The sequence below is a fragment of the Hippocampus guttulatus genome, chromosome 12 (genome assembly GCF_054856545.1).
Source record: "Hippocampus guttulatus isolate MCC_2025c chromosome 12, RoL_Hgut_1.0, whole genome shotgun sequence".
NCBI classification, from domain to species: Eukaryota; Metazoa; Chordata; class Actinopteri; order Syngnathiformes; family Syngnathidae; genus Hippocampus; species Hippocampus guttulatus.
The window spans coordinates 21,072,279-21,144,367 of record NC_141272.1 but is presented as its reverse complement, the minus strand read 5'-3'; the positions used below and the strand labels follow the sequence as shown (position 1 = coordinate 21,144,367).

General features: G+C 43.4%; 1 protein-coding gene, 1 long non-coding RNA gene and 1 pseudogene across 2 annotated transcripts; all 3 read left to right on the top strand.

Moving 5' to 3' along the window:
• Positions 1–21,865: 21,865 nt before the first annotated feature.
• On the top strand, positions 21,866–45,431 carry LOC147197793 (uncharacterized; annotated as a pseudogene).
• Positions 45,432–51,446: 6,015 nt separating this feature from the next.
• On the top strand, positions 51,447–59,803 carry LOC147197792 (uncharacterized). The gene is made up of 3 exons (XM_086125785.1): positions 51,447–52,170; positions 59,254–59,709; positions 59,799–59,803. Exons 1-3 carry the CDS (start codon positions 51,447–51,449, stop codon positions 59,801–59,803), a joined length of 1,185 nt encoding a protein of 394 aa, XP_085981911.1.
• Positions 59,804–71,064: 11,261 nt separating this feature from the next.
• LOC147197791 (uncharacterized) lies at positions 71,065–71,872 on the top strand. Its single transcript, XR_015102522.1, has 4 exons — positions 71,065–71,135; positions 71,227–71,375; positions 71,535–71,704; positions 71,781–71,872. It is a non-coding gene; the product is annotated as an uncharacterized LOC147197791 (long non-coding RNA).
• Positions 71,873–72,089: the final 217 nt, after the last annotated feature.

Sequence of the window (72,089 nt, the reverse complement as noted above, 5' to 3'; positions counted from 1 at the left end):
ATGGAACCCAATGGGAGCAGATATAGCGAGAACAGCAGAGGCCCCAGAATTGAGCCCTGTGGAACACCACATGACAGGGGAGCAGTGCGTGACTCAGAGCAGCCAAGGCTGACACAGAAGGATCTGTCAGCTAAATAGGACCTAAACCACTCAAGAGCACGGCCGCCAATGCCCACCAAGTGCTGCAAACAAGACAGCAGAATACTGTGATCCACTGTATCAAATGCTCCAATAAAACTAGACACACGTCGTCTCCAGAGTCATTTGCCAGGAGGATGTCACTAGAAACGCGTAACAGGGCTGACTCCGTGCTATGCATCGTCTTGAAACCTGACTGGAAGACCTCCAAGATGTTATGTTCATCCAAGAAAAATTTCAACTGCATGTGCACCACTTTTTCCAGAATTTTGGAAATGAAAGGCAGTTTGGAAATGGGCCTGAAACTTGACAGCACATCTGGATCAAGGCCAGGTTTCTTGATCAAGGGTTGGACCACAGCATGTTTAAACTGTTGGGGAACTACACCAGAAGAGAGGCTGCTGTTGATGATATCCAAGACTGATGCGCCAACACTCGGGAGAACCTCCTGAAAGAAGTACGGGGGAAGAGAGTCGCAAGGGGAGCCAGATGGCTTCGTCTGGCGAACTACATCCTCCAAAAGCGCCAAGGACACAGTTTCAAAAGAGTTTAGCACAGCTGAACATGGAACATGGACAGAGGGGTCAGATGCGGTATTTGAGACCGGAGTCCTAGCTGTAGAGACCTTATCAATGAAAAACTGAAGGAATCTGTTGCACATCTCGGGTGAAGAATCCGAGCAAGTAGGCAGAGGGGGTTTGAGTACAGAATCTATCGTTTTAAATAGTGCGCGTGGGTTGTGACGGTTAGCTTGAATAAGGTCCGACAGATATTCTCTTTTGGCCTCTTTCACTGTGAGCTGGTAGTTACGCCAGCAGTCTTTCCAAATTTGATAAGAGACATGCAATTTGTCATTTTTCCACTTGCGTTCGGCTTTGCGACACCCCTGCCTAGCTGCGCGGGTAATGTCGTTAAACCATGGCTCGGGTTTAGGTTTTGGGAGCACAGTTTTTGAAGGAGCCACCAAATCCAGGATGGCACGGCATGATTAGTTGAACCAAGAGGTGAGTTCCTCTGTGTTAGACGAGGGTACGCAAAGGTTATTAAAGGCATCAGAGAAACGACTAGCAGTGCGAGGGTTAAAAATTCGGCGTTTAAAACTAGGAGCGGCGGATTTCACAGCAGCATGCGATAAGACTACGTCAAATAAAACTGCCATGTGAAATCCCATTTTCAAGGACTTCCAGATTTGACACCGGTAGACCATAAGCAAGGACAAGGTCTAAAATATGACCTTGTTCATGTGTCGGGCTGGTCACATACTGCACGAAATTAAGGGGTGGAGGGTTCCATCACAAATCCAGCACCCTGAGACTGTACGCAAGCCGAAAGGAAGGAGGCCGGGGACTTGTGAGTGTGAGAGCCACTGTCCAGGATGAAACATCCAAGGTCCATGAATACATCAAGGAGAAGGCTCCAACGGATGACGTACTCAGAGAATGTCTCAGACAATGGGGAACAGAGGATGAGGCGCTGGAAGAGGGACCATCATGGGAGGACAAGCCCCTCCACGGGATGTACCACCGGACCATAACTGAAGTGGCTGATATCAAGAAGTCCTATCAGTGGCTAGAAAGGGCTGGGCTGGAGGACAGCACAGAGGCACTCATCCTGGCTGCTCAGGAGCAGGTCCTGAGCACCAGAGCCATTGAGGCCCAGATATACCACACCAGACCAGACCCAAGGTGTAGGTTGTGCAAAGAGGCACCTGAGACGATCCAACACATAACTGCAGGGTGTAAGATACTGGCTGGGAAAGCCTACATGGAACGCCATAACCCGGTGGCTGGCATAGTCTACCGAAACATCTGTGCGGAGTATGGACTGGAAACCCCAAGGTCAAAATGGGAAATACCTCCGAAGGTGGTGGAGAATGACAGAGCGAAGATCCGGTGGGACTTCCAGATCCAGACTGACAAGATGGTAATGGCGAACCAACCAAATATCGTGATCATAGATAAAGGGCAGAGGAAAGCCGTTGTAGTGGATGTAGCGGTCCCAAGTGATGGAAACATCAGAAAGAAGGAACGCGAGAAACTCGAGAAATACCAAGGGCTCAGAGAGGAGATGGAGAGAGCCTGGAAGGTAAAGGTAACAGTCGTGCCTGTGGTGCTCGGAGCACTCGGGGCAGTGACCCCCAAACTGGATGAGTGGTTGCAACAGATCCCTGGAACAACATCGGACATGTCAGTCCAGAAATGTGCAGTGCTGGGAACAGCAAGGATACTGCGCAGAACCCTCAAGCTTCCTGGCCTCTGGTAGAGGACCCGAGCTGAATGAGGGACGGACACCACCCGAGGGGTGAGACGAGGATTGTGTATATATATATATATATATATATATATATATATATATATATATATATATACAGTATATATATATATATATATATATATATATATATATATATATATATATATATGGAGAGAGAGAGAGAGAGATTAGTGGTTCTTAACCTGTGTTCGATCGAACCCTAGGGGTTTGGTGAATCGGTCTCAGGGGTTCGACGTAGCCTCTACCATGGAGGGTAAGACACGTGACTCCACATGTCAATTAGTTATAACACGCCCACTTGGCCATCACTGGCTGAAGGTAATCACATTAGATTGCTTGTCCAATCAATGCTGCGGGAAATTTAGTTCGCTTAGTAGTCAACGTGTGACTGTCGTGATAGTACGTCAAACAATTAAAAAAGAAAAAGTATACTTATCGCTTGAAATTTTATTTACTTTTTTTCTTTTTTAAATATATCTTGAATTTGTAAAAAAATATTCATTTTTCACTTATGAAGAGTTCGGTGAATGTGCATATTAACTGGTTGGGTTCGGTACCTCCAAGAAGGTTAAGAACCATTGATATTGAGAAAGAGAGAGAGAGAGAGAGAGAGAGAGAGAGAGAGAGAGACGGACAGAGAGAGGCACTCATGCTTCTTTGTACTACAGCTCTGAAGCCCAAGTCCTTTCAGATGAACTGGTGATTGTTGCAAGGAATTTTAGCCTTAAAATTGTGTGTTGTGTTGTTCTTCTCTTGCGACGGTTCTGTTCTGTTAATTTGTGAGGCTCTCTGCAAATGGCTCCATGCACTTCATTGTGAGCACAGGTATTGGACCAGAGCTTGTCGGTGCACCATGAATATGAGCTCATCAACCGCACCTGAGGATAGCAAATGGTCAAGTGGTCAACAAATGAAGATGGAAAATTGCTACCACATGTTGGGTCTGTTCAAGTACCTGCAAGCAGGAGAGGTGGTCGGTCATGATGGATGCCCCATTTTTGGATTGTTGTTGGTATGATGAAAAAATACAGACGCTGAACCATGTTGTGCAGTGTCCCATTCAATCATCACCGTAAGAGATAAACAACTACGTGCAGGTACTTTCCGACCACACAAAACTGCATGTGCACACAATTGCTTTTGAAATTAAATGAAAAATTAGATCTCTTATCACACACACGCAGAGCATGCACACTTTATATTCAGATATCCTTTATTTGTCCCACACTGGGGAAATTTACAGTCAGAGTTCAGAAAAGAAACCACAAGGGAGGGAGAGGGAAAAGGGGGAGAAAAAAAATATATCTACGGTATTATATATATATATAATATAAAGTGTGCATGCTCTGCGTGTGACAGACATATATAGTCTGTATTCTGCTCATATTTAGTCATGCTTTATAACTTTTCAATGCCCGCAGTGTAGCTTGGCGCCCTTGTAACAATCATCACTTAAAATTGAAATCCTCCCACCTGGAGACGCACAAACATTGGAATGCGCTCGTTGATACAAGCTGAGAATCGGTTTTGGAGAAACGAAAGTTATGATGTCACACTTTGTGTCTCGGTACCGCCCTTCTGATAATATAAAAATGATGTGAATCTCTTCCTGCTTCGCACTTGTGTGACACGCAGCCATGGTCTGTAAACCGCGAGTGCCCGGAATATTCTGTTATTAAAAGCTTCGAAGAAACTGTTCATCGACTCCAGCCTATATTTGGATTACTAACATTCTCCTCGTCCGAAGTTCAATGAGCATGCGGGGGAAAGGAGGCCGCTTTCCCCCACAACATATATATATGTGTATATATATATATATATATATATATATATATATATACACAGTATATATATGGGATAGGCTCCAGCACCCCCGCGACCCTAGTGAGGATAAAGCGGTTCGGAAAATGAATGAATGAATGTTTGACTCATTACTTTATTATTATTATTATTACTTACTGATTATTACTTATTATTTCTCGTATAGGTAGTTCTTGTTTCTAGTATTATTCTTGATGTGTATTGTATCTATGTATTGTATTTCCTTTTACTTTGTCTTTATATTAGTCTTTGCCTTTTGCAAGTTTGTCTCATTTTCTCCTGGGTCTTTGTTACCAGCATCTTTCATTGTACTTTGTTGGTCTTGTGTTTTGTTGATAAACATTTTTGTCAACTCTTATCTGTGCTTCCGCTTGTGGATTCTGATTCTGTTCTGGAGTATTCCGGAATTCCTGACAGTTCCCACAGATTTGGGACCATCGAATTATCTCAATCACTGGTCCTCAACTGTTGTCATCCTTTGATTTACATTTTCTATTGTCAGTAGGTCGTGACCCGTTTTTAAAAAACAAAAAGAAAATGTACTTGTTTAAGCATTTCTTTGAAAATGTTTGTCAGATTTTAAACATACACACTAGCATATTATTACAGTCATACCTCCAGTAAATACTGTATTTATATGGGAAAAAAACATGAATATAAAGCAATTATATAAAAATCAGTGAGTCGTATGTTGTTACTGTCATAAACCATAAACTCCCTATATTTGTGTCCCATGTGTCTGTGACCCACGCATGATTAATAAGTTGAGAAACTCTCCAAGTGTGGTAATAAATCCATTTCCGATCCGCTTTTATCCTCACGAGGGACAATTTAGAATGTTCCATTAACCTGCCGGGCATGTTTTTGGAATGTGGCAGGAAACCGGAATACCCGAAGAAAACCCACGTAGGCACGGGGAGAACATGCAAACTCCACACAGGGAGGCTGGAGCGGGAATCAAACCCTGCACCTCTGCTTTGTGAGGTTAACGCACTAACCACTGCGCTACCGGGCCGCCCGTGGTGATAAATACATAAATAAGTAACAAGGATTGATTAATGTATATGCAGAAATTCTGTGTCTTTCATTTTAAAGCTCAACACGATACAATGTTTTGTTGTTGTTTTTGCTTTCTTTATGTAAAGTATTTTCAATTACTATGAATGAAATTTTATTTGGGTACAATTTAAAAAAATGCCTTGAATGTCAACAATTTAAACGTAGTTGAGGCTTCTCTGGTTTTACATTATTTTTCAGGACGCATGTAGTGAGTAGAAACACTTAAAGATAAATGCTGTCCTTGTCCTGTGTTTTCATATTATCTCCCTGTTCCTCATCATCATCTTGCCTCCACTCTGCCATTTTGTAGTGCCTCTAACACTCCAGAGGGCAAACAAACTTTCAAAGAATTCCCCATAACCTGCGAAGTGTAACCCATTTTCCTCTCCATGCAATTAAGTGCACCAACATTTACAATAATATGATTACAGACACTTTGGCAAAGTCATCGAAGGAGAGCAGGGCATATTAGGAATCAGCAAGGGGTTGATCATAATGGTTGCTTTTTCTCGAGACTCCCAATTTATTTTGTACGAAAATAGTGAGAGCCACTAAATTCACCTCAGGCAGTAAAAATCAATGCACTGGAACTATGACGGAACAAACAGAGCCCCCCCCCGCCCCACACACACACTTCCTCTCCTATTTTCCTCCACTTACTTAGAGGCCTTGTTTTTCTCTGTCATCCTTTTCTCACCCGGGTTTTCCTAACCCACTGTCACCCTTCTATAGCCAGAACCCCCGAGATGGTATTTCTGGGTCAGTAAGGGAGGATGATCAGCAGTCTGTCGTTTTCTCTTTCTCCGATCTTGGCTATGAAACAGTATTTTAATACAATAATGTATTTTGGCCCCGCGACCCTATGTCACATTGCAAGGTGGTGGTGGACCCCAAAAAGCAGGCAGGAGGGAGGGGCAGGGTGAACTTGAAGAAGTGTATTGATAAAACACAGAGAAAACGAAATCCAAAAAACAACAGTCCAAAGTAACAAACAAAACAAGTAACAGTAACAAACAAGTGAAGCTAAAACAGAACCGTGACAAAAACATGACCGAAACAAACCTGACAGCAGTAAAGGAACAGCAAACAAACGAACATGACAGTAGCAAACAGCAACAATGACCCGACACTGAGTGTTCGGGCTGGGAGTCCTTTTAAAGCCCTAATTACCTATGACCAACAGGTGTGCAGCTGCCGGGGGAGCCCTACAATGCCACCTGTTGGTCCCTAAACCGAATCATGACAGTACCCCTCCCAGACGTCCCAAAGTTGTCCAAAAGGCTTGCCTCGCCGGGGAACAGGAACCAAAAGCGACGGCAACCCTTGCCTCGCCGGAGAACAGGAACAAAAGCGACGGCGACCTTCGCCTCGCTGAAATACAGGAACAAGAAGCGACGGCAACCCTTGCCTATCTTGTGTATTTTACACAAGATAGGCCTGTCCCTATGTTGTGTATTTTATATTGTTGTGCATTTTGTCTTGTTATGGATGATGTTTTGTTGGCAGGGCTACCAGGGAAGTCACAGGTTATTTCTGAGACCGAAATGCCCCGTGATTTCACCTATCCCTCCCGCCATACTGTGTTGCAGTATTAAAAGAAAGAAAAAGCCACACTCCATGCGTCTGGTCTTATTGAGGCGGCAGCGACGTGGAGCTCGAGACCGTCACAGTTGTGACCCCCATCACATATAGCATTAAGTAATGTTAATTACTACAAACATTTACTTCTACATGCATGTATACCATTAAATTTGGCCTTACAAATACTATATATACTCATACATAAGTAGATATACCTGCACATCCATCGAGGGTGGGGGGTACCCACTTCATGGATTTTCCTCTTTCACAGGGGGTTCTGGTCCCCATGAATCGTGATAAGCGAGGGATCACTGTCCAACAAAAATTCCCGGATGGGGAAGCGGGCAGCGCTGTCACCATTGCTCGTGGTTTCCTCAGCACTGAAGACAATGCATAACATAATTCACTGTCATTTAATTGGAAATAACTATTAATCAAGTTACATCTACATGATGAACTGATTGAGTTAATGTCTCAGCTGACTGCCACTATGAGAAGCATGATGGATTCCACTTCTCCATCTTGAGTGATTTAGACTGCGGTCAAGCCAGCCTCCACTCGCAAAATTGAAGTCAAGTGAGCCTCCACTGCGATTGTCAATACTGTGCATTACGGTAATCTGCCACCAGCGAGCGGCGTTGGCCACCTTCAAAATAAAAGTGTGCCAACTAATTCATGCACTTCAGTGGTTTGGATTAAAAAATGTTATAAAATCATTTCTCAAAGATTTTTTTTCAGAAATGCACAAAAAGGTCAACATGTCAGAATTCAGGTCCAAATGTCAGTTTTCAGATGCCTTTTATTTTGAAACGGATAGAGAAATCGAATGAACAAAATTGTATCATGTTTAAAGTTTCGGTTAATTTGGGCATGTCTGGATGAGTATGTAGTATGCAGAGGCGTCGGCCGTTTGGGCGGAGGGCCTTTTCTTGAGTAATCACGTCAAAGCAAGGGGGGCGAACAGATGGAAGAAGGCTCGATTCAATCACAGAGTGGGAATAAACAAATTGGGAACAAAGAGTTGTTGAATACCAAAAGATAGTTTGGGAACAGCTGTCGCGCCCAGGTGGTCATTTGTCATCAGCAAAGTCTGTGACTTGTCTATTCGGGTAGATCAGATCACTACAGAGGGGCCGGACCGGGGGGCGCGGTATGCAAATCTCTGGGGTAGTGTCTTTCTTGTATTTTGCAATAAAAGTTCGAACCGGCGGAGAGGGAGCCGAGTGTGTATCATCGGAGCAACTAAACCGTCGTTCGCTCTCAGAGATCCGCTCCCGCCGATATTGAAGACAATTTTCCTGTGTGCCGAGTCATTTCTTTAACTTTGTCCGAGAAAATATCTGACAGAAACGCAACATCAGATGCGGATGAGGCTAGTCTGGTAACACTGTGTACAGTGGGGATGGGGCGCTGCCGACTTTGACTCGGGACGTTGTGAACGGGTGGGCAGAGTGCTTCGAAGACCTCCTCAAATCCACCAACACGCCTTCCTTGGAGGAAGCAGAGCCTGGGGACTCTGAGGTGGGCTCTCCTATCTCTGTGGTTGAAGTCACCGATGTGGTTAAAAAGCTCCTCGGTGGCAAGGCCCCAGGGGTGGAAGAGATCCGCCCGGAGTTCCTCAAGGCTCTGGATGTTGTGGGGCTGTGTGTGTGTATGGGATGCGCTGATGTTTGTGTGCCCATGTCTAGGATGTGGCTCTTTGCAGTCACACAGGAAAAATAAATTGGCTCTTACTCTCTGACTGGTTGGCCGTCCCTGAGTCTGGCTAACATGCTCATGTCGAATAACGCTGTGGACTTCATGCGAATTTGGTTGACACAATCATTTTTCTCCCTGGCCGATTGTTGCAGCATGACTTTGTTCAAATTGTCTGCTGGTCAGGCAGCATCTCGGCCCGGGACAGAAAGAGACTGGAGCGACTGGTCAGGAAGGCCAGTTCTGTCCTGGCTGCTCCCTCGACACTCTGGAGGAGGTGGGCAACAGGAGGATGCTAACTAAGCTAAAAGCTATGATGGACAGTCCCCTCCAGCCCTCCCTGACAGCACTAGGTAGCTCCTTCAGCCAGAGACTGTTACACCCGCGCTGCAAGAAGGAGAGATACCACTGCTCGTTCCTACCGACTGCTGTCAGGCTGCTGAATAAAAAAATAAAATAAAATAAAAATAATTAAATGATGTGAAAAACAATTGTAAATATCACTGTGACTTATCCATATTTGTATTTATATTGCACTTAATTGAACGGTGTTTGTTTTTTTTCTTCTTTCTTCTTTCTACCCACAATCTTGCTGCTGTAGACTGTAAATTTCCCCAGTGTGGGACAAATAAAGGATATCTTATCTTAAAGTTAGAAGCTGTATTTTTAGAGAAATTATCCACATGGAGGAAATGCTTTACGCATTTCGTGTAAGCTAATAGAATCGTTGAAGGATTGAACTGCACCGTCTGTGGATTTGATGCCATGTGTGACATCAGCAAAGGATAATCGCACCCTTTGACGTAAAAATACGTCAATTAGCGCATAGCCACTCCCTCCCCATGATGTATTAATACGTCAATCACGTTTTTTCATGGGGGAGGGTGCAAGAGAGTCTGATGCAATTTCTCACCAAAGGATTAGGCTTGACAGCAATTTTAAATTGCAAAAAAATGGCCATCGGGTGGCAGTGGTGCAAAAATCCACCAGGATCACGCCGCAGAAATCGTAGAAAGGGCGTATAGTGGAGGAGGGGCGTATGTGGATCGTGGATTGGAACATTAGCAACTAGCAACTATGGAGAAAAGGAAACAACAAACTAAAAAGGATTGGTTTTTTTCGGTATAAAAGCGTCCTCGAAACAAAACAACAAAGGAGATGGTGTTTGTGTGGAAGAGAAGATGACGCTTCGGTCACATAATCGAAAGCAGCACCCGTCAAACGAACGTCAGCCTGTGCAAACATGGCATGCTACACGCGGCCCGCATAGCTCACGCCGAGATTCGAGTTCATCTGATGAAGATGAACATGCTCCACGTTAGGGACCATCGCTTGGCAGAGCATTTTGTGCCTCCCGTGGCGCATATCGCCCACAAATCGTCTCCCCGGCGACTTCCAGCGATGAAGGCAAAAAGGCCGCATTGCTTCGCATGGCCGACGCCGGGCACACGTCAGCGATTCGCTGGAATCGTCTCGTAATGACGACGGCGAAGACGATGAATTGGAGAGCGATTTGGATCCCGATCTGTCGGACGAATACGTGCCTTCGGACATAACGGAAAGCAGCTGAGAGTTCTCGCCAGAGCCGCTGGAACGAGAAGGTAACTGTTGACTAGCTTGCAAGTTCCCATTCAAAACTTCATCACTTCTTATGCCTCATCAGTCACTTTTATGCACCGCTACATTCCCTGCTATACTATGAAGTTGCCAGTAACACTAATCATTTATGTACGGTTGATGCGTCTCGTAGATGTGGATGAAAATATGCGCCGTAAATGTGCTGACTTGCGTGTCGCCATAGGTTTTAAAAAAACAAAACAATTGTACTTGTAATTGTACAGCTGCACTTTTGTTCATAGTTCAATAGTTTTGTTGTGTGCAAATAAATTATTTTGCTACAAAAACATTATTTGTAATGTTTTTTTGTAGGAGGAACACATTATTGAGGTATTTGAGCTGTCACAAAAGCAAAAAATAGTGTAAAACTTCAAATGATACTTGAAATGCATGCTTTTACAAAAAGCTCATTTTCTCTGGATTTCTGCAGAAAATCGGGATTTTCCATAAAACTTAGGATTTTTCTAATGCTGATGGCCAACGAACGGCGAAGGATAGAAACATTCTGCTGAAAAAAGAGAGTCTCACCTTTCTTTTGACAGGTTGCATGTATATATAGCCATAGAACAGAAAATTCTGTGGGCCTTGCAAATCAGTCAAAATTCAGTAAAATGTGAGGGATTGAGGGGGTTGCTCCAGTGAAAAGGGGTGGTATTCAATGAGTTAATGGCCACCCATTTCCCTGGAAGCTAGAAGGACAGTGTAAAGTAGAGGTGTCAAACATAAGGCCCGCGAGCCGGAACCGGCCCCCAAGGATGTTCGATCAGGCCCGCAGGATAATTTAAAAGTGAAAAAATGCATAAAATACACGGAATGAATATTTTGAATAAGGTGCAATTCATTGAGTATCCGCTAGGGGACACACTCTTTTGATCAGAGTAGAAGACAACATTGTTTTGATCAGAGAAGAAGACAACAGCAGTCTCAGTCTGTTGACAGACCCAACACAGCAGACGCGATCAAGGACATTTAAATACTTTATTCTTTACACATTTAATAGCACTCTCCTTAGTTTGTAAGGTGGAGGCAGGAATTACATTTAGATTTTATACGCACATGTGTAAATGGTTTAAAATTTCATTTCTTTATAAATATAATTTAATCTTAAATTACTTTACTATATTTTTCAACACCAATTGTTAAAGTTGTGTGCCTTTGTACAATCAGTGGGATCAGTTGCAATGCATATGCAGTAATCCCTCGTTTATGGCCGGTTAATGAGGACCAAAACCACCTGGTGATAAACAAAAGCCGCGAAGTTGCGACCAATTAACATGTACAGGTAAAAATAATCATAATAATAATAATTAAAGTCCACAAAAAGTCCATGAGAAGCTGCAAAACAACAGCGAGTCACATAGAGCAACATATACAGTACTGTACTCAATGTACTGTATATGGAAAAAAATATATACCGTATTTTCACGACTATAAGGCGCCATTAAAAGTCTTAAATTTTCTCCAAAATGGACAGGACGGCTTATGATGCGGAGCGTCTTGTGTATGCACTGAGTTCCAAAACCTGACTGACAGCCGACACGCTGTTTATATAGAGAAAAGGCGAAAGTGAGTGTGGACAGCCATGCGGCAAAGAAGTCGGCCAATCAGTGAAGGGTGGGCGTGTGTATATATATATACATATATGGAGAGAGAGAGAAAAGGCGGACGTTAGTGAGGACAGGCATGCGGCGAAGAAGTCCGCCAATGAGTGAAGGGTGGGCGTGTAAGTGGACGCTAAAGGGACGCTCCAAGCAGGTACCAACAGCTGTATAAAATGTGGCTATGTGCATTATTGCAAAACAACTTCGGTTTCGGTTTCTAAGAACCCCAGAAAATAAATTCTACAAAGACACACGCCTACGAAGCTCAGTTCAAACTTCAAGCCATCGGTTATGCTTTTGGCATGAGTGCCCATCTCACAGCAGCGGTGAAAAACCAAGTCAAGCAAATGAACTCTGAGCTTGCCGTTATTCCCGGAGGCTTGACTAAAGAACTCCAACCGCTGGACATCGGCATCAACCGGGAGTTCAAAGTAAAGTTGCAAACGGCATGGGAACAATGAATGATCGATGGCAAACACAACTTTACAAAGAGTGAGAGGCAGCGCCGGGCGAGTTACGCCACAATTTGCGAGTGGATTGTGGCTGCTTGGAAAAACGTGTCTGCTTGCACTGTTGTTCGAGTTTTTGGAAAAGCCGGCATCATTTCTGTGGAGCCACATGGCAATGAGAGTGACTCTGACAACAAGAGGGAACCCGGCGTTTTTGATGGATTACCGGTACTTGCACAATTGTTCAATTCTGATACAGAAGATGAGGACTTTGATGGATTTCTGGGTGATGATTGATCGAAAAACGTGAGTACATTGTACGATGGCTAAATAAAATACAACCGAACTCAGTTTTGCTTCCGTTGCCTTTTTAAAAACGTGTTTTTAGCGTGTATCCGTATGTCTTGGCATGCTACCGTATGCTTCAAGCTAACGTGTTTTTAGCGTCCGCGCATGCATGCCGTATGTTTAAGCTGGCGTATGTTTTACCACTGTAAAACTGCGCCCAATAATACAGTGCGTTTTGTCTATGTGTCAAATACAGAAATAGCACCCGTTAATGAGACTGCGCCCAACAATACGGTGCGCCGAATGGTCGTCATCGGCAGTGCCTTTTTATTGGTGGTCATTGATTTATTTGATATGACTCAACGAAGCTATATTTTTATACATCTGCCTATCCATTCATCCATACTTCCATCTAGTATTGGAAGTGGGTGTTATGTGTGGCATACTTCTCAATGGGAATACCTTTAAACTTCAACACTTGAAATGTGTTCACGATGGACAGAAGGTAATGTAAGTTAAATAATAAAAAAGCACATACAAGTGTCTCATAGATGGTTTTTACTGTACATTGCATTTCAAAGTCTGTCATTGGACCCAAAACTGTGACATTTAAGTGACTCTTTATTGCAGTGAGTTTTACTGAAATTGCGAAAGTTCTAAATTTAATTCATTTACATTTACGTCCTGTAGGTCATGGCATCCAAACGAAGAGGAACAGTAATGACCGTGGAAGACAAAGTGAAATGTATCTGATTAAACGAAGCAGGCCACAAAGTACGAACCATTCAGGAGACGCTTGGCGTCAGAAAGACTCAAACCTACGAGACTTTGAAAAACAAGGAAGCGATTCTTGCTCAGTCAGATTCTGGCAATTTCCATGCTCAGAGAGAATTGTTTGTGGCTCAATGGACAGTCGAGTAAATGAACGTGTCCTGGAATGGTTTGACTGTTATCGTGTTAAAAAGCTTCCGCAAACTGGACGGCGAATAAGAGAGGAGGCGAGTTCCATAGCGCTAACTATGCGCATCGAAGACTTCGAAACGTCCCGTGGCTGGCTTCAAAGGTATGTTGCACGACATCAGCTGAGCAATGCTGTCATGTGTGGTGATCGAGGGGAGGGAAAATTAGAGACAGTGAGTGAGTGGAAAGAAAAGCCACCAGGTCTCTTATGTGCCTCATTTTGTAGCAAATAGTCCTCACTGTTATATTTTATATAGTTTTTATTTTATATTTTTTATATACCTATACTGTATGCTGCAGTTTTTGTGTTACAGTTTTTGGGCAATATATTGTTGCACTCTGTTGCTTGTGTTATCACACATGTATGTTGTTAACATACTTGGACATTCATACAGGACATTTACCAGAGTTGTTTCATTGTTCTCATTAAAAAAGTGTGTACATACTTGATTGCTTTTGTTCTGTTAATGTTTGGTATGGACTGTCAACATATGCAGTTTTTTATATGTACCGTATCTTGTGCTGACCACCTGTCAAATTTTAGAAATCAATGTGGCCCCTGAGCCAAACGTTTTGCTCACCGCTGCAATACGTACTGTGGCCTCTTTTTACGAGGACAAATCCAAAGCTAGAAATAAACCTGGTTCAGACAAGATTAAATATACAGATCCGTTATCGTGCATGAATAAGCTGCTGCGCTGCACAGGTTAAGAACAAATCAAACGAAGGTGCTCAACCCATCTGAGCTGTCTTTGCCGTTCCCCGAGGCTCTTTTGTCCACAAGGTGAAAGCCATTGATGCTTGTGTGATTTCCATTGAAAGACTCATCAAAAGTATCATTCTCTACTGAAACTGCATCGCCTGTCCGCGCAATAAACACATAGCATTGTTTCTGTTTACTACGTGCTAGAGATGAAGAAAAAGCTGAGTGTGTGACAAAAAAAAAAAGTTGAGTTGAGAGTAATACTGTATTGATCGGCTTCCACATGGATTGAAACCAGATACAGTATTGATTTTCTGGCTCTTTTTTCAAATGGGAAAGGTGCATTGTCCAACTGTGGGTGATTTCTATGGGGATTTGGGGATAAATTACTTGAAAAGAGCATCCAGTGCATCACTGTCTCCTGTGGAGACAAACATTTTGGAATTAAGTTGAGGGGAAAATACCCTTGTAGGTGCTCTATAAGAGTTTTACCAATCAGTACACCAATCCATCAGTGATATTATGAAATGGAGAACTTTAGAAAGATTTGTGAGAGAAATTTAAAATCATTCAACCATCTTTATGAACACCCTTGTAATAGTACAAGTCCTTAAAAAATGTTTGGTTCTTTTGCAGACATGATTAACATTTTTCATCTGATGTGATTCCATATTTGCATTTCAGGATTGACCATAAATCCCCCCCACCCTCCAAAAAAACCTCACACACAAACACGCATGTATGCGCGCACACATGCAGATGCGCACACACACACACACACACACAGAATCCCATGAGTCTGTTTCATGTTTTTTCTTCATTTGTATTGTCACTGTGTTCAAGAAATATGATGAATAAATATGAGTCATTTAGATGGGCAAATTTAGTTTTTGCCTGTCATTCTTATTTTTTTTCTCAAGCACAACTCAGGGACATGGATCCATCTATCCAGCCATCCATTTTCTGAACCGCTTTATCCTCACAAGGATCGTGAGCGTACTACAGTATAGCCTATCCCAGCTGTCTTTGGGCAGTAAGCTGGGAACACCCTGAACCGGTTGCCAGCCAATCGCAGGGCACACAGAGACAAACAACCATCCACGCTCACATTCACACCTATGGACAATTTAGAGTGTTCAATCAGCCTGCCATGCATGTTTTTGGAATGTGCGAGTACCCGGAGAAAACCCATGCAGGCATGTGGAGAACATGCAAATTCCACACAGGAAGCCATAATTAAACCCAAGACCTCTGCACTGTGTGGCCGGAGTGTTAACCAACCGACTCAACTCAACTCAACTGTATTTATAGAGCACTTTCAAACAGCCATCGCTCCATACAAAGTGCTGTACATGGAACAACTAACATATACAACAGTAAAGCAACAAATCAGTAACAAAGACGGTAGAAAGCACCGAACAGCAAAACCAAGAACAAATCTGAGTCATGCTGTGTCAAATGCCAAAGACCACCATGCCTCAGGGACATATAAGGAGATAAATATTAGGAAAGAAAATCAATATTAAAAAAAATTAATATTTGTATGTGTTGGATACTTTTATTCAAAAGTTAATAAATAGATTACCTCTTATGTTATTTTGAGCTTTCTGATTAACTGAAAAAATCCAGATGGATGTTGGTCTTTTACAGAGGTGTGAATCTATTTTTAACCCCCTTCCTGATTTATTTATTATTTTGCATGTTTGTCATACTTAAATGTTTCCCATGATTAAACACATTTAAATATTAGTCAAAGACAACACACGAAACACAAAAGTCAGTTTTTAAATGAAGGCCTTGAATATTAAGCAAAAAAAAAAAAAATTTAAATGCACGCGGAAATGTGTGAAAAAGTGATTGCTCCCTAAACTTAACACTCTAACTACTTGGTCCACCCTTCGTCAACAACAACTGAAATGAAGCATTTTGTATATCTGGCAATGAGTCCTTCACTTCTCCGTAGGGATATTTTAACCCGCTGTTCAGTGGCGGGCCGTGCATTTCAACCGAAGGCCTTCAGTGACGTCACATACATTACATACTTTGGAGAAGGGGCTAGGTGAAGATGACCCAATTGGTTGTCACTGTATGGATTCTACTCCGATCGATATGGACATGATTTGCAGCCACTAAGCTGGACAAGAGCTGGGTCAACCACTCAGAGGCGCTGCTATGAAGATTTCTCTATCGACAAACTTCAGAGGACCCACCTCTCCGAAGGTGTCTCACCGCAGTGTTTTTTAAATGGACTTTTATACCATTCTAACATTGTCTTGTACAATATTGTGTCAAATGTTGCCCACTCGGCATCCATTGCAGCGTGGTAATCCTTGAAGGGGGATTTTCCCATCTGCGGCCCCTTCTCAAGGTTTCTCATTTTTCCCCAGATGTTTTTTTTTTTTTTTTTTTTTTTAAGTTTTTCCTTACCCTCACAGGGGTTAAGGTCAGGAAATGTCGTCAATATTTGTCAACTTTGGGCATGTGTGTCACGTAGCGAGGTGGTGGTGGACCCCAAAAAGCAGGCAAGAGGGAGGAGCAGGGTATATTTGAAGAAGTGTATTGATGAAACACAGAAAACGAAATCCTAAACAAACAAAGTCCAAAGTATCAAACAAAAACCATGACTGAAGCTCAAAACTATCAATAACAGAAACATGACCAAAACATGACCTAAACATGACTAACAAACAAACATGACAGCAGCAAAGAGCAACAATGACCCGGCACTGAGTGGTCGTGCCAAGTCCTTTTAAAGCAATAATTAGATAATGACCAACAGGTGTGCAGATGCAGGGAGAGCCCTGCAGTGCCACCTGTTGGTCACAAACAGAATCATGACAGTACCCCTCCCTCAAGGGACGGATCCCAGACGTCCCAAAGTCAACCAAAGGCTAGCCTCGCCGGGGAACAGGAACGAAAAGCGACGGCAACCCTAGCCTCGCCGGGAAACAGGAACGAAAAGCGACGGCAACCCTTGCCTCGCCGGGAAACAGGAACGGAGGGCAGCGGCAACCCTTTGGCTGGGCTTGGCCTGACGTGGACGGAGCTCGGCGTGACGGGGAACATGAGACGGCCGGACGTGGACGGGAAACATGGGACGGATTTTAAATAGCGATTTTAAATAGTTGACGTCAGCGTCGCGAGGAGCACCAGCCGACCCAGCCAGGCCGGCAAACACGCCGTGGTCCGCGGATCGGCCGCCACTTCTGCCGCCGTCCTTTCGCAGCCGGCGGGAGGACGACCAAAAGGAGGTGATGCCCCCGGAGCCACCGAGGCGGAAGCCCCGAGGAGATCCGCGGCGGATGCACCCGGGGAAGGACGAGGAGAGATGCCCGGGAAGCGGTGCAGCGTAGGCGGGGAGCCCGACCACCGGAAGCGGAGCCCAAGAAGCCCCGCCACCGAGCACCGCAGCAGCCCCCCCCCCCCCCCCCCATGGGCAGACAGAGGAGCGACAGGATGGACCACAGCAGCACAGCCCAGACACAGGCCCCGCCGACCCCCACCACGGAGCGCAGAGGGGCGGAGAAGGCACGGGGACCTGCCCGACAGCCCAACAGGCATTACACATGACAATTTGACATTTTGGTACAGATTCCAGCATGGATCATGCAAATTGACACGCATGATTTGCTTTCATGGCCCACATAAAATGACGTGGCGGCCGGATCTGACTCTTGGGTTTTGAGTTTTGACACCTGTGCTCTAGATCAGTGTTTTTTAAACCCTGTGCCGCGGCACAATAGTGTGCCGCGGGATATTGTCAGGTGTGCTGTGGGAAATTATACAATATATACAGTATGCCTGTGCGGTCGATTGCCTGGAAGAGTAATCAAATAGTATTCTTCCATACCGGTAGGGAGCAGCAGCAGCTAGGAAATTGCCTTATGCTTCGAGATTAGCGAAGTTTCCGACGCGAGGCAATACAACGAAAGGTATCTTTTTTTTAGATTTACGTTTACCGGAGAAGCAAAGGTACCAATGTTCCCTCTAAGCTGCACAACTGTGCTGGTACTGGTCGCACACTCTGAGCGCCCAAGAAAACCTATCCAGCGCAGTGAACGCACTGCAAACGAATTAGATATATAACTTTTTTTCTGGATCAATTTGCTGTGTAATTCAGTGAGTGAAAGGTGTCCAGCCAATCACACAATACGTTGCAATGACGCTATGTAGCCAGTCACGGCATTGACAGTACTTGCGCATGTTCTCTGCTCCATAACAATAACAATGCGGCGGCGACAAGTGACGCTAATGCTCATCCTTAGTCATGGCGAAACGACCGGGCAGTGAACGTCATACGTCGACTCCCCAAACCAAAGTAAGAATGAACTGCGGTTCTTTTAAGTTGGAATGGCTGTCGGAGTATGGGCAAATAGAAGAACAAGCAGTGAAACTAGGTGAGATTACTATTTTTAACGGGCTCTGGGGGGGGCGCGTTGGAACGCGTGAGGTTGGGGAGACTACGATGCAGTTTTTCTTCGTTCTTGACCACATTGGTCTGCGCGTCATGGCCCTCTCACTGAAATATTTTCTTTTTCGAGTGAGAAAGGTCTGCTCTGCATAAATGCAGCAAAGCTTAACCTGTAAGTAAATTTTCTGAATGAAAAATACGGACTAAATGGAAGATGGACTACCTCAAGCGACACATTCAGCAGAAAAGTGGTTTGAATTATGTTGGAATTTTACAAAGACTCAAGATGGGAAAAGGGATTGGTACAATAGTGCGGGAGAGGCAAATGACCGTGAGAAAAAGAACCGGCTGTCACATAAAAAATAAAATCGAATTGTTCTAATTGACTATATTTTACTTGCCATTAAAATGAATGCACCAAATATTGGATTGAGGTTGATTTAATTCCTTTTCAATGTGTTATAATAGTGTGGTAATTTTCAATGTTAAAAAAAACACTTATAGTAACAATATAACACTTACCGTATTTTCACGACTATAAGGCGCCATTAAAAGTCTAAAATTGTCTCCAAAATGGACAGGACGCCTTATGATGCGGAGCGTCTTGTCTATGCGCTGAGTTCCAAAACCTGACTGACAGCCGACACGCTGTTTATATAGAGAAAAGGCGGAAGTGACTGTGGACAGGCATGCGGCAAAGAAGTCGGCCAATCAGTGAAGGGTGGGCGTGTATATATACATATATGGAGAGAAAGAGAGAGAAAAGGCAGACGTGAGTGACAGGCATGCGGGGAAGCAGTCCGCCAATCAGTGAAGGGTGGGCGTGTAAGTGGACGCTAAAGTGACGCTACAAGCAGGTACCAACACCTGTATAGAGTGTGGCTATGTGCATTGTTGCAAAACAACTTCAGTTTTGGTTTCTAAGAACCCCCGAAAATAAATTCTACAAAGAGACACGCCTACGAAGCTCAGTTCAAACTTCAAGCCATCGGTTATGCTTTTGGCATGCGTGCCCATCTCACAGCAGCGGTGAAAAACCAAGTCAAGCAAATGAACTCTGAGCTTGCCGTTATTCCCGGAGGCTTGACTAAAGAACTCCAACCGCTGGACATCGGCATCAACCGGGCGTTCAAAGTAAAGTTGCGAGCGGCATGGGAACAATGAATGATCGATGGCAAACACAACTTTACAAAGAGTGAGAGGCAGCGCCGGGCGAGTTACGCCACAATTTGCGAATGGATTGTGGCTGCTTGGACGAACGTGTTTGCTTGCACTGTTGTTCGAGTTTTTGGCAAAGCCGGCATCATTTCTGTGGAGCCACATGGCAATGAGAGTGACTGACAACGAGAGGAAACACTGCGTTTTTGATGGATTACCGGTACTTGCACAATTGTTCAATTCTGATGCAGAGGATGAGGACTTTGATGGATTTCTGGGTGATGATTGATCGAAAAACGTGAGTACATTGTACGATGGCTAAATAAAATACAACGGAACTCCGTTTTGCTTCGTTGCCTTTTTAAAAACGTGTTTTTAGCTTGTATCTGTATGTCTTGGCATGCTACCGTATGCTACAAGCTAACGTGTTTTTAGCGTGCGCGCATGCATGCCGTATGTTTAAGCTGGTGTATGTTTTACCACTTTAAAATTGCGCCCAATAATACAGTGCGTTTTGTCTGTGTAAAATACAGAAATAGCACCCATTAATGAGACTGCGCCCAACCATACGGTGCGTCGAATGGTCGTGAAAATACGGTAATTGTTAAGATAAGCTTTTTTCACATTTTCAGGTAGTGTTGTGCTGCGGGATTTTTTCAATGAAAGAAATGTGCCTTGGCTCGAAAAAGATTGAAAAAACTGCTCTAGATCAACGGCGACCCTGATGAGGACCAATAACTAGATCCTGATGAGGACATGGGGCTTCAACAATGGATTTATGGATAATTTTAGTCAGTGTTCAATAGATTGAAAATATGATTACATTTGTGTGGAAGTACTGCCACAGAGCTCTCTTGAACATCTGAGTTTTTTACATTCATCCTATTAATATTATTAATGAAGAGATTATGATGGTCACGTCTATGTACAATGGCATTGTTCTGTTGTGTATTCAGAGCCTCGCCTGCCTGCTTCTCATTCAGCTTGCGTGGGGCTGCTCTCCCACTCAATTTGCAATCAAGACAAAATTTAGAGCACTGAAGCCTGAAGGCAGGTGGGTGTCAACACAAAGAATATATTGCCCAGTAACTCTGTATTTGTGTGTGTGTGTGTGCGTGTGTGCGTGTTTGCCGGCATGTCAGTATGGAGTGAGGTTGTAATGGGGTTTGGGGAACAAGTTGCGCATGTGGGGGAGCAAGGTGCATCTGAGTAATAGAGGATGGAATGTGTGCAATGATTTAAAACAGTGGTCCCCAACATTTCATTCACCATGCTTTAGTAACAGACATTACAGTAATTCCAGGGTATGGAATATTTTTGTGTATGCGTGCATGTGTGCTTGCGAGTCATTTTGGAAAACATTTCCTCCACACAATCCTGGAAGAGTTCAACATTAGAGCCTGGTGTCCTGTCGACACAGCTAATACTTTTATTTTCCAAATTGCGCATTTCTAATGATATACATTCAAGCATATTACGAACAGCAATAGACAAATTCAACCACCCTTAAATTCAAGTTCTTGTCTACAAAGAATGCCGCCCCACGCCCACACCTTTATTTTGTCGATCAAAGTGTACAAATTCCTGTCCATCCAACACACAGTATGACATTTTTTTCCTTAGTTATTCACTGTTTCAGATATTTCAGAGATGTCAAATAACAGTGTAATCTCGCACAGGTAATCCTTCGTGTGTGCACAGTATGCCTATCGACTGCTGCCGTTAATGTGTGTTTTTGAAAATTGCCATCCTTTTTCATTACAATAATTGCCATATCAGAAACTTGGCTTGATGATGAAAAAACAAGTGAAATGAAAATTGATGGATATGAAATGTATGCAACTCATAGGGAAGACAAAAAAGGAGGGGGAGTTGCAATATATGTAGATAAAACACTGAAATGCAGCAAAATTGAGAGCTTGACAAACACAACTGAGAATCTAATGGAATGTCTAACTCTTGAAATACACATTAAAAATGCATCAAATGTTATTATAAGCTGTGTTTATAGGACACCAGGATCTTGTCTAGACACATTTAATAAAAAACTGACAGATATGCTGAGTTGTTCTAATGACAAGAAAACACGAATAATATGTGGCGACTTTAACATCAACTTATTAAACCCAAATGGACACAAAAAAACAACAGATTTCATAAATACAATGTATAGCAACGGTCTTTTCCCAGTCATTCTGAGACCCAGCAGAATAACAGTTGATATGGCCACATTGATAGATAATATATTTATAAATAAGATTGATCATAAAAAGGAAAGTGGACTTCTCATAACTGATATAAGTGACCATCTACCGGTCTTTGCAGTCCTACACAATTACTTTGATAGAAAAACTAAACCAATACCCCACACATCAGAAATAAGACTCAGAACCCAACATTCCATCGCAGCTTTCAAGCTCAACCTAGTCAAGCAAAATTGGTCTGAGGTCTACACAAATGATGATCCAAATACTGCGTTTGACGCATTTCAGTCAACCATAACCTCCTTATACGACAAACATTTCCCAGTAATTAAAGTCACCAGAAAGTTCAATGAACAAAGTAAGCCATGGATAACAAAAGGCATAGAAAATGCATGTAAAAAGAAAAACAATCTATACAAATCGTTTCTAAAATCCAGAACTAAAGAAGCTGAAACAAAATATAAGACTTATAAAAACAAATTAGTAAACATTATAAGAACTAGCAAGAGAGACCATTTTCATGCATTATTAGAGCAAAATAAAAGCAACACTCAAGAAATTTGGAAAATCTTAAATCATGTAATTAGAAATAGCTCTAATAAAGTAGATTATCCAGAGTATTTTATGAAAGACAAAAATACCATTATTGAGGAAACTGCAGAAATAGCAAATGATTTTAATGAATATTTTGTTAATATCAGCAGTAACTTAGCAAAACTAATTCCTGATCCAATAAATTATTTTGAAATAGATAAATACATAGAAAAAAATCCCTCCACAATGTTTCTTACTGCTGTGAATCAAAATGAAATATTAAATATTGTAAAAACATATCAAAGTAAACTGACTGTTTTAATATTGATATGTCAATAGTAAAGCAGATTATAGAATTTGTAGTGCGACCCTTTACATATATATGCAACCCATCAAAAATTAAAACAGCTAGTCATTCCAATTTTTAAAAGTGGAGAAAGACAATTTTTTACAAATTATAGACCAATATCACTGTTACCACAATTTTCAAAAATATTAGAAAAATTATTTTCTCGCAGACTTGACAACTTCATATATAAACACATGCTATTAAGTGAAAATCAATATGGCTTCAGAGAAAAACGGACCACCTTAATGGCAGCAATGGAGTTTGTGGAAGCAATAGCCACGAATATAGATAATAAAGAATTCACGGTTGGGATTCTTCTAGATCTAAAAAAAGCTTTTGATACGATAGACCATACTATATTATTGAATAAATTAAAGAGATATGGTATCAGAGGCACAGCATATAAATGGATTGAAAGTTATTTAGAAAACAGATATCAGTATGTGCAGTTCAAAAACAAAAAATCCAATTTACTGTAGATTATCCATGGAGTGCCTCAGGGGTCAGTGATTGGACCAAAACTATTCATTTTATATATAAATGATATCTGTAGTGTGTCAAAACTATTCAAATGTGTCCTATTCACCGATGACACAGCCTTTTACTGCTCTGGAAAAAATATGAAACAACTCCTGAAAACTGTGGAAAATGAATTGACAAAATTAAAAAACTGGTTCGACAGAAATAAACTATCTTTAAATTTAACAAAAACTAAGTTAGTTGTTTTTGGCACGAGACCAATCAAAGACCAAGTTAAAATAAAGATAAATTCAATTGAAATAGAACGAGTCTATGAAAATAAGTTTCTTGGACTAGTAATAGAAACAAAACTATCCTGGAAGCCACACATAGATAACATTAAAAGAAAAATATCCAAAACTATCGGGATACTCCACAAAACGAAGGATGTGTTGAATAAGAGCTCCTTGTATACATTATATTACTCATTATTACTCCCATATATGACCTACTGTGTAGAAATATGGGGAAAAGCCTGTAAAACAAACACACTCCCTGTTTTAAAACTACAAAAAAAAGCAATCAGAATAATCAATAGGTCTAAATATATAGAACCCACAAATCCAATATTCATCAAATTAAACACAATGAAATTCTACGACCTGGTTGACTTCAAAATTACCCAATTAATGTATAAAGCACATAACAATCTCCTTTGACAAAATATCCAGCAGCTTTTTGAAATTAGAGAGAGCTGTTATCATCTAAGGGGTACTAATCAATACAAAAAATCCAGAACAAGAACAAACATCAAGCAAAGGTGTGTATCAGTAATAGGTGTCAATCTGTGGAATAAGCTTGAAACGGACCTGAAAATGAGCAAATCAAAAACAAATTCAAAAGATTAGTACAAAAAACTACATGAATCAGAATTAAGAAGATAAATTTGATATACTTATAAAATATAGTAATACAACTATTTGTTCTTGTTTTGGATATTGATCAACTTATCAATTGTATTCAAGAAATGCTAATTATAATGAATATCAGAAAATTGAAATACAAAAGGAGAAAGAATAACTATATATATACAAACCAAAAGGTGTATAAATAGAATAGTATAGTATACATAAGGGTAAAAGTATTTGATGATATGTAGATTTTTCTTTTCTTCTTTGTTTTGAAAAATTATCAATTCAAATTGCTACATAATAAGGGGTAGGACTAGATAAGTTATTTACTTCTTCCTACTCCTTTGAGCATACAACTGTGATGATGTGTGTTTTCTTCCTTTATCTACTTTCCAATTTTCCTTTCATCATTTTTGTTTGACTTTTGTCAACCTGTTATTGTGTGTACTATATATGCTCAATAAACAAATTAACAAACAAACAAACAAAATGTGGATGTACAATTCGTCTGTGTTGTAGCATCAGTTTTTGTTGATGCAGTTGAAGTTATTTTCCCGGTCTATATCATCCTGTTGACTGTGATCTGTGTATTGAAATATTGTACGTCTCCAGGAAATACTTTTACTGTGTTGCTTTCGTGTCTTGTCTGTGAGTGCATCCAAATTCGGCTCCTTAAGTCACATTATGTTCAAGCCAGTCATAGACTGAGGAGATACTATCTGCAATAATGATTTTTACCAATGAGAGAAGCCTTTTAATAGGCCAAGTCGATTATGACCTCCCGCTGATCATTCGGCAAGCCCCCTCGGCGCCCATTTTTAAAACTCGTCTTAAAACGCATTATTATTCTCTGTCTATTGACTCAGCATGAGACTTGATTTGTTGTTGTTGTTGTTGTTTGACTGTTTGTGTGCTTTCTACTGTCTTCATTATTCATTTATTTGTTTTATTGTTTGTTGTTGTATGAATTGTTGCTCCATGAACAGCATTTTGTATTAGAGGTGTCAAATTATCGCGTTAATTCTGAATAATTAATTCCAGTTAGAGGGGGCAGACTCGCTGAACTAGAATTTGCAAACGATTTGGCTCTGTTAAGTCACACCCAGCCTGCACTCAAAGAGTTGACCAACAATCTGCATGAGCACGGAGTTAAAGTCGGTTTACGAATAAGCCAGGAAAAGACCAAGGCCATGGCCATCGGACAGCACCAACACCTTCAACAACTCACTCTACACCAACACGACAGAGTACATTGACAGCTTCACATATCTTGGAAGTAACATCTCAAATACAGGTGATGTGGAGAAAGACGTCAACCGTAGACTTGGTAAAGCTGCAGGAGTGTTCTGGTCATCGAAGGCCATCACTACGGCTACCAAGCTAAGCCTCGATATGTCAGTGGTCATTCCAACAGCGATTTATGCCTGTGAGACATAGATGAAGACAGCCAACATTACCAACAAGTCAGATGTCTTCCATCGGCGTTGCCTGAGATATATCCTGAGGATCTCATGGAAGAGACCACATCACCAACGAGGAGGTGATGTGGAGGGCAGGTGGAGCTGCACTGTCAGACATCGTCTCTGAATGCAGAAGGAGAATGATTGGCCACGTACTCCGACTGCCAAGAGAGAGACTGGCAAGTGCGGCCATGGACAGGATGCCAGAGGGTGGAAAAAGGAAGAGAGAGAGGCCAAAGAAGACGTGGAGACAGACCGCTAAAGAAGACCTATGCCAGATGGGTGTCAGCTGGCATGGAGCAAGAAGGGTCACCAGAGACCGGAGCAAATGTAGGAGACTCGTCACCCAATGTTCCAAATAGGAATGGGTGGAACTAACTAACAAACTGACAACCTCACAAACCGGCCGCAGTACGTGAGGGTACAGAGCTGTGAGTCGGACAGGCTTCTCTGCAGCACTGGAGCGCCGCATGGGACTGTTCTGGCTCCATTCCTGTTCATCCTCTACACCTTGGATTTCAGACACACCACTCCAAACTGCCACCTTCAGAGGTTCTCCGATGACTCTGCGATTGTAGGCCTCATTACAGAGGGAGACGATCGGGAGTACAAGGGACTGACGAAGGAATTTGTGGACTGGCGCCAGCAGAAGCATATCCAGATCAACCCTAGGAAAACTAAGGAGCTGGTTGTGGATTTCTGCAGGAAACAGTCCTCCCTGCACTGATGAACATCCAGGGTACGGACATCGAGAGGGTGACTTCCTACAAGTACCTGGGTGTTCTTCTCAACAATAAACTAGACTGGTCTCCCAACACGGACGCTCTGATCAGGAAGGGCTCTTCCTACTCAGAAAACTGAGGTCTTTTGGAGTTCAGGGGTCACTCCTGAAGACCTTCTATGACTCTGTGGTATCCTCAGCCATTTATTATGGCATAGTCTGCTGGTCAGGCAGCATCTCAGCCCGGGACAGAAAGAGATTGGAGCAACTGGTCAGGAGGGCCTTCTGTCCTGGGCTGCTCCCTAGACACTCTGGAGGAGGTGGGCAACAGGAAGATGCTAGCTAAGCTAAAAGCTATGATGGACATTCCCTCCCACCCCCTCCAGCCCGCCCTGACTGCACTAGGTAGCTCCTTCAGCCAGAGACTGTTACACCCGCGCTGCAAGAAGGAGAAATACCGCCGCTCGTTCCGACCGACTGCTGTCAGGCTGCTAAATAAAAAAATAAAATGATGTGAAAAACAATTGTAAATAGCACAGCTACCTTATCTATATCTATATTTAGATTGCACTTAATTGAACGGTGCAAATTGAAACTGTAACATTTATTTTGTGACTGCAAACACTTTGTTTTTCTTCTTTCTTCTTTCTACCCACAATCTTGCTGCTGTGGACTGTAAATTTCCCCAGTGTGGGACAAATAAAGGATATCTTATCTTAACTTAGCGCATTATGTATTTTAATCGTGTTAATCTAAATTTTAATCTCTAACTTTATTGTTACTGTTGGTGGTTTGGCTTCTTATAATCTCCCTTTTTATGTGTTGGCTTCCTGTGTTTGAGTAGTTGAGGGTGGGAAAAAAAGGTCAGTCACAGCCTAAAGCGGACAATGATTGGCTGTCATTATGTTTGGGTTTATTTAGCAGAAGATGATTGGCTTCTATTGGAGTTGGGCGGGCTAAGTAAGCAGTGGTGAGGAGTGGAGAGGTGAAAATGGAGCAGGATGTGAGAGTTCTCGGCACAATGAATGGACAATTTACATTCCAAAAACGCCCCAACGGCACTATTGATAAAGGTAGTGTTGTGCCAAATTTGTAAGGAGTTTGCTTCCCACCGAAGCAGCTCAAGTTTCGCAGACCACATCAATGCAAAGCACCCAGTCGGGAGTGCAGCCACAGCGAACAGCACCAAAGTGTGAGCAAAAGAGCGAGCCATAGCAAAGCTCTTCGCCACACTAAACTTGAGGAGAACACCCCGCATACGAGGCATGAAGTCAGCATAGATACTGTGTCCTCTGTATTCTCTAGAAGTGATTTATGTTTATTTCAACACTTTATTTTGTAATGATGAACAGTGTTATTTCTGAAGTGCTAATTTACAGCACTGGGATTTAAGGGTCTGTTATATTTATTTATTTATTACCTGAAGTAAGTTCAGTGTTCAGTACTTGTATTGCTCAAAAAAGTATTCTTACTCTTTTTGATATGTTAACCTAAGCACATGTTATGGACCTGATGTTCTATTTTATCTTTATTTTGTAATTATTTGGAGATTTACCAAAAAACAAAACAGTGATATTCCCCCTGGTGGTCGAAACTAAAGGTTGCAGTTAAGACCTAGGACGAGTCTCAAATACAGCAGAAAGTAAATGGCTAGGAATGCATTGGTTCAAGTCTGTTTAAAAACAATAAACCACTTTATCATACCACTTGTTTTGTGATATCAATCCTTTGATCTGCCTCAATAATGTTATGAATTTAAAATTAAAATAGGGGCTTTCTCAGCCATTTTTAGATGAGAATAAAATCAAGATTAATTAGATCAATTAATTGCAGATCATAATTAATCTCACAAATGTTTAATCTCTTGACAGTACTACTTTGTATACAACAGTAGTTGTTTTCAGCACTTGGTAAATACAGTTGAGATGACACCATACTAAAGATATTTTTTCACTGATTTTGGAATTGCAGATTCTCTCACAAATTATGGAAAATAGATGGATGCATGACAATTATTTTATTTCTGTTTGCAAAGAACAAAATCGTTCCTTTTGCTTTGAACACATTGCTTGGCTTCTGTACTGTCTCGGCCAGATTTGGACAGTCAGCTAAACTCATTTCCTACACCACGACTCTGAAGACGTTACTCTTCGTCCACAGGTTTAATAATGTAGAAAAAGCTGAAACTGTAACATACAAGGTAATATTACTTTGAATTCACAACCAGCAGAATAAAATAACATTACCTGAACCACGAAACTAGCAAGACGTCATTGTGCTAACGTAATTAGCGAGTGCTAGCATAAATCGTAACATGTTTTATACACATCGCCGAACAGCATTTTTAACATAAAGTGCCACAGAACTGTTCACCGATAAAACGAACTTGTACATACTCACGATGCTACCAAAGGCGTGAGATGTCTGTGGATTGTGCTGGATTAAACTCGAGGACCATTGGATTGGATTTTGGATTGGATAAGCTTTATTGTCACTGTATGTGGAACATATAGCACAGATGCAATTTCTTCCCTCTCAACATAAAACAAGAGGAGTCGCTGCGGGTGTCCGCGCCGCCACCAAAAGAAAAGCCAACAAAAAAAAGACAAATAATACAAAACAACACATGAGACACAGACAATCGTGCACTCTTAACCACTTTCCTGCATACACTTTGTTGTCTGAAGCAGTTATAGATGAAAGAGGACCAAATCAAAGAGTCCTTTTCACCAGTGGATTAAAGACATCATGCTGCAATGTGCACACGTCTGCTACAAGCTAAGTTGACAGCAAAAAGAAGCTGTAGCATCCATTAACGAAAAAGAGAGATTGGCTCTCTTCTCCTGTCCCATGTAAATCCGCTTCAATTCCAAGCCGCGACTCCCAGTTCCACATACGCATCGGTGCTCTGCGCTGAGGCTCCTTTCTTCTCATCGTCGGCTCCTCAATCCATGCATCCATCCAGCCGCAGACTGTCTATCAGCACCGACCTTTTCGCTGAACAAAGCAGGGCTGTGAAAATGCTGCCTAGTTCAGGCGCAAGACACAAGCACCCCCGGGGATGTCCAGCAATGATAGTCAAATGGTGCCGACATTCCTCCCAATCAAGAAATCAGTGCTGGTATGCGTGTGCTGCTGAGAAGGTTTCTCTCATTGACGATCTATCACTCTACTTCCTGCTTCCGCGTACGCGTGTTCCGCATTCATGACGTCACGTCCGGTTTTGAACTACGCTGTTTGCAATAAAATCAATAAAGTTACGTTGCATAAAAAAAATATTCTCAACTATGCATGGAAATATGAACGTTACTTTAGTGCAGTGGTTCTCAAATAGTGGGGCGTGCCCCCCTGGGGGGGGGGGGGGAGGCTCCGTCAGGTGGCGCGCTTGGCCTCGGGGAACATGCTTTGTTATTTTGATTTTTTTTTACTGTCCGAGAATAAAGTGCAATTGCACCTCGACTACATTAGGGGGCAGTGCTCACCTTGGCAGAGTGGGCAGGGAGCATTCGCTCCGTGTTTTGTTCGCACTGAGCATGCTCGCTTTGCACACGGCACGGAGTATGAGTAGGAAGTGTTGACATGAAGTTGACAGAGAGAGAGAGAGACGGAGAAAAGAGGTCTACCGAAAGCGAAGATGAGTAAAATATGACGAAGTTTATGGAGCGCTTGACTTCACTGTGATTACGGTGGGAAGAAAGACAGTGGACAGCATGAAGCTAAATGAATTTAGGTGTCACTTAAAGACTTTGCACCCCAATTCCGTTGATAAGAGGGTTTTTTTCAGCAAAAACGTGCCGAATATTGCCAACAATCATCCCTTCAACAAATTTGTTCTTCGTCGTGTCATCCATTTTCTTTGCTTTGAAATGATCCATAGCTGTCTGTCTTAGACGAGGGGGCAGAGTAAAAATTTAATCACGTTAAAATTTATTTAAATTAATGCCGATAAAAACGTGTAAACTGACAGCTCTAATTATAACTATATTTGAGAGAAAAAAGCTTGTTCTTTTGCCTCATTCAAATCGTAATAGCTGAACATTTAAATATGTCAACTAACGTGCAATCACATTCGTAAATGAATGGCTTCTGGTTTTTGAAATGTAAATTACATCATAACTTCTCCTCAGCTGCCGGTTAACCTGGCCGATCTTCGACCCACTTTTCTCCAGATTGTCGCTACGTTTCTCCATTTTCTGTTATTTCTTCTATTATTTTCTTCTCTTTTCTTTCTTACCGCTATTTTTATTTTTCTTCTTCGTGCTACCACTATTTTTATTTTTATTCTTCGTGGCAGGCGTTCACTTTGGCCTGGGGAGTCAAGTTCAGCATTCACTTCAATGATATCTGGCACCATCTAGCGTCGTGAATGGATATAATGTCTAGACCCCGAATATAAGACAACCCCCACTTTTTCAGTCTTATTTCAATGCAAAATAAACACCGTCTTATATTCGGGCCAATACGGTAATTGAAATCAAACGTTTGCAATCATTGCTGATGAGTCTTTCACATCGCTGTGGAAGACTTTTGGTCCACTTTTCTTCGCAGGATTGCTTCAGCGACATCATATTGGTGGGTTTTCTAGCATCAACTGTCCATTTTCCGTCACACCAAAGCATCTCAATTGGATTCAAATACGGACTTTGACTTGGCCACTCCAAAGCCTTAATTCAAACTCTTCCATAAACATTAACTTGTCCAACATCCTTCAGCCCAGATCATCATCAAAACCCCCTTCTTTCACCACCTCACCCCCATCCTCCGACAGCTCCATTGGCTCCCTGTCAAACTCAGAATCAACTTCAAAATCCTTCTCTATACATTTAAGGCCATCCATAACCTCCCCCTGCCCCAATTTGTCTGATGTTCTTCAAATTTCCGTTCCCTCAGGTCCTCATCCTCCCTCCACCTCTGTGCACCCTCTGCCTGTCTCAGCACGATGGGGTGCAAAGGTTTCAGCCGCTCTGCCCCAAACTGTGGAACTCACTTCCACCCAACATACGTAATATTGATTCCCTTCCCACATTCAAATCCAGTCTCAAGTCCCACCTATTTCAAAGTGCATACTCCAATTAATTACACACCTTTTTATTATTGATAATTTTATCTGTGGTTTTATTGTTTTGTTCTTGATTTTTCAAGTGTCCTTGAGTGTTTTGACAGGCACTTATAAAAAAATGTATTATTATTAATAGAATTGCTGTGACAGAGACACACTTTTATGAAACTATAGAAGATACAGTTTTGACATTAGAATTATGTAATATTTGTTGACTCGACATAAACAAATATGGTGGGGGTACTGCGTTTTATATTCCAAATCATGTCCCAGTTTACCTAGGAAAAGCTCTTAGCATGTCTGGTACAGAAGCGCTTTGGCTTCAGGAGCATGTTCCACATTGTAAACCTATTCTATACTGTTGTTGTTGCAGGCCACCAAGTGCCAATTATGAGCACTTGAATAAGTTATGTAGAAAGACCCAGGAGGTAACTGATAGGGAGCATGACATGTTTCACCTTGCAGACATGAAACTTTATGGGTTTTCAGATAATTGTAACACACACACACACACAAAAATAAAATGTGTGTGTAATCTGCCCCATATAGTAAATTCACCTACAAGGATAAAAATGAACAGAGATGGGTTAACTACAGCTACATGTATTGATCATATTTATCCAAATTGTGTTAAAAAGTCCTCAAATATTTCATAACCGGTTGGCTTTAGTGAGCACAATATACTGTGGTCGAGCAGTTAAAACTAAAATCCCACAAGCAAGATTTCGCTGTCAATCAAAAAGAGATTCAGCCTCAGACAGATCATCCAATCATCATGCAGAAAAGCTAAGTGTCCGGGCCAACCGATACACGCCCACTGTCCAAAGACTCCCAGAGACGCTGAGCGTCCAATGGGCGGGACAAAACCAGCATTTACCCAATGACTCGTCTCGTTTCAATGCATTGGGACAACCTACTCTGAACTCTCCGGTCGCCCGGTCGACGCTCGGCGTCCACACAGTTTATAGCACAGTGAAGCTGGGGGAATGAATGGATATGTCTTATGCTTTTGGTAAGACCTGTATGACTGTATTTGCGGATGAGACAACTGTACATGTGTCTGCTTCAAGAATGGATAAGATCAATAACATTCTACAACAGGAGCTTATGTCAACTTATGAGTGAGTGGTGGAGAACATATTGAGACGATCCATCCTTCCATCCTCTGATCCTCACAAGGGTCGCAGGCTAGAGTCCATCCCAGCTCTCTTCGTGCAGTTGGCGGGATACATTCTGTATTGGTTGCCAGCCAATTGCAGGGCACATATAGACGAAAAACCATCCACGCTCACACTCACACCTAGGGACAACTTAGAGTGTTCAAACAGCCTGCCATGCATGTTTTGGAATGTGGGAGAAAACCGGAGTACCCGGAGAAAACCCATGCAGGCCCGGGGAGAACATGGAAACTACACACAGGAAGGCTGCAGCCGGGATCGAACCCACGGAATTCTGCACTGTGAGATCACCGTGCTAACTGCTCGACCATCGGGACGCCATGTTAAAACTAAATGTGTCAAAAACAAATTATATGATGTTGGGTACTGCATAGTTTTTGAAAGAAGCCCCAATTTTAAACATGTTTCTGCAGAACAAGTGACTGAATTTAAAATGTTTGGGCTCACTTTACATCAAACTATGTCATGGACAATTCATATGAATAATATTTTAACTAGAATCAGTTGGAAACATCTCACTGATTTGGTGCAATGACAATAGGGGTGTTCACGCGGCAACTTTTGCTACGGTGCTGCCCCAGTAGAGCGTTCACACTTACAAAGTTACAGCGGAGTAGCCCCTGAAAACAACTTAAACCAGAGCAAATTTAACTCTGTTCAAGGAGGTGGTTTAAAATTTTGCTCTGGAGCAAATTCTCGTTTGCGGGGCAGCACCGATGTAAAATGGTACGTGTGAACGCGACAGGGGTAGAGTCGCTACGCATGAGAAGAGTTGATTACATATGGGTAGAATGCGTTGCTTTCGTGCTCTGTTGTACTTCCGTCACCTTTCTTTTGTAGAAGACTGGACTGTCTCGGAGTTGTTTGTGTAGTTTGTTCCTCTGTTGTGTGTTCACAACCCCCCCACCCTACCCATAGAATTTATTTTGTGATTTCCTCTCTTGATTTTCTGTTTGGAGCATTATGTTTGCTTTTCTGAGTGTCATTGAAGTCATCGTTGATTTACGTTTTCGGGGGTGGTCATTGAACGCCTCTCGAGCAGAAGGCACGGAGACCGAGGAGAAGGACGTGCCTGTACTTGCTTGAGTTAAACAAATTAATAAAGTGTATGTTTTAAAAAGAACCAACACGATAGCTCTTTATTTTCTATCGTATTGCACGGCCGCAGAAACTGCCGTGTGAACGGAAGTGGGGCTGCACCGGGGTAAACACGCTTCGCAGTAGCTTTTTATGTGTGAACACTCCACAAAATTTGCTCCGGTGTAAGATATATCGCAACAAAATATGTCGGTGCAGCACCGATCCAAATGTGTGCCGTGTGAACACCCCTAATTTTATGTAATTGGAAACCAGAAAAATCAGATGACAGTCTGTAGTTTTATGTCACCAGGATTATTGTCCCACTGTGAGGGTGAGTGCTGCTAAAAAAAAATCAAATTCAGATTGTACAGAATTGAGTGGCAATCTGTTACCGGTCCAAATTGGTACTGGAGTGATTCCACTTGTTTAAACCTAATTGATCAACAGCACCCCTCTTTTTCATGCGGTTGATACAAATATCTGGTGTGCCGCCAGTTTAATTCCATCACTGCCGAGATGACTCGGGTAGCGCTGTGCACTTGCTAGGAGATTATTAGCTACAAATGCTAAGCAAACAATTTATTTCGCAGTGGACCTGAACAGTGCAAGTCATGTTTGTACAGAGGGAAGTAAAGAAGTCAATTAATCAAATTTAATCACGTCTCCTGTCACGAATTTCAACTGAACGCAGAGACCAGGAGATTTGATCCCCACCAAAAACAAAAAGGGATACAAGGCGTTACATTCAGTAATTTATAATAATAATAATAATAATAATACATTTTATTTGAAAGTGCTTTTCATCACACTCAAAGACACTTTACAAGAGCTTAAAACACAGGATAAAAATGTGCACTTAAAACAAGCATACATAATTTACAAACGCACATTAAATGAACAAAAAGCAAAATGGGTAAAATAGATTAAAATTTGACTTTGCTTTGTAAATATAAATTAAATTTATTAATTGTGATTGGATTCCAGGAAAAATTGACTGCACTGGTAGACTAATAGGGATCATAAAACAAACAAACAAATAAATTACAGTTGTTTGGGCGGAATCACACTCTTTACATTTAGTTGTAAGAAAGGTCATAGAAGCACCCAAAGGCCAAAATTGTGGTGTGTATGTTATTTGTGAAGCCATTTTCACACTGCACTCGCATGAAAGAGTTGCGTGACGAAAGACAATGGCAGTCTGGTGCCAGCCTGCTCGTATTTGGTACTGACGTAGCAGTTTAACAGGAAGTACACAGCCGCTGGTTTAGATTAGAAGTCGAACGCACCGTGACAATTTGTATCGTTCATTGTTGCAAATTAAAGCCTGGGCTTTGCTCATTTTAAGGGGGTGGAGGAGACGAAAAGCAGAAAAGGCAGACGAAAAGCAGAAAAGGGAACGTGTGCATTCTTTACTAATTGCTCAGCGTAAAATTGGAGAGTTTAATCTCATTGGTGAGCTACCGTTCCAGTCAGACCGCTTTGAGGTATGCTTCACGCTGAGCGGGAAGCAATGTCTTCTGAAATACGTCACTCTCCAGCATCTCATCTCACTTATGTCCCAAAGCTCAAGACACGAAGATGCCATTACTTGAAAATAAGTCTGCCAAAATAGAACTTGAATCCCTCTGTCAGAGCCTCTCCTATGGATGGCGCTTGTCTGACATCCTGAGGAAGCCACTCTTGTATAGAAACGTTTTTCATTTCAGTCATTTCCCTGCAGGCTAAATTACTGAATCTCGTAGGGGTAATGTAAGCCTAGCATTCTGTGTGTATTTTAGGTGGTGTCTGTCATTTTGCATTTCAAAACGTCTGACCCATTCTTGGTTGGAGTGACATACTTTGATTCTACACCACCATTCAGTCTACTCAGCCTTTCTGCATTAATGGTAACAGATGAAGCCTGCTTGGATGAGAGGTGAAACATCTTCAAAGACAAACTGAACAGTCTAGTTTCTATAAATTAAATGTCCTTTAAAAAATCTCATTCAAAGACGATTAAACACAGCATAAAAAGCTTGAGTGTGTCTCAAAAATAACCAAATTCAGTGTATCCTGTAGTCTTTTAACAGAGGCCACGTCTTTCCCGACCCCTTTGTTATTTTCTTCTCCGGTATATTGGCCAATTAAATGTACTTTAGCAAAAGACAATTTTATAGGTATTACCCAGAGCTGCAGTAAACAATGTTTTTGTTTCCTTTTAACCACTTTGGAAAACAAATTGGCACATTAATTGGCAAATAGCTGGAAGAGGCTCTGGAGCCCAAGCCTTCAGGTTATGCTGGGGCATTGGCATGTGTGCCTATTCAGAGGTAATCCTTCTGCTTTATGATTCACCATGACAGTATGGAGCTGAAGCGCCTCAGACAGGGAAGACCGATGCCAGATGTCGGTCATTAGCTCCTTTTCTCGCCTCTATCTCTCTCACTCCATGCAAATACATACACAGACCTCATAACATTGACTCCCTCTGTTCTCTTTGGCGCACTCAATCTGTTCGTTTTATGGCGCAACATGGTCTCTCTCTGGTTTTATTTTGGAAATATTGAAGTCAAATAACAGTCTTGACTAAAGGTACCCCCACCCCCACAAAGGTACACACACAAAAAAAGTGTGTGCTTGTGTGAATGTATAGATTCCTCTTTTGCATTCATGAACATCTCTTTGAACCCACAGATTCTCGCACCACTCTTTTTCACCCTTAGAGTGCAGTACAGGGGTACCTTTTTTTTCTGAACCGCTTGATCCTCACTAGGGTCGCGGATGGTGCTGGAGCCTATCCCAGCTGTCTCCGGGCAGTAGGCGGGGGACACCCTGAACCGGTTGCCAGCCAATCGCAGGGCACACAGAAACGAAAAACCATTCGCGCTCACACTCACACCTAGGGACAATTTGGAGCGCTCAATCAGCCTGCCATGCATGTTTTTGGAATGTGGGAGGAAACCGGAGGACCCGGAAAAAACCCACGCAAGCACGGGGAGAGCATGCAAACTCCACACAGGAAGGCCGGAGCTGGAATTGAACCCGGCACCTCTGCACTGTGAAGTCAACGTGCTAACCACTCGACTACCGGGCCGCCCACAGGGGTACCTCTACTTATGAAATTAATTGATTCTGGAAGAAATGTGTTGGAAGTACTTTGGAAGTAGAGACACATTTTTCATGTAAATGCCCGAATCTGTTCCAAACCCCCCAAAATTCAGACATAAATGCATCAAAATATGTAACAAATACATTTTACCATTAGATTATTTCACAATAAATGAGAGTTGTGTATAATGTAAAAAACTAATAATAAAGAATAAAAATTATGGTCATTTAACTTTTAACTGAATCCTCATCGTTGTTTGCCCTCTTCATGTTCTCTCAGAAGTGGTTTTTGCCTGGCATTTTGTAAAGAACTGATCCAAGGACGTTTGTTTGCTTTTGTCGACCCTTCGAACATGTTCAAGGCAAACATCAGCATAGTGAACGATCGGCCACCTGGTGAAGACTTTTTCTTGGCCATTCACATTTATGTAATGCTATCAGAACACCTCATGGGCTGAGGACGAATGACTAGGACGCTGCATAGACATATATCTATTTATCTATCTACACCAGGCATGTCAAATTCATTTCACATTGTGGGCCACATACGGCCTTGGTAGATGTCAAGTGGGTCGGACCATTAAAATTATACCATACTCTGCTATAAATAACCAAAATAATATGTCTTTCCTTTGTTTTGGTCTAAAGAAGCACAAGAAGATTAGGTGGGTGTTGAAATTTAATGAATATATCTTTTACAAAAAAATGTCATGAAGCTCCTTAGATTTCCTTAGACAAATGTGCAATTTACTTTTATCATTCACATATATGCATTGCAACTGATCCCACTGATTGTACAAAGGCACAAAACTTGAGTGTAATTGGTATTGAAAAATATAGTCATGCACTTTAAGATTAAACAAGATTTATAAAGAATTTTTTCAACCATTTACACGTGCATATAAAATCTAAATTTAATCCCTGCCTACACCTTACAAACTAAGGAGAGTGCTATTAAATGTGTAAAGAAGAAAGTATTCACATGTCCTTGATAGTGTCTGCTGTGTTGGGTCTGTCTCAGTGACAGACTGAGGCTGCTGTTGTCTTCTTCTCTGATCAAAACAGTGTTGTTTTCTACTCTGATCAAAACAGTGTGTCCCCTAGTGGGTACTCATGAATTGCAATATTAGAATTGAAAATATTAATTCCCATGTCTTTTATGCATTTTTCACTTTTAAATTATCCTGTGGGCCTGATGGAACTTCCTTGGGGGGCGGGGGGCGGTTCTGGCCCGCGGGCCGTATGTTTGACACCGACACACTGATCGACACACACACACGCACATACATGGACACGTCCGGTAGAGGTCCCTCTTAGCCAATGGGATGGCAGGATGATGCTCACTTGTAGCCAATGGCAGAGCAGCTATAAGTATGTTGCATTCAGAAATTCGGAGCTGCGAGTAGCTGCCCATACTGTATTTATACCTTTCGTATCTTGAGATTTCTTTCGTAACAAGAGGCAATATTTTCCTGTTGAGGCATTTCGTAACTTGAAAATTTCGTATGAAGAGACGTTCGTAAGTACAGTTACCATTGTACATCTGAAAACTTCTTTCACTGTCTCCCACTCCAGAGAAATTGTACCATAATTTGTTCAATGCATCACTGTCAGCAGTGATTACTTCCTGAGCTACATGTTATCCTAATGTGAAACTAAATTAAAACAAACTGATGCTAACGCACAATCGGTAAAGCCTCTATCCACTGGGCTGCAAACAATTGTGTGTCTTTTCGAAGGTCGCGAATGTTGCATTCTCCTCAGGGTTTATTCAAGGTCGCAAATGTTCGCCAAACAGTCGGCAAGGCAATTTTAAACATGTCAAAATTTCCTTGCAACAAGAAAAATCACCAAAAACTGTTGGTGAACGTCTGGCGACCGTTAGGCAGACATTTGCGACCTTGAACAAATCTTGATGAGAACGCTATATTTGCTACCTTAGAAAACACAATTGTGCGCAGCCCAGTGGAATAGGGGCTTAAAAGCTGAAAACAAAACTCACCCACACATTGTTAATATTCAGACTTCTCAGGTCAGGCAAATTCCCCTTATCGCAAAATATATAATTGCGATGTTGCTTAAAAAGCTATTTGGTGTTGATACCCTCTTGCTCGAAACATGATGGAGTAAAAATAAAAAGCAGCAAATTTCACCAGGTGTCTGTGCTTGTGGACGAGCTAATGTTTGTGAATTCCTGTGTTTTATTGGCACATCTTAATGCAAGTATTATTTCACATGTTATTTTCAGATCAAAATATACTGCAAGAGCTCCTTAAGATCTATCTGGTGTTTTTTTAACTTTGTCTGGGGAACTAATGCCTTGAAAACCCATTACCTTTTAAGGTTTATTCGTCCCTGAGGATTATTTCATTAAATAGCATTTTAATACGTTTTTACTCATTTGGAAATATTCATTTATCATATGTGTGCTCATCATGAAAAATTGGGCATAAAATTAAATGATATGCAATTATGATTGACGGCATGAAAAATAGCTGGACTGAGATCTTGCTTTGAATGTTAGCAGGACAGTCATTGATGCCTGGAAATCGGCCATGCCTGTGTCAGACCGTGTCAGTCAGTGCACAGATTCTCACTCTCTCTTCGTTGTTACCCACAGGCCCATCAAAGGCTGATTTTCAACGCTGACAGGCCGGGCGAGGAGTTGCACAGCCAGGAACAGGTGGGAGGCAGGGGAAACTGTGGAGGCTGGTGAGCAAGCATCTGAGCCCAGAGAGTGTTGGGCTCAGGCCAGCGGCCGAACAGAAAATAGTCCTGCCCTCACATACAATTCTCAAGGTCCGCATGGCTTCATTGCCACACACAGTTAGACAGCATAACTTGTAATGTGTCACTCTGGCATTTGTGAAACATTAAAAAATGGTAGCATGATTCCCTGCAAACAAATGTAGACACAGTACTTTAAGTGTCTCCCAGGTTTCTTTTTTGCTTGTTTTTTTTCCTGGCTAAATTACAAATAGTGAAATCAATACCCATCCTTTAAAATGGATTAAACTGCTGCTAAACCAGTTAGACCATTGAAGTCATCAAGTCTTTTTTTTTTCCTCCTGGTATCCCGGCTCCTCAGCCCTTTTAGATTTTAAACTTCCCCTGCCACCTTCCATTTAATGCTGGCGTAAATGACTTTCTCCACAAAATCTATAGCGCATCTTTAAAAAGCAATAACTCTCACCGGAGTACCATGACATTGACCCTCCCCACCCTTCGCAGCAAGGCAGTGTTCAGGTTCAGTGACCAGGCCCCGTATTTGCTGAAGAGACACATGCATATATATCCACACACACCGGCTAGACCCCAGGTGCACCAAGAGGAGCAGTTAAATTTCATCATTACCCTTTCTTCTTTGTGTTGTGCCTTTTTATAGGGCATTTTTATGGCCTACTCTGAAGGTGCCATTTTGGTCCCAGTGGTATACAGAAAAAAAAGAAAAATGGATGTCGACTGAGTGAAAGAATAAAGAGTGTTAGGAAGAAGGCCTGTGCCAAAAGCAGGGAGACAGGAGAGGTAAGAAAGTGCACGTGAATCTCCACAAGCGTGTACACTGTCAAGTGCAGATGCAAAGCAAGTGAGGCACTTGGGAGTGAGAAAAAAGAGAAATTCTTCGAGAGAGAGGGCCATAAGTTGTCATTGTGACTGCTGCCTGGTATAAAAACAGTGGCGGGGGTAGCGGATAAGGCAGATGATGAATGGGTTGGATACACTCATCTATCCCACTGAAGGATTTGTGGGCAGGGAGTCGTGTACAGACACATTTAAAAATAATGGGCTGTGTGTGTGTGTGTGGTGGGACAGTAAAGTTATTTTTTTTCATTTTTAGGAAGGTGTGATGGACTAGTGACTGGAAGAAAAGGACAAGGCAGAAAAAATGGCTTCATTATCAATGTGTGTGTGTGTGTGGTTGATATGCAATGCTAACTCTTGTTCGTACTTCTGTGACAAACTCCTCGGTTGCATATCTGTGTTGACATGGCCATAACGGATGGATAACATCGCATGCTATACATGGGCTCCATTTAGGCATCCACTCACTCCAACTATCTTCCTGTTTCCAACACTGTCCACCTGTTTTATCAAATCAAACACCGGCCAAAAGATTTGTGTCCAGACTCTGAAAGGTTTACATCATAAGTAGGTCAATGGGTAAAAACTTATTCGACTGAGATATATGTCAATATTTCTAGACAAGAAAGTGTCGACACTGCTGAAGTTAACTTTAGACAGAGTTCTTTTTTCTATAGGTTTACAATACAATACAATACAATACATGCTGATTTATATAGCGCTTTCACAACAGCGACAGCTGTAACAAAGCGCTTCACAAAACAGTTAACATAAAGTAAAATAATAAACACAACACATAACATAAAACACGGACAGTCGTGCAGTCCTAACCACTTTTCTGTCACACGCTTTGTTGTTTGAAGCAGTTTGAGATGAAAGAGGAGAGAATAAAGTGTCCTTTAACCAGTGGATCAGAGACGTCATGCTCAAAATGTGCACACGTCGGCTACAAGCTAAGTTTCAAAGTCAACAAGAAGCTGTAGCATCCATTGACGAAAAGAGAGATTGGTTCACTTCTCCTGTCCCATGGAAATCCATTTCAATTCCAAGCGGCGACTCACGGTTCCAAATACGCATCGGCGCTCTGCGCCAACAAAGTTAAAAGGATCAAAAATATGATTGCTATGAAGGCACTTACATGTTTCTGAATAATGTTTCTATAACTGTACGGTATACTGGCTGGTAGAGGAAACACTGCAGGATATCAGGAAAAAGAGAGAAAAAAGATGCATCTACAGCAAAACATTTTACTGTCTTCGTCACCACATGTGTTCCAACCATTAAGAAAGACATTTGTACTCTCACAATAATCAACAATATACCAACAGTATAAGGCTATGTTTAAATGACGACTATCTGAACAGAAGACGCAAAAGTGGGACCGCGCCCCCTCTTTTTATTTTCAGTTTCATATACATACACATATAGTGGATGATCAGAGTCTGTAAAACTATTGCCCAGTCAGCAAAATTGGTCTGGCCCAGCTCTGGGGAAGACACGGCACGTACACTCGGCCCACATACCTCAATGACTGACGGTCCTGCAGTGGCCCACATCTGGCATCCATGATGTGAGCCGTATGAGGCCCAGATCTGAGCCACATTGTATCTGGCCCTACTCCGGCCCTACGCTGGGCCAGAACTGATATCAGCTTTAATTCGTCCTTAACAAGCCACATCTTTCATGAGCCATATTTGACCCACTGTTATAAAAAATATGTTTATTTTCACAATTTGTAAACCTCACATATAACTGCACATACACTGGAAAAATGCACTTTTCTTTATTTAACAGTGAACACAAAATCCAAATTGGGATGCAGCTTGCTCTTGAACGGCATTTTTCTATCCATCAAATTGTTGTGCTCTCCATGCCCTCTTTTCTTCTCATGCTCTCCTTCCTGTCACCATCCGATCAAGAGCCAGATGTAGCCATCTCTTGATTGTGACATCGATTTCCTGGTCTGAGGCCCAAGATGTTAGGCTGTTAGGTCTCACAGCGGCTGTAAGAACTGTAAGAAAACAAGGACATTGTGTTAGGAAAACAAACATTTGTACATGTCATGACCAATTGGTCAGTAAAAATAACCCTTGAAATTTCTTAAACTAGGTGCGACACTGTGGGGCGGAATATTTGCCACCAAAAACTAAACGTGAATAACTTTTAAATAGTTTATACCGAATTTGAATTACATGAATTGAAGTTAAGTGGCTCGGATAATGGATGGATTTGTATATTTTACTCTGAATCATGTTGAATAACTGAATCTGAATTGTACAATTTGAATTTGAAAGGATAGATTTTTTTTCTTTGAAATTGTATTTGATGAAAATTAAATTCTGGTTATTTTCGTATTCAGTCTTAAAAATACAAAACTTTTCATTTCAACGTCAAATTTTGTTTTTGAATTGAGGGAATAAGTTTTAAATTAACTTTATGGTCAAGTATGAAGTCCGATTTGTATCGCAACAAACTGAATCAAAATTAATTTCATTTTATTTCAGTGCAGAAAGGGTTCTTTTTTGGCAGCACCTCTGACTGTTCAATCACCTATATTTTCACTAAACTCATGCACACGGAAACTGACGCAGCAGGTTCACGTCCAGCTTGCCTGTGACGTCGCTGAGCAGTTTGTTTTCAAAATGTGCGCGCTTCAGTCTCGATTTAGACAATTTAAGAAAAAATACATATAAATAACCCTTAAATTGTAGCACAATATATTTTTAATATTTCCCTACGCCACCATAAAGAAGTCATATCTGTGCTTGGACCACATAATCCCCCCCCATATCGGGCGAATGCTAATCGTCATTATTAGCGCCCTTCAAAATTCAGGCTCAACTCTAGACAGAATTGTCTTCGTATTCTAACTGTCAGTATACTGTCACAAAGAATAAATGTTAACCTAAGCATGAAATAAATTTACTCACCACGTCTTTTCTGGATGTCTCACCGGAGCGTGCATGGGCAACTGTGGTCAAAGAGCGTCGTCGTTAACTGCGAGCGCTGTCCTCCTCCTCTTCCTGGGCAATCGGCTGGTGCCTCGCGATGTTCACACCCAATAAGGGCCCCGGCAGGGCCCTCGCCTGATTATCGTTTCAGGAGAGTTGTGGGGCGGCTACACCCACTCCCCTCCATTCCGGCGGGTTCGAGCACTGGGTGCCTCACCTTCAGGTGAGAGCCCACCTTCTTCCCTGTCGGCTGGTGGGCATTTAGCCGCGTCAGGGGCCCAAGAGCCCCGGCGTTCCCCCCTCGCGCCACTCGGAAGCATCCCACCACGTGAGGCTGCGAGGGCTGTTGTTCTTGCTTCTTCTTCTTCTTAATTGGCGGGTGGCAGCTAATGTTTGCGGTGCATCACCACCTACTGTATCGGAGTGTAGCAATACTTGACTGTTGTATATTAAAGTACGTACGAGGAAAAAAAAACAAAAAACACGAAAATTCAAAACTTGTAACTTCTTTCGCTGATGCCAGTCGACTTCAACATAATCTTACTTGACCACTTTTAATTTGTGTGTGCGCACTAGCGAGCGTGCACAAGAATTAGTACGTGCATGTGCAAATGATAATCTTGAAGCACACGTTTGTGTGTGATGAATGGAATTCCGCATCGGTGTGAAATTGTAATACAAGGCTGTGTGTAGAAAAAAACCCTCTGAAACTGCATTTAAGGGTGGCTCAATACTGGCTGCCCATATATGGGCCAGAGTTGTAAATTCATTTCTGGCCCAAATACTTCACTCCACAACTGGCCCACTTCTGGTTTGCCAGAGTCAAGCCAGTGCCTCTTTTGCCACTCCTGGGCCGTGTTCGGCCCACATGCATTGACCACCGGACTCGCCCAACTCAGGGTGGCTTTCGCCCCGGAAGGGGATGTGTAGACCAGATCTTTAGCCTGCGTGGCACCCTGGAGCAACGATGGGCCTACCAACAACTGACAGTCGTGTGCTTCATCGACTTTGCCGCGGCATTTGATTCAATTGACCGGGGTGTTTTTTGGATGGTCATGATGGTTGACGGGATCCCTGTGAAACTGCTTCGGCTCATCCAGGGATACTACCGGTCAGCCCGAGTCTGAGTGCGGGCCTACGGCAGCGAATCAGAAACCTTCGATGTGCGGTCGGGTGTCCGACAAGGCTGCGCGCTCTCACCAACCTTGTTCAACTATGCCATCGATCACATTCTCAACACTGCTCTCCATGGCTTTGAGGGTGTGAGGGTCGGCTGAGATGTCGGACCTGGCGTACGCAGATGATATCGCTCTACTGGGGAACACGTTCGAGGAAGTTGAAAACGCGCTGATGAAATCCATCGAATGGCCCTGACCGTTGGAATGCGCATCAATGCTTCTAAGACCAAGATCATGTCCTCCCTCACCAACCCAGCTGACCAACGGTCGCTGACACTGGAGGGCATGACCCTGGAAAACGTTGATTCCTTCACGTATCTCGGCTGCTCTGTGGTTCCGTCGGGGCAAGGAGAAGCAGAAGTTGTTCATTGCATCGGGGCCGCCAGATCCGCCTTCGTGCGCCTACAACGCCATCTGTGGGGTCGGCGCGAAATCTAGGCGGTGACAAAGGGGCGTGTCTACCAGGCGATCGTGCGTACCATCATGCATTATGGCTAGAAGTCTTCGATAACGATTCCCTCCGCCGTATTCTCCGCCGCCGCCGATCGGACCGGGTCCCCACTGCTGACCTTTGTCGCTGCCTGCACCTTCGTCCCTTACCAGCGTTTATCCTGCAACACCGACTCCGTTGGTTCGGGCATGCGGCACGCCACCAGTACGGCGAGTTGATCAGGGATGTTCTCCTTCCTGCTCCTTTGCCAGCCTGGCGCAAGCGGCGTGGTGGACAAGTCAAGACCTGGGCCACCATGATGAACGAAGACCTCGCGTACCTTTCCGGCCCCCAGGTGGTGGGTCTAAGACGGTGGAACCAGGACTGGCTCAAGCTGTCGGTTGACCTGGCACAGGATCGCCGCGCTTGGGCCGCCATGATCAGGGATGTCGTGCGCGCCAAGGAAGAAGCCGGTTCAACCCGCCCAGGGTGAAGGCCGTTGCAAACAACAACAACAAAATCATTATGCCAGTGCCGACACAAGGCCAGCTGTGCCAGATTAATGCTGAATGCGGGCTAGATGCCTTTGCTGACTGGGTGGAATGACTCTTGTTGGAGTATTCAAACAGACAGAGCAGCTTGAAGGGCCGACGGCTGGATATAGTCAGACATGTTCCCTGTACTGGCACATGTACAGTATTTGAGGTACACGCTAATGTGAGAGGTTATCACTCAAGATTTACAAAGCAACAGCAAATGGTGCTACCAGTAGTAGTTGCAGACGTGGAGCCGCACAGAGCGGCCTTACTGTGGGATTGCGACACTGTCCCCTCAAAATATTTGCGACCTGATGTGGTTTTGTCTCATGTCAGGAATTTATGTGGGGAATTGGGGCCGAACTGTGGAGCCACCCTCTGTATGTATGTGAGTATGAGGAGAGATGTCTGATGTCAAACTGGGATGGATATTCTCATTGAGAGTGTGTGTTCTGACGTTGGATGATAGATTAATTCTTGGTAAATATTATTAAACCGGTAATTGCTTGAAAAAAAAAATCTCAAATCTAAAGTTGCCATTTTTATTTACTTATTTACGATTTTATAGAAAACATAAATGAAAAAACACACCAGTAAAAACTTGAGTTTTTGAACCTGCTGAATTTGGCAGCCCTGCAAGTCAAATTTTCAAACGCCCAGTGGTCCACCTGGAAAAAAACAAACTAAAATATCGTCAGAATTCCTTTTACGAAATAGAAAATAATCTAGACTTGGCACAAGGAAAAAGCAAACATTTTGCAAAAAAGATGGGGGGCAGGGTTGATGCACCATAGTGATGGTGAAACCACCCCTACATTGACCTAGTGTCCTGGTTCTCCCTCGGCATACCATCTTTGTACTGCAGATAAGGTTTCATTGTACCTCATCTATCTTCAACTATGATAGCAACTTTCTATTGCTTATGTTTGAATACTGAGACCGCAGGGTTTTTTTCTTGCTCAATGTGGATGTAGGGTTCTGAAAAATCAATACCTCCCATATTCTCTTTAAGCATCCTGTATCACTGGAGTTACTACCGTAGTAAAAATCCATCAGTACCATTTTTCTCCACCTGTCCATGAATGCTTTGCTCCCGTTTCAATATCTCATTCCTCACCAGTATCCTGGTTCCCCAACACGCCTTGAACCTGCGACGTCCGACCTGATATGATATCGTTATTTGTACAGCAGCTGGATGACTCAGTGGGTAAGAACATTGTATTGGATATCGAGGAACTGGAAGTCAAATCCCAGTCAGGGCGATGATAACGTCAGTGGCGTTCGGTGATGTTCATGACTATGGAGGCACTGTTCTTTTTTTCCTTTAAGAAAAAGAGATTATCTATAAAACATGTTATGGAACCTTTTGCCGTGTTTTACTCTGTTGTCTGCAGCCTGATCCGCATTGTAAATACCTTGAGTAAAGGTCAAATAAATGGAACATAAACATTACTTCATTGACAGCGCTTGTGAGAGCAGCAGGAGATGATGTTTCACGTCCATGCAAACAATGTCTGCAAAGTCCTTCCAGTTATCAAAGTTATCCATTGTCATCCTTGTCAACCTTTTAGTTCCACACAGGCCTTACTTATTGAGTTAGTGTTTTGCTAGCCTCTTAGCAAAATCCATGTGCACGAACCAACCACTCTTTGTTGCAAATTCTACTTAATTTGTTATCCGTCGAGTTGTCCATTCACACTGATTGCATCACCATGAACGCTCTTAAAGAGTCCTCACTGAGCACCTTTCTACCATTGGCAAAAGTTCACTTTTCAGAAAACTGTACCACATTTGTCACAAGCATCTGCAGCCCTGTTATGGCCTTCTCAAACTACACAATTTTTTTGTCGTTCACGATGGTCGCGATGTCAGACTGCCAGATAAATATCGTTCTGTGTCTTGGACCCGGCAAGACATCACAATACAAGTCCGACCCTGACCAGACCCTGGCCAATCTTTGTGTACTTCTGTCAAGATTCAGTCCATCGGCGCAGGTCTGTCGGGGTGGAGGGTGGTGGCATTATCTGCCTCTATTTGTTCTCCACCCAGAAAGAAGAAAAAAAGGGAGACTACAGACCTCCTTCCTGGATTGAGGTCACGAATTTGTTTAATGACACCACATTTGCGAATCAGCTACTGGCTTTGCACTTCGCAAATATTAAGTATGAGTTGAAATGCTATGTATACTTTCCAATATTTCCCCTTTTGTTCATGTCACGTTTCATTTGTTTGTTCGTTTATTTGTTTGTTTGTGTGTGCCACATCCAGTCTCTCATCATAATTAACAGGCCACTGTCTTCCTATCGGGGAATATGGAAATGCTAAAGAACCAAGACACAACGACGTTGGACCTGTCACACAATGTGGCAACATTTTTTTTTTGTGGTCGTGAAGTATCTCAGACGCCAGACAACCAATCGTTGAGTACTCCACACTAAATGGGCTACGATGCATCAAGACAATTCAAAATTGGCAATGCGACACTCCTTTAGGGCATTTCTGGCAGTTGAAAATCATGCTACATTTGTGTAATGATGGCATAAATCTTTGTTCTTTCTCAAATCGCAAATCTACGATTTCTGCCCATACCCACTTTTTCTTTTGACCTCAGAAGTCCATTTTCCGATCTGCTTAAACCTCACAAGGGTCGCGGGGGTGTGGGGGGGGGGGGGGGGGTCGTCTCCATCTACCAGGCCACAGCCACGCTTAGTGTCTTCCAGACTCCGTGACCTCTGCTCCAGTATACGCTTCAGCATCAGTGACCTGAGAGATCCTTGGCTATAAGAGCAACCATGGGAGCCATGAGATACGTTACCCACCATGGAAAAGACGGTTGGAGGCAAAGATCAAGGTGGCTCGGAAAGATGTGCGTCAATTGACGAAGGCCCAGAGAGGTGTGATGAAAAGGCCGATACCTGAGAGGTACATCCAGATGACCATACCTGAAGCACTCGAAACTGCCAAACAAAGGCTCCAAGCCTTGTCCAGTCGCTGAAAGAGGCACACTAAAGAGAATGAGGCTCGACGAATAAACAGGCTGTTCGCAACACAACCGAAAGTGTACAGTCAGTGGCAGGGTTCTAACAGCAGAGCAGACCCACCAAGGCTGGAAACTGAAAGGTACTGGAAAGGCATATGGGAGAAGGAGGTCACACATAACACCAGTGCACAATGGCTAGTGACTCTGAGAGAGGACCACAGCAACCTCCCTGAACAGAACCCAGTTACCATAACAGTGGCAGTGTCGTGTTTTGCATGATGGGAGTGCAGAGGACCCCAAAGAGCAGTGAGGCAGGGAGGAGTGACCAAGATGTACTGTATATAACAAAATTGCAAACAGGAATACACCGGAAAAACTAACTCAAAAAACTAACTCAAGTAAAGTCCAGAAAAACCACAAGAAAATCGAGGATCAAAAACCTTAGACAGAAAACAAAACATGACACGTGCACAGAGACACACAACAGCAACAATGACCCAACACCGAGTGGTCATGCCGGGAGTCCTTTTGAGCAAAAAAAAAAAAAAAAACCTCATGACACAATGACCAGCAGGTGTGCAGCTGTAGGCGGAGCATGAGCGCCTAGCAGCACAAATGAACCAGTTGCTGAGGGATGGGACTCACCCAGGATGGCTAACCGAAGGGCTAACGATCCTGATCATGAAGGATCCCTCAAAGGGTGCAGTCCCATCCGGCCAATAACCTGTCTCTCCACAACAAGGAAGCTCATGTCAGGCATCATTGCGGCTAAGATAAGTGGACACATGGATCAATACATGAGCGAAGCACAGAAGGGCATTAGTAGAGATACCAGAGGAGCCAAACATCAGCTCCTGGTTGACAGAACAGTCGGACAAGACTGCAGGTCCCGACGTACCAACCTGTGCACAGCCTGGATTGATTACAAGAAAGCCTATGATTCGATGCCACATACATGGATCACTGAATGCTTGGAGTTGAACAGGACCCTAAGAGCCTTCGTTGCGAACTCGATGAGGATGTGGAAAACCGCACTTGAAGCCAAAGGCAAGCCACTTACCCAAGTGTCCATCAAATGTGGCATATACCAAGGCGATGCACTCTCCCCACTGCTGTTCTGCATAGGACTGAACCCCCTAAGCCAAGTAATCACCAAGACAGGCTATGGATACCGCCTCAGAAATGGAGCTACGATCAGTCACCTCCTCTACATGGATGACATAAAGCTGTATGCTAAGAGCGAAAGGGACATGGACTCCCTGATTGACACAACCAGGATCTACAGCAGCGACATTGGGATGTCATTCGAGCTTGAGAAATGTAGTCGGATGGTGACTCAGAGAGGCAAGGTAGTCCACACTGAAGGGGTCTCACTCCATGAAGCAGGGGTTAGCAACCCAAAATGTTAAAGGAGCTATATTGGACAAAACAAAACAAAAAAAAATATGTCTGGAGACGCAAAAAAACAAGCCTTCTTCAGGGTCAGGCAAAATGATCTCACACATTTGTAGGTTAAATAAAAAGCAAATAAATTAAAGAAACAAAAAAGTGCTTTTATTTTTGAAAAGTACATAAAATGCCATTCTGTTTCAATATATTTTAAAAATTCAATTGAGTTCTGGCGGTGCGAGGTCGGCCAGTTGATTTTCATTTCAATGCAGATCCAGTAACTTTGAAGTTGCTAACCCATAACAAGACTGTGTTTCGAGCTGGAACAGGATCATGCCTACCAAGATTTGAGTGCAAACGGAACGCCAGTTACAGATTAGTTTGTTTTGACAAACATTTCCACAATGAAAGTGTGATTCTCACCAAATTAATTGATGGCAGCAACTAAAAAAGAAATGAAAAACATTTGCATTATCAAGAAACAAAGCAAAATGGGATTATATGAAAAAAATTCCATACTTTTCGAAAATAAAAACACTTTTTGTTTCTTTACTTTATTTGCCTTTTATTTAACCTACAAATGTGTCAGATCATTTTGCCTGACCCTGTATAAGCCTTGTAATGAAGGCAACAAATGCTGTATGTATCTACAGTATATTTGTGTACTATCAAAATGACTATTGATCGACCTGATTAAATGTTTTTCCCTGCACTGCATCCTGTAGACCAGGGGTGCCCAACCTTTTTTGAGCGAAGATCTACTTTTCGATCAACCAACCTCCCGCGATCGACCCATTACCGCACACGCGCGCATAGGCACACACTTACTCACTCACTTACTCACGCATGCCGACCTACCTTTGTCGAGACCAGACACAGAGGTATTCGACACACTTTTGCAGCGTGTTAACCACATAGCTCACGTGTACCGTTTTAAAATGCTTCTATCGGCCCTCCAGATTCCCATTCTTTGCCAGTATCCTCGGTGAATTGTACATAAAATGCCAGTTTTTTTGTTTTGTTTTGGGGGTTTTTGCAACAGCCACCTGCCTGGCATCCCACACTTCTAATAGAAACATGGCTATGACGCAAAATCTTGACAGAAATGTTGACATATAAATTTTATTCTACATATTGTTACAGCATTAAAAAAAGTTAAGAATGTTTGTGTCATGTTTCTACTCCTACATGAACCACATTAAAACAAAAAATATATTTCCCTCCCCGATCTTTTTTCATTTTCAAACATTTTTGAAAAAGCGTTGGGGAGCCACTAGGGCGGCGCTAAAGAGCCGCATGCGGCTCTGGAGCCGCGCGTTGCCGACCCCCGCCCTGAAGGAACAATAGCAGACATTGAGGACAGCTTCAAGTACCTCGGTATACCACAAGCCAATGGCAACCTCGAACTGGCAACAAGGAAAGTGGCTATGTCCAAATACCTCCAGCGGGTGAGGCAAGCCCTAAGAAGCCAGCTTAATGGCAAGAACAAGACCCGGACATTAAACAGCTATGCCCTGCCAGTGATCAGATACCTTGCAGGAATAATAAGGTGGCCAAAGGAAGAGATTCGGACCACGAATGTTAAGACTGAAAGCTCCTCACCATGCATGTAGGCTTCTATCCCAAATCCAGCACCCAGAGACTGTACGCAAGGCATAAGGAAGAAGGCCGGGGACTGAGTGTTAGAGCCAATGTCCAGGATGAAACATCCAAGCTCCATGAATACATCACGGAGAAGGCTCCAACGGATGATGTACTCAGAGAATGTCTCAGACAATGGGGAACAGAGGATGAGGTGCTGGAAGAGGGACCATCATGGGAGGACAAGCCCCTCCACGGGATGTACCACCGGACCATAACTGAAGTGGCTGATCTCAAGAAGTCCTATCAGTGGCTCAAGAGGGCTGGCCTGAAGGTCAGTATAGAGGCACTCATCCTGGGTGCTAAGGGGCAGGCCCTGAGCACCAGAGCCATTGAGGCCCAGATATACCACACCAGACAAGACCCAAGGGGTAGGTTGTGCAAAGAGGCACCTGAGACGATCCAACACATAACTGCAGGGTGTAAGATGCTGGCAGGGAAAGCTAACATGGAACACCATAACCAGGTGGCTGGCATCGTCTACCGAAACATCTGTGCGGAGTATGGACTGGATACCCCAAGGTCAAAATGGGAAACACCTCCAAAGGTGGTGGAGAATGACCGAGCAAAGATCCTGTGGGACTTCCAGATACAGACTGACAAGATGGTAATGGCGAACCAACCAGATATCGTGATCATCGATAAAGGGCTGAGGAAAGCCATTGTAGTAGATGTAGCGATCCCAAGTGATGGAGACATCAGAAAGAAGGAACACGAGAAACTAGAGAAATACCAAGGGCTCAGAGAGGAGCTGGAGAGAGCCTGGAAGGTAACGGTGACAGTCGTGTCTGTGGTGGTCGGAGCACTCGGGACAGTGACCCCCAAACTGGATGAATGGTTGCAACACATCCCGGGAACGACATCGGACATCTCAGTCCAGAAAAGTGCAGTGCTGGGAAAAGCAAGGATACTGCTCAGAACCTGGTAGAGGACCCGAGCTGAATGTGGGATGGACACCACCCGAGGGGTCGGACAAGGAATTTGTATATCACCTAGATCCTTATTTCTTTTCTTTGATGCTGACTATAATGTCATATTTTGTTACAGTATGAAGTGTAAAGATCAGTCAGTAAAATGTGTGACCATAGCAGAAAATTGTGCATCATACCTTTGACAAGTCAGAAATCACCAAGCTCGGTTGTTTTCAGAGAAGTTTAGGTGCATTTTTTCTCACAGCAGCAGCAAGTGTACCATCTTTTATTATGTGCCAAGTTCAGTTGGCACAAGACCTAAGAGCGCACCCCATGCCTTGGGTCTTTGCAAACTTTTTAATGTGCATACAGTCTGCTCCTTATGGTGGAGTACCAATGCCAAGTTTTGACCATCTGCTAAAGTCAAACCTATATGCCTCCATAGAGGAGCAAGATCCTCAATGCAGAGTGGCCACCACCTTTCACCTTACTGTTGTTTGAAGAAAACTGAACATGTCCTGCATTGCTTGATTTCCTTTTCTGACACTTTTCCCTCTTTTCTTTGCATTTGTGCCTCTCCATTCTTGCACTTGTTTTGACAGAGTACATTTACTCTCACACACGCAAACACAGACACAAACACACACACACACACACACACACACACACACACACACACACACACACACACACACACACACACACACACACACACACACAGGCACATACACGGACACACACATAAGATGCGTTTAAAAGCCACTGAGGCAAGGCCAGAAGTAATGTTTGGTGTCCAAAGTAAAGTAAAGTTAGAGCAATGGCCTGCTCTTGGCTTGTGTTTACATAGTTTTTTCTCATCCCAAATCACAGGACGCCAGCTGCTTGGGCTCGTTCTATTAATTGTCTCTATCTGTGGGTTTAAATATTTTGTAATAATTGATGCAATTTTCAAATTTGTGAGAACAAGCAGCTGCTTGACGCTTTTGTCTATTCTCGTCAGGGAAACAAAGCTGGGCGGAATTAGGGGTGGGGATGACTACTTTCACGGTCTTTTGAAGGAGATAAATGGTTTACAGATGGCCCAATCAATATATTCAAATTAACACACAGACCCAAGCAATGAGCATTGAGCTTTCACAGTGGGGCCTGCTGGGCCAAAAAGCACCTAAAATTATGTGTCGACCACACGGCACAAAAATCAAAAGTCACAACAGCTAAGAATGAAAAGATCTGAATTATTACATGAGGCTTCAGGATCCACGAATGGGGCATTGTTGATAAGAACATATTCATTTCTGCTGCTTGAGTGCAAATATTCACCAGTCTCAACAGGAATTTGGTTTGGTTTGTTTATTGAACCTAAAACATATACAGTAATAATTTGACAGAAAATAAGGTAGATAAAATAGTAAAAAGAAAGAAATCAGTCTTCATTCAACACAGTTATAATGTTCAAGAGGGTAGGAAGAAGTAAAAAACTTATCTAGTCCTACCCCGTTATGTGTTTATATCTAATAAATCATTTTTATATCAATCAGAAAAGAAAAAAAGTAAGAAGAAAGAAGTCTCCATTAAGGCTCATACTTTACCCTTAACCGTGATATTTTTACAACTTTTGGTTTGTATCGGGATTATATACATCCACACCCTGGCACTCTTGTGTCAATTTTCTCTTGTATTCATAATGGATATTTCAATACCTTTCTCTATTTATCAACTTAGTTCTGATTTATCAGGATATTTAATGTTTAGAATTTATCATTTTAACTCTGATTGATGTAGGTTGTTTGTACTATTTTTTTGAATTTGTTTTTGAACTCAGCAAGCGATTTACTCATTTTCAGGTCCGTTTCGAAATTATTCCACAGATTAACACCTTTGATAGATACATTTCTTTGCTTGATGTTTGTTCTTGTTTTGAGTTTTTTGAATAAGTTGGTACCTCTTAAATCATAGCTGCTTTCTCGAATTTCGAAAAACTTCAGAATGTTTTGGCAGAGCAGGTTATTGTGTGCTTTGTACATTAATTGGGCAATTTTAAAGTCAACCAGGTCATAAAATTTCATCGTATTTAATTTGATAAATAGTGGATTTGTGGGTTCCGTATATTTTGATCTATTAATAATTCAAATTGCTTTTTTTTGTAGTTTTAGAATAGGGAGTGTGTTTGTTTTGCAGGCATTTCCCCATATTTCCACACAGTAGGTCATATATGGTCATAATAATGAAGTGTATAATGTGTACAGATGTCTCGGATTATTATAAAGAGGGAATACAATGATTTGCAAATCCTTTTCAACATTTATTCATTTGAATAAATACATTTTTGTTTGACTTTTGTCAACCTGTTACTGTGTGTACTATATATGCTCAATAAACAAATAAATAAACAAATAAACAAACAATACACAGCAAAGATATTTTCTATTTGAACTGTTGAGATGTTGTTGCTGATGTTGTTTTTGTTGCAAATTATTCAGTCATTTTGAATTTGAATTTGTTCTGTCTGTGCATCTGTGTATTATATTGCTACAGAGAAACCTTTCTACAACAAAATCATGTTTGCAGCAAGAAATATTTCACAACGGGACTTTTCACGAATTTTTTTTTTATTTCAGATGTAAACACACATACACAAAAAATGAGTACTTTTTCTTTTTATTCCATTAGTGCATAAGTATGCGCATACACTTATGTAACATTTCATATAGCCAGCGTACAAAGAAAAAAAAAGGTAAGGAAATTGCAAAATTTACAATCAGCATTCACTTTCACTTACATCAATTTCTTGCAAAATCTATTTTACTTTGCTTTCTCCATCTTTTATTTTTATTACTTTTATCCCGCCTTCGAGCGTTAAAGCTTTTCTTTTCTGAACACCTTGGTCTGCAAAGGTCCGTTTTGTAGCAATTTAACAATGCTGTCATCGTTCATCACTATTGTGCCACTAGCATATCTGCGAGACCGCCATATTGGCTATTACTACCGCGGAGGTAGAAACCGAAGTACAGATCTTAGAAATTTGGAGCAAAAAGTAGTAATAACAACTACTTTCAAGAAGGTAACCTAGCGCATGCACTCGGGGTAGGGCCGTTATGAGGCACGAAATTAATAACAACAACTAGCGTCAAGGTTGAAGCTGATCATTTCCATGTTCTTTTTTCAGCAATGAGGTCTGTGTCATCAGTTCTGGGAACATTGACGCACTCGTCCAGGGTAACCGTGATAAGACCACCATCACCACTACCACTACCAGTCTTCAGACTTTCGGAGGAGCTGAAAGCAAGATTCTTACTGGGGGGACACAGACACTCAGTGCAGAAATCCTATGGACACTGAAGTGTGTTGATTCTCATTATTCGTTTCATTCATGCAAATAAACTGACAAGCTGTTCAAGAGCATGTTTCCAGGGCATCATGTTTCAGAGACATTCGCATGTGGAGAAACTAAAGCCAGATATCTTGCAGAATTTGGACGAGCTCCTCACTTTTCTTCTCTTCTGAAGAGTCGTACCAAGAAGGACAATGCCTATGTTTTATTGTTTGATGAGAGCATGAACTCAAATACGAAAAACAAACAATTAGACATGCATATTCGAATCTGGCACCATGACAAGGTCTGCACTTGATACCTAACCTCGCAGGTCCTTGGGGATGCAGCTGCTACTGATCTTTTAGAACACTTAGCATATTTTCACGACTATAAGGCGCCATTAAAAGTCTTAAATTTTCTCCATAATAGACAGGACGCCTTATAATGCGGAGCGTTTCGTGTATGCGCCGAGTTCCAAAGCCTGACTGAGAGCACTTCTGGCCGACACGCTGTTTATACAGAGAAAAGGCGACAGGCATGCGGAAGTCTGCAAATGAGTGAAGGGTGGCGTATACGAGGACGCTAAAGGCACGTCCCTAGCAGGTACCAGTCGCCAATGAGTGAAGGGTGGGCGTGTAAGAGGACGCTAAAGGCACGCCCCTAGCAGGTACCAGTCGCCAATAAGTGAAGGGTGAGCATGTAAAAGGACGCTAAAGGCACGCCCCTAACATGCCGTATGTTTAAGATGGCATCTGTTTTACCATGCCTGGCTGTGCCCAATAATACAGTGCGTTTTGTGTATGTGTCAAAAACAGAAATAGCACCCATTGCTGAGACTGCGCCCAACAATACGGTGCGCCGAATGGTCGTGAAAATACGGTAAATGCACCAACATCAGATCTTTGTAGAAATGGCCTATTGCAGGTTACAATGGATGGTCCCTCAGTGAACTGGTCTTTCTATGAAAAGCTGTCAAAGCAAATTGAGGATGAGACTGGGATGGGCCTTTTGAATATTGGTAGTTGTGGCCTTCATGTGGTTCATGGATGGTTTCAAACAGGGGCTGTTGCTACAGGTTGGGGGGTGAATGATATCCTTACCAGTGCATACTATCTTTTCAAGTCAAGTCAACTATATTTATAAAGATACTTCAGCCAGGCGACAAGATTTCACCAAAATAACTGGGCGTACTGATTTCCACAAACATAGATGGATTGAAAACGAACCTGTGTGTAGTAGGGTTCTGCTGTTCTGGCCCCACTTGAAGTCATATGTTCAAGCTTGCGAAAGTAAAAAGGTAGCAAAACCCACTAGCAACTCCTATAAAACACTCCTTGAGGCAGTCAATGACAAGTTGACGATTGCCAAATTGTCCTTCTTGAGATCAATTGCCAGTATAGTAGAGCCATTCTTAGCCCATGTGTCCTTTTCTGGTTAGTGACTTAGAGAAGATTGTGAGAAATCTTTTGCAGAAGTGTGTCAAGTCAGATTGCTCAAGGCTTCTACTGTGTATGAGTTAACAAAAATGATCTTGAGAAAGAGAAGCTTGAGAATAGCAAAATTGAGATTGCATTCAAGGCTGAAAATGAATTAAAGGCCCAGAAAAAAGCCAAAGCAAACAGTGACCTCCAAGTGCTTGAGTTTAGATAAGAATGCAGGACCTTTGTGGTTAAATTTGTCAACAAGATTCTTGAAACGTCTCCCATCAAGTACTCACTGGCTCAGAATATGGTTTGTCTAGACCAGGGGTCGGCAGCCCAAAATGTTGAAAGAGCCATATAGGACAAAAAAACAAACAAATATGGGTTTAAATAAAAGCCTTCTATAAAACTTGCAATGAAGGAAACACATGCTGTATGTATGTAGGAGACTGGACTGTCTCAGAATTGTTTGTTATTCATTCCTTTGTTGTGTGTTCACAACGCCTCCATAGAATTTATTTTGTAATTTCCTCGCTTTATTTTTTTTTGTTTTGGTTAATTTTTTCCGCTTTTCTTAGTGTCAGTGAAGTGACCATTAATTTCCATTTTTCTGAGGCTGTCTTTGAACACCTCTTGAGTCGAACGAGAAGAGAGAAGGCATGGAGTCGGACGCAGCGTGTCTGTTTGTCGAGACTGTTAAAAGCATAAATAAAGTGTCAAACCAACACCACAGCTCTCCTTTTTTGGAGCTGCAACATGTATCTGTGTCTATTTGAGCTATATTAGCCTACTATCAAAATATTTTTCCATTATCAAACATTTTTTATAAAGCTCCAGGGAGCCACTAGATGTCGCTAAAGAGACGCATGCGGCTCTGGAGCCGCGTGTTGCCGACGCCGGGTCTAGACCCTTGATTGATGGTGAAACCAAATGATCAAGAGCAGTCAAAGAGCAAATTCAAGAGGTTGTTGGAAAACCTGAATAAACTAAAACGAGTTGATGAAGATGATGTCGATCGGTTAGTGACAAGCTTTGTTGAATTCATGCAAAGCATAGCTGGTGGTGAAATGAAGTCTTGTTTTGAGGACTTCAAAGTTGAAGATGACAGGTTAGATGAGTTGTTCTATGAACGCATGGCTAAAAATAAGACAAGGTGTCGAGCTGTGGGGGCTTGTGCACAGATTGTTACTTATTTCTCATAGCCAGGCATCTGTTGAGAGAGCCTTCTCTCTTAACAGACAAATAGAAAAAGACAACATGGTTGTTGACAACAACAAGACAACATGGGTGTGCATGAGTGTTGCTCTCAGGCCGATCACTGATCATCTCAGACTACTACTTTTGAATGTTGAAATCACAAAGGAACTTCTCTCGTCTGCCTCTGGTGCACGACATCGGTATTATCAGTACCTTGAAGAGGAGAGAGTTAGGAAAGGGAATGAAGCTAGGCAAAGAAAAAGAAAAGCATTTGAGGAAGAATTAGATGTCTTGAAAAAGAACAGAAAGGTCTTAGAAACTGACAGAAAGTTTGATCTCTTCATCAGAAAAGTATGCTGATGAAGCTGAGTCAAAAGCAGTTAAAACTTGTCGTAGCCTCCTGGTCAAATCAAATCAAAACAGAAGAAATTTATCTCCAAGGACTTGCAAAAATTCACTGTCTGCTATGCCCTAATTGTCATATCAGTTTCATATTTGTTATTGTCAACATGTCTGATCATTGAAGGTGGTATTAGGGAGAATAATAGGGTTCTGTTTATTTGAAAATAAACTGTTTAAAGTTATTTGTAATAAAGTTTATACAATAAAGTTTTATATTTTCTAAATTAAACATTTTCTTGTGTACTTTATTTGATGAATTCAAGTTTTTTTTTTCATTTTCCTACCTGTAATACAGGTAGGAAAATTAAACTTTTCGTGACTTACGGGTTGAGTGAACGCTGGCGCGTCTGGCTGCCGCTGCTCTCCCACAACTTTTGTGTTTTTACGGTGTTTTTACGCTCGACTGTTTTACTGTCCTCGCACGGAATTACTGTCTTCATACGACAATCATTCCACTCCAGCCCCCAATCCACTCTTACTTCACACCCTCAAACATTTTCGACTGTTTTCGTCCCGGCGTCTCAGCGTCCTACCTGCTCGGCTCTTGGACCAGGCCCCGTGCCATCTCTGCTCCGTTGTGCCCCGTGATGGGGGTCGGCAGGGCCTGTGGCTGGGTTCTACTGTTGTGGACCATCCTGTCGCTCCTCCATCGACCTGTCGAGGGTCTGCACCAGTACTCAGTGGCTGAGCTCCTCAGGCTCCGCTTCCAATGGCTGGGCCCTCCTCCTGCTCTACACCTGCTCCTGGACATCGCTCGCTTTCCTTCCCGGAAATACATCCACCGTCTGGGCTTCTGCCTCAACCGATCCAACAGCATCACCTCCTTCTGGTCATCCTCCCGTCGCCCATCCAGAAACGCCGGCCGGTCCGTCGACCATCGTGTGTTAGCCGGCTTGGCTAGGTCGGCTAACGGTCCTCGCAGCAGCGAGACTGCTGCCGTCAACTTCGGGCTACTCAACATCCGTTCGCTTACTGGGAAGGGTAATCTTATCCAAGATATCCTCACTGACCGTAAGCTTGACATTCTCTGTTTGAATGAAACCTGGCAAACTCCTGGGGACTTTTCACAGCTTAACGATTCTACTCCCCCGGGATTTGTTTACATTTCCAAGCCCCACGACTCCGGTCGCGGAGGAGGTCTCGCGATACTACACCACGAGAAGTGGAAAGTACTTCCAGTCTCTGTCCCTCCACTCTCCTCCTTTGAATGCCTTGCCTGTCAAATATCCGGATCCACTCCCACGATTATTGCCACAGTCTACCGCTACCCCAAACCCCACCGTGACTTCTTAAATGAATTGTCTGCTGTCCTCACCCATCTCTCCTCTCTGTCACCAAATATAATCATCCTGGGAGATTTTAATATACATATGGACAACCCTGTTCTTTCTCTTCCCATTGACTTCACTTCTTCACTTGACAGTTTTGGTTTTGATCAGTTTGTAGACTTTCCCACACACATCAAAGGTCACACCTTGGATCTGATTTACTGCTCTGGTCTTTCCCCCTCCAACTGTACTGCTGACGAACTTCCAATAACGGACCACTTTCTTATTTCATTTAACATTACTCTCCAGCTCTCAATCGCCAAATCACCGCGGACCATCGCTTACCGTAATATTAAAGACATTAACATTGACTCTCTCACTTCATGGATCATCCTGACTCCGGACATTGACTCCACTCCTGATGATTTGGTTTCCCGATATAACTCTGGTCTCATCAACATCCTCAATATGCTCGCTCCTGTCAAGTCCCGCTCTGTCCTTTTTACTCGGTCTGCCACCTGGTTCACCCCACATCTCAGTTCCTTGAAATCCAAAACCTGGCATCTTGAGAGTCTTTACAGGAAAACTGGTCTCACTGCTTACAAGGACATCTATACAGCCCAACTATCCGTCTACAAGGATTCCATCTCGCAAGCCAAATCACAATACTACTCTGGACTCATCTGCTCCAATGCTGGAAATACAAAGACTCTCTTTTCCCTCTGGAACAAAATCACTCAACCCCGACTCCCTACCACCTCACTTTTAGTCTTTTGACACCTGCAACACTCTTCTCCTATTTTTCAATGAAAATAAATCAACAAAATCTACCAGCACCTGGGCTCCTCTGCACCTCTCCCCTCCTCTGACCATCTTACCCCTTGCAAACTGTTATCTTCTTTTAAACTCCCCCATCTCTCATTAATCTCAGACCTCATCATTAAATCCAAGACTTCCTCCTGTCAGCTCGATCCCCTCCCTACAGTCCTGGTCAAATCCTGCTTACCCTCTCTACTTCCCTTCATCTCAGCCATTATCCATTCCTCTCTGTCTACTGGAATTGTTCCTATGCCCTTCAAAACTGCAGCTGTCACCCCAATCCTGAAAAAACCTGGTTCAGATCCCAATGATTTCAATAACCTACGCCCCATTTCCCATCTTGCTTTCATTTCTAAAATTCTTGAGAAAATTGTTGCCTCTCAGCTGTACTCCCACCTCACCGACAATAGTCTCTGAACAATTCCAGTCCGGCTTCCGTCCCCGTCACAGTACTGAAACAGCCCTCATAAAAATCACAAACGATCTTCTCATGGCAGCAGACTTTGGCCTAATCTCCATCCTCATCCTCCTTGACCTGAGTGCAGCTTTCGACACAATCTCTCACCCCATCCTCCTCAACAGACTCTCTACTATAGGCATCACCCACACCCCCCTACGTTGGTTTAACTCATATCTCACTGGCCGCTCTCAGTTCATCCCACTTAATTCTTTTACTTCACAATCCCTCCCCGTCTCTTCTGGTGTGACCCAGGGTTCTGTCCTGGGTCCCCTCTTTTTCATCATCTACCTTCTTCCCCTTGGCAATATTTTTCGCAAATTTGACATACACTTTCACTGCTTCGCGGATGACACCCAGCTCTACCTCTCCAGCAAACCCGACGCCTCCCTCCCACTCTCCTCCCTCTCTCACTGTCTCTCAGAAATCAAATCTTGGTTCATCCATAATTTCCTCAAGATAAACAGCAATAAAACAGAACTCCTCCTCGTCTGTACCAAATCTACTCTACACAAAGCCGACAGTTTTCCCCTCAAAATTGATAATTCCACTGTATCCTCCTTACCCCAGGTGAAGAGCCTGGGTGTCATCCTTGACAGCTCACTATCCTTTCACTCCCACCCAATAACATTACCCGGTCCGCTCATTTCCACCTTCGTAATATCAACCGTCTCCGTCCCTCACTCATTCCTCACACCACTGCTATCCTTGTTCACAGTCTCGTCACCTCCCGTATCGACTACTGCAATTCACTTCTCTTCGGTGTCCATCAAAAATTCCTCCATGAACTTCAACTTGTTCAAAATTCAGCAGCCCGGATCATCACGAGAACCCCCTCCTTCCATCATATCACCCCCATCCTCCGACAGCTCCACTGGCTTCCTGTCAAATTTAGAATTCAATTCAAATTACTTCTCTATACATTCAAAGCCATCCATAACCTTGCCCCCCCCCATCTGTCAGATCTTCTTCAAATTTCCATTCCCTCTCGCTCACTCAGGTCCTCATCCTCCCTCCACCTTTCTCTACCCTCTGCCCGTCTCAGTACAATGGGGTGCAGAGCCTTCAGCCGCTCTGCCCCCAAACTCTGGAACTCACTTCCACCCAATATTTGTAATATTGACTCTCTTTCCATATTCAAAACCCAGCTCAAAACCCACCGATTCAGACTTGCTTATCCACCTTAAATCTTTCTCTTCTTTCTTTATAATTTTATCTATGGTTTTATCATTTGCTCTTGGTTGTAAAGTGTCCTTGAGTGTTGTGAAAGGCGCTTGCAAATGAAATGTATTATTATTATTATCAAATATGGCTAAATTAGTCCTCAAAAGTCCTTAAAAGGTCAATAAATAAAAAGCAAGTGGAATTGTGGGAACCTTGATAGAGCCAATCAAAGAAACTTGGACTGAAGAACAAGGAAACACCTGTAAACAAAGTAATTACTCTACCACATGTTTGTCCATCCATATTCCATCCACCGTGTATCCGCCAACACTCGCAGCACAGAAGTGTTGTGGATGCTATCCCAACTCGCCGATCCTTACATTTTGCCCTGATGTCTCTTCGTTATCGTTGCTTGCTGCCTCGCCCGTGATTGTTTCAATCTGTCTTACTTCCTCGTGTATAAATAGTTGCTGTCTACCTTTGTCCTTTGTCAGATCGTCTTGTCTTATGACATGACCTGAACCAACTATTGTAGCGTTATTGCTAGATGCACGAGTCCGTACTTTTATTTCCATTGCTTCTTGACTTGTTCGGTAAAAACTTTTGTTGCTACTTATTCTTCAGAGTTTTTATAATCTTTTCTTTGACATGGAGTCGTTACTTTTCCAGTTTTGTACTTTTCATCTATGATATTATTCTTTCATTATTCCTACTGTACATTGATGTGTTTTGACTGTCTTTGACTGTGCTTTTACTTGTTCATGTTCATGTCAACTTTATTGTCAAATGTGCTACATGTGCAACATACAGCACAGATTAAATTACTTTCCTCAGGAGAGAGAGGAGTCACTGCAGGTGACCGCAGCACCATCAAAAGAACAGTTAACATAAAATAAATAATGCAACACAACACATAAGACACAGACAGTCGTGCAATCTTAACCACTTTTCTGCATACACTTTGTTGTTTGAAGCAGTTATAGATGATTTACTTGTCCTTTGAGCTTTTGGTTGATGGTCTCAATATGTATAAGTCAACCCTCGTTTATCACGGGAGAATCCGCGATAGGCGAGATCCATGAAGTAGTCAGTGAACTGCTACTAACGTTTTTATTCCTAGTTCAGAAAGATTTGACATGTGGACAGTGTTCAACAGCCTTGGTTGTACGCACATCCATCATTGATGAACACCATTTCTTGGTAAAATAACCATGACAAAAATATACAATTACACAATGTAGAATATACTTACATGCATCTGAACAACATAAACACCTCATGGCCGCATACTCTTTTGCCTTCTAAACGGAACTTTAGCAGTGCCGTATTTTTCACGCTATAAGGCACACCCAAAAGCATTCAATTTTCCCAGAAGCCAACTGTTCTGTCCCCAATTTACAGTCAATTTAAGTTTGAATGTTGGATTTAAGTTACTCTAAGAGCAGCAAAATTCACAACCGGATGTGACGTCATCAAAGCGGAAGACGCGGAAGCAGGAAGCAAAGAGATTGTCACCAAGAGAGAAACGTGATGGTAGTCGAGTCTCATACAGCACAATCCACATACCAGTACATCTTACGCCTTTGGTAGCATCGTGGTTTCATCTTCTGCGTTATTAAAGCTGTGGACTAAGAGTAACGTCTTCAGAGATGTGGTGTAGAAGATGAGTTTAGCTGACTGTCCAAATCAGGCCGAGACAGTACACCAACAGTGGGCCCTATAATCCGATGCACCTTATGGATGGTTTTACACAGTTTCTTGACATTCCCCATTGAGTTGTTTCCCTGTTAGTGTTCCTATGCCATCTAGAGGTGATTATTAGCAGGAACCACTTGTAACCTAAAAGGGTTCTGCCCAACACTAATTGACGTGCATTCGCGAACACACACTCAAACACAGTTACTTTGTGAGCCACTCTGTGCAGCCATTATGAAATTAAGATAATACCAAAAGCATAGTTAACTTTTGACTAAATGAAGGAAGGAGACAAGCAAGACTTATGAGGACATTTAGCCCCTTGTGGATGTGAGCCCACAAGATTTGTGTGCCTTTTTGTTGAATCACTTGTCTTCATAACTTTTGTCTTTCATTTGTTTTGAAATGCCATTTGTATTTATGTGTTTCCTGTCCGTGTTTGTGACCAGTTGTGCATGGTTTTGCTCTTTATCAATGATTCTTAACCTTCTGAGAGGTACCGAACCCAACCAGTTCATATGCACATTCACCGAACACTTCATTAGTGGAAAAAAAAAAAAGCTTTTTATTTATTTATTAATGTTTTTTACAAATTCAAGACATAAAAAATGCATTTATTGAAAACAAAAAAAGTAAACACAATTAGTATAAGTATAAAGTACCGTATTTTCACGACTACAAGGCACCATTAGAAGTCTTAAATTTTCTCCAAAATGGACCGGACGCCTTATAATGTGGAGCGTCTAGTGTATGAGCCGAGTTCCAAAGCATGACTGAGAGCGCTTCTGGCCGACACGCTGTTTATATAGAGAAAAGGCGGAGTGAGTGACGACAGGCATGCGGAAGTCCGCCAATGAGTGAAGGGTGGGCGTGTAAGAGGACGCTAAAGGCACGTCCCTAGAAGGTACCAGTCGCCAATGAGTGAAGGGTGGGCGTGTAAGAGGACGCTAAAGGCACACCCCTATCAGGTACCAGTCGCCAATGAGTGAAGGGTGGGCGTGTAAGAGGTGAAGAGAAAAACGTGAGTACATTGTAAAATGGCTAAATAAAGTACAACCAAACTCAGTTTTGCTTCCGTTGCCTTTTTAAAAACATGTTTTTCGCGTGCATGCATGCATGCCGTATGTTTAAGCTGGCGTATGTTTTACCATGCCTGGCTGCGCCCAATAATACAGTGCGTTTTGTGTATGTGTCAAACACAGAAATAGCACCCGTTACTGAGACTGCGGCCAACAATACGGTGCGCCGAATGGTCGTGAAAATACGGTATGTTTTTTAATTGTGCACAAAATGAAACAGCCGGTGATGGCCAAACGGGCATGTGATAACTAATTGACGTGTTGAGCCGGGTGTGTCTTTACCTCCATGGCAGAGGCTCTGTTAAACCCCTGAGACTGATTCACCACAAGGGTTCAGTTGAACCCAGGTTAAGAACCACTGCTCTATAAAAATAAAGATGTATTTAATGTATTCCCTTCAGCATAGCTCTGTCTAATGGATGCATACCACAACCGCAGCTATTATTGTGGCTTCTATTCTGTACGCCTTATAATACAGTGCATCCTATATATGAAAACAGTTTTGAAATAGGCCATTCATTGAAGGTACGATTTATTATCTGAAGTGCCTTATGGTGCAGAAAATACGGTAATTAGAGGAAATCAAGCTCTTGCCATATGCACCTCATGCTTTCGTCCCTTCCCTCAAACCAACATAGCTCCCAATTAACATGAACCACTTCCTGCCACCCTCAAATATAACAGCAGGGAGCATTATAACCCAGTCAGCAAAATTGGTCTGGCACAGCTCTGGGGCAGACACGGCACGTACACTCGGCCCACATACCTCAATGAATGACGGTCCTACAGTGGCCCACGTCTGGCATCCATGATGTGGGCCGCATTCGGCCCAGATCTGAGCCACATTGTAAAACCATATCTGTCCCTACTCCGGCCCTACGCTGGGCCAGAACAGGTTCCTGATATCAGCTTTAATTCAACCTTAACCAAGCCACATCTTTCATGAGCCATATTTGACCCACATTTAAAAAAAGTCTCAAAAACGACTGTTACAAAAATATGTTTATTGTCATAATTTGTGAACCTCACATATAACTCCACATACACTGGAAAAATGCACTTTTCTTTATTTAACAGTGAACACAAAGTCCAAATTGGGATGCAGCTTCCTCTTGAACGGTATTTTTCTATCCATCAAATTGTTGCGCTCTCCATGCCCTCTTTTCTTCTCATGCTCTCCTACCTGTCACCATCCCGGTCAGGAGCCAAATGTAGCCATCTTTTGATTGTGACATCAATTTCCTGGTCTGAGGCCCAAGATGTTAGGCTGTTAGGTCTCACAGCGGCTGTAAGAACTGTAAGAAAACAACAATGGACAGTGTGTTAGGAAAACAAACATTTGTACATGTCATGAACAATGAATGGTCAGTAAAAATAACCCTTGAAAATTCTTATAATAATAATAATAATAATAATACATTTCATTTATAAGCGCCTTTCAAGACACTCAAGGAGACTTTACAACCAAAATTAAACTAGGTGTGACGCTGTGGAGCGGAATATTTGCCACCAAAAACTAAACGTGAATAACTTTTAAATAGTTTATACTGAATTTGAATTAGATGAACTGAAGTTAAGTGGCTCGCATAATGGATGGATTTGTATATTTTACTCTGAATCATATTGAATAACTGAATCTGGATTGTACAATTTGAATTTGAAACAATACTTTTTTTCTTTGAAACTGTATTTGATCCTCACTGAAAATTAAATTCTGTTTATTTTCATATTCAGTCTTACAAATACAAAACTTAATTTCAATGTCATATTTTGTTTTTGAATCAAGGTACGAAGTTTTAAATTAACTTTATGGTCCAGTATGAAGTGTCCGGTTTGTATTGCAGCAAACGGAATCAAAATTAATTTCATTGTATTTCAGTGCAGAAAGGGTGCTTTTTGGCAGCACCTCTGACTGTTAAATCACCTACTGTTAAATTTTCACTAAACTCACATGCACACGGAAACTGTGACGCAGGAGGTTCACGCCCAGCCTATGTGACGTAGTTGAGCGGTTTATTTTCAAAATTCGCACGCTTCAGTCTCGATTTAAATACAGCAGGTGACAATTTTAGAAAGAAATACGTGTAAATAACCCTTAAATTGTCGCACAATATATTTTTAATATTTCCCTACGCCACCATAAAGAAGTCATATCTGTGCTTGGACCACATAATCCCCCCCCCCCCCCCCCCCCATATCGGGCGAATGCTAATCGTCATTATTAGCGCCCTTCAAAATTCAGGCTCAACTCTAGACAGAATTGTCTTCGTATTGTAACTGTCAGTATACTGTCACAAAGAACAAATGTTAACCTAAGCATGAAATAAATTTACTCACCACGTCTTTTCTGGATGTCTCAACGGAGCGTGTATGGGCAACTGCGGGCAAAAAGCGTCGTCGTTAACTGCGAGCGCTGTCCTCCTCCTCCTCCTGGGAAATCAGCTGGTGCCCCGCGCGGTTCACACCCAGTGAGGGCCCTGGCAAGGCCCTCGCCTGATTATTGTTTCAGGAGGGTTGTGGGGCGGCTACTCCAACTCCTCTCCGTTCCGTTCCGGCGGGGCGAGCACTGGGCGCCTCACCTTCCGGTGAGACCCCACCTCCTTTACCGCCGGCTGGTGGGCATTTAACCACGTCAGGGGCCCAAGAGCCCCGGCGTTCCTCCCTCGCGCCACTCGGAAGCATCCCACCACGTGAGGCTGCGAGGGCTGTTCTTCTTGCTTCTTCTTAATTGGCGGGTGGCAGCTAACGTTTGCGGTGCATCACCACCTACTGTATCGGAGTGTAGCAATACTTGACTTTTGTATATTAAAGTACGTACGAGGAAAAAAAAGAAAACCACGAAAATTCAAAACTTGTACTTGTACCTTCTTTCACCGACACCAGTCGACTTCAACATAATCTTGAAGCACACGTTTGTGTGTGATGAATGGAATTCCGCATCGGTGTGAAATTGTAAAACAAGGTTGTGTGTAGAAAAAAAAAAATCTGAAACTGCATTTAAGGGTGGCTCAATACTGGCTGGCCATATACGGGCCGGAGTTGTAAATTGATTTCTGGCCCAAATACTTCACTCCACAACTGGCCCTCATCTGGTTTGCCAGAGTCAAGCCAGTGCCTCCTTTGCCACTCCTGGGTCGTGTTCGGTCCACATGCATTATGCCAGTTCCGACACAAGGCCAGCTGTGCCAGCTTCATGCCGAATCCGGGGCAGATGCCTTTGTTGACTGGGAACCTAAATAAATGTGGAGTCTTTAGCAAACAACATACAGTACTTTGCCATTTACCATCATGTCGGTCGGTGAAGGCCCTCGTTATCGAGGAATGCGGCCCCCAGGACAAGGCGACGGCTCCTGGTGCTTGTGTCTCCGATGACTGTGGAGGCCCAGTCTTCCCCGAAAGCCCCGCCCGCAGGATTGACAGAAGTGGGTTGGGGAGCCGGGCGGTTGCCGGGCCCTCTCCTTCCTCCGCGCTCGCCGGTCCTCCTCCGCAGCGACGCGTCGAGTCTCGAGGACCCGGACCCCGCCCCGCACAGCCCCACGCCAGGCCGCCAGGCCGCCCGATCCGCGGCCAGGTCAGCCCACTCTGCCGGGGGAATCCGGCACCGCTGAAGATGACCCTTTAGCTGGTCTTTGAATCGTCTTTTCGGGCCACCGCGGGGACGGGTGCCCTCCAGCAACTCCGTGTAGAGGAGCTGCTTCGGGAGACGGTCGTCGCTCATCCGCTGCACGTGGCCGGCCCACCGCAGTTGGGCCAGGGTGATCATGGCCTCGATGCTCGTGAGGCCAGCCCGGGTGAGGATCTCATTATTGGTCACTCTCTCCTCCCAGGAAACGTTGAGGAGAGATCGGAGTCGTCCTTGGTGGAACCTCTCGAGCCTCTTGATGCTGCTCCGGTAGAGGGTCCAACATTCGGCGCCATAGAGAAGGGTCGGGAGGACGACAGACTTGTACACCATGATCCTCGTGTTGGTGGAAATGGCGTGATTCCTGAAGACCCGACGACCGAGGCGTCCAAAGGCTGTGTGGGCTGCCTGGATACGGTAAGTGAGGTCCTCCGTGAGGCCGGCGTCCTCCTGGATAATGCTGCCCAGTTAAGGGAACGCCGAGACCTGCTCGATGGGTTCGTCGTCGATGGTGATTTGGGGTGGACGATGGTTCAGGTGGAGGGTCTTTGTCTTTTTGGTGTTGACGGAGAGGCCAAAGGTCCTGTACGCCGCGGCGAAGCCGTCCGCGATGAGCTGGAGGCCCCCGGAGGAGTTGGAGACCGCAGCATTGTCATCAGCGTACTGGAGTTCGCTGACGGTCGTGACCATGGCCCCCCGCCTGCTCCTCAAACGGCTGAGGTTGAAGAGCGACCCTTCAGTTTGGTAGCGTAGAGTGATTCCGTGCTCCTGGACAGGGGTGACGTGGTGGATGAGCGCGGCGATGTAGAGGCAGAACAACGTCGGCGCCACCGTGCAGCCCTGTTTGACTCCGGTCCGAACCGGGAATGGGGGAGTCATTTCGCCCTGAGTCAGGACGCAACCCTTCATGCCGTCGTGAAACATCCGGATGAGGGATATGAATTTGGGGGGGGGGGCAGCCTTGACGTTCCAGCACTTTCCAGAGTGCTGCTCGGGGCACAGAATCAAACGCTTTGGCCAGATCATAAAAGATGGCGTGGAACTCCCTCCGCTGCTCCCGGCACTTCTCCAGGAGCTGTCTGGCGCAGAACACCATGTCCGCGGTTCCCCTTCTTGGACGGAAGCCCGCCTGGGACTCCGGAAGAACCCGCTCAGCGAGACAGGTGAGTCGGTCGGCCAGTATACGACAGATGAGTTTTCCAGCAGTTGACAGCAGGGAAATTCCATGATAGTTTCCACAGTCGAGTTTGTCGCCCTTCTTGAATATCGTGACGATGACGGAGTCCTTCAGTTCCCCAGTTCCTCCTCGACCCAGCATTGAAGGATGAAGGTGTGGAGGCGGGTGAGGAGATGTGCACCCCCAGCTTGTAAAAGTTCTACGGGGATGTCGTCGACTCCAACAGCTTTGTTCTTCTTCATCCTCCTCAGGGCTCCGGAGATCTCCCGGAGAGTCGGCAGCTCCGTCATCCAGTGTTGCATGGGGAGCTGGGGGACAGGATCGAGGAAGCCGTCTATTGCACATGTCGGACGGTTCAGGAGCTCCATGAAATGCACCTTCCATCGCTGGTGAGTATCCTCCTTTTCCTGCAGGATTGTGCCGTCCTTTGCCTTCACAGCCATTGGAGGACTGTGAGCCGGACCGATGATCTTCCTCGTTGCTTCGAAGAAGGATCTGGTATCGTGACGGTCAGCGAAACTCTGCATTTGATGGGCAAAGTTGACCCACCATTGATTTTGGATCCTCCGGATCTCTCTTTGTGCTTCACTCTTGGCCGCCCGGTAGGCTTCTTCAAGTCTCTTGGAGGAAACGCAATTCTGCCATGCAATGCGAGCCTCTCTCTTTCTTGAAATCAGTGGCTCAATTTCTTCCAGGTTTTCGGCAAACCAGTCGGGATTTCTCCTCTTCTGGACACCGAGGACCTCTTCCGCGGATTTGGTGAGCGCAGTTTTCAAGTGCTCCCAGTCTGAGTGGACAGTGGCAGGAAGGGTCCGAGGTTGAGTGTCCAGTCTGTCCGCGAGGGACGTCTGGTACTGTTCGAGGACTTGGGGATTCCTCAGCAGCCCAACATTGAAACGTATCCTCTTGGGGATCTTCTTCCTTCTTTTCGCAGGCACGATCTTCAGCCTAAGTCTTGAGGCTACCAGCCTGTGATCGGACCATCCGTCATCCATGGAGCGGATGGCCCTCGTGATCATGACGTCGGATCAGTCGCAGATTCGGGTAAGGACGTAATCGATCAGGTGCCAGTGGCCGGATCTTGGATGTTGCCAGGTGGTCTTGTGCTTGTTGGCCATCCGAAACAGTGTGTTGGTTATTACCATCTCCGTCTCTGCGCAGAGACCAAGGAGTAGTTCTCCATTTTCGTTGCAGTTGCCAACGCCTTCCTTCCCCAGAATCCCTCCCCAAAGCTGATGGTCCCGGCCCACCCGCGCGTTGAAATCCCCCAGAACCAAGAGCTTATCCCGGGGGTTGACGCGGAGGATCAGGCCACGCAGCGCGGCATAGAAGGACTCCTTCGCCTCCTCCGAGGCGTCCAGGGTAGGTGCGTAGGCGCTGATGATGACAAGGGATTGGGATTGACACAGAGGTAGGGTGATGGACATGAGTCTCTCAGACGTTCTTACGGGGATGATGTTGTGATCCCTAACCAGACGTGACTTAACGCAGAACCCTACACCGTGAATTCTTCTCTCCTCCACAGCTCGTCCGCTCCAGAAGAAGGTGTACCCGTGCCGAGGCTCCTCGATCTGCCCGGCACCAGGGAGACGGGTCTCGGAGAGGGCCACAATGTCCAGGCCGAGCTTCTGAATCTCAAGGGCGATGAGGGCAGTCCTGCGCTCCGGTCTCTTTGCTCTTGCATTGTCCATCAGGGTTCGTACATTCCAAGCGCCGATTTCCAGGAAAGCAGTCCGGTTTTTGTATTTGTATTTGTTTCGCCCGCATAAAGGATGAATCTGCTGGAGGCGGGTCTCCAGCCGATCGGTGGCGGTGATGGGCGTGTTTAGGCCGCCTTTTATTGGCCCTTCCTCGGATTGAGGGGAGCAGCGCTGTGACTAGAGAGTCCTGCTCCGCCACCGTGGTCGCTGCCTCTCCCCTGCGCCATCACCAGTTCGCAAGGGGAGCGACCATCGTGCCACGGCCGCCGACGTGTGGTTGTGGAGCTAGGGACGTGGGCCCTCATCTGAGCCTGTCCTCGACGCCTCGCGCCATCGCCGCCGGACTTCTTGAGGTTGAGGGGATCGGGAGAGGGGGGAAA

Excerpts from the sequence above, each read along its gene's own strand:
- LOC147197792 (XM_086125785.1), top strand. The coding sequence starts at position 51,447 with ATGCATGTAGGCTTCTATCCCAAATCCAGCACCCAGAGACTGTACGCA. Across the intron at positions 52,171-59,253 it reads AGTAGATGTAGCGATCCCAA|CGTCCTACCTGCTCGGCTCT; the intron begins GTGATGGAGACA and ends CCGGCGTCTCAG.